This window comes from Castanea sativa, chromosome 12 (genome assembly GCF_040712315.1).
Source record: "Castanea sativa cultivar Marrone di Chiusa Pesio chromosome 12, ASM4071231v1".
Taxonomy (NCBI): Eukaryota; Viridiplantae; Streptophyta; class Magnoliopsida; order Fagales; family Fagaceae; genus Castanea; species Castanea sativa.
In genome coordinates, this window is record NC_134024.1 from 37805325 (window position 1) to 37866272 (window position 60948).

A 60948-nucleotide genomic window follows, 5' to 3' on the forward strand; every position below is an offset into this window, starting at 1 on the left:
CTAACAATCTAACTTCTACATGTTCCCAAAAAGAAAAGAAGGCTTCTCATATTATTAGCAAGCGTTTTTTTTTTTTCATCCTTTTGCCAAATGCATGTCTTTCCTCGTTCACTTGTTAACTTGTTAACTTTGATTAGTTTCAAATGTATTTATTTCTTCTTTCATTTGTTAACTTTGATTAGTATCATAGATGTTTTAGATGGCAACGTTTTGTTATGGGATTGAAATTTTGTTTTCATTAATGTGCAGAGCTCGCACTTTCAATGCGATTAACAGATAAATGTGACGTTTATAGCTTTGGAGTGGTAGCATTAGAAGTTATGATGGGAAAGCACCCTAGGGAGATCTTATCTTCCTTGTCATTAAAGTCAAGAGCAGCGACACCAGTTTCAGACACTGCAGAATTTCTTTTAAAGGATGCTCTAGACCAAAGACTCCCACCACCCACAGGCCAAACAGCAGAGGAGGTGGTGTTTGTAGTGACCATAGCCTTAGCATGTGTGCGTGACACTCCAGAGGCACGACCCACCATGCGTTTTGTGGCACAAAAACTATCAGCTCAAATCCAAGCTTGCCTGTCCGACCAATTCGACAATATAACGATTAGTAAGCTTACAGGGCATCAGAAATAGTACAAATTGAAAACAAAGCTTAGTGTATGGATGTACTGCCAGGCCTGGAATGAATTGTTCAAGATTTTTAATCCCATTCTTGCTTCTAGGTAGGAACTAGTAAATGGGAATGTTGCACCTTGAGGTCCCTAGTACCATAAGCCCTTTTTATTTTTATTTTTATTTTTTTTTAAGTTTTGAATAATATGTGGGGCTGACCACAAATTGAGCACTAGTGAGGGCACTCTTCATTCCTAATATATGCATTCACATATATACTTCTTAGATAGTGTTTCTTGTACATAACCTGATTCACTATATACAATACTTCACATGTCATAACCTGAATTCACTTATACCAGAAAACCTTTTTCTTTTTCTCCATTGTCTTCCTTCCAGGAAAGTTCATGACTTAACTTCCTAATCATTTTTCCTCTAGTCAATCTCATTATTTGTTTTCTAACCATTTTTCTATTTTTTGCTGCATTTTCTTACGAAGCACATGAACTAAAGGATCTCAACATCCTTATTGTCCTTTTCTTTTCTGGCTGCTCAAAGTTGACTTTTGACCAAGTGTATGTATGCTCCTATGAATGCCGGTTGGAAAGCGTTCAATGAGAGGCCTATGAGTTAGAATCATGTTGATAGTGTCGCTACCAATAAAGTTTGAAAACCATACTGGTTGGTACTTCCTAGTGTACCTACAATTACAACTACGTTGTAAAAAAAAAAAAAAAAAAAAAAAAAAAAAAAAAAAAAAAAAACCCGACAGTTTTGAACTTCCCTATCGCAACCTTATGTAATACCAAAACCTTTATGGCTCTTTATATAGCTATCATTATCGAGAGGCATGACATGTGATTGTAAACATGCATTTACAATCATCTAAATTATTATCTTAGTACATGCAGAATAACACCAAACTCAGCACATTCATGTATAGAAAATTTGAAATAAGTGATACATCTTACAGATTCAAAATGTACAAAATGAACAAAGGGCTGTAAACAAACCGAGCCGAGTCAAGTATTAATAGTTCATGTTTTTATTTTTTTATTTTAAACACGAGCTGAGCTCATGCTTGTTCGTGAGCTATTTAATTAACTTATTATTATTATTACTATTATTATTATTTTTTATGGGAACTTATTTTTTTATATATAGTAAAATCAAACTACTTGATTAACTTATTATTTTCTTATATATAGTAAAATCATGATTAAAACATTATACCTCTTCACAAATCTACGAATTTTTCCTACAAATGGATTATTTATGTTATTTAAGAGTGGTTTCGCCTTGTACACAAGTTCAATCTTCTAAAGGACCCTTCTGATGAGTCAACATTCCATGTCAACACAATTTTTGGCCCTATGAATAGTTTGGCTTTTACTAGAGTGAGACTAAGAGCTGCTTTGAACAGAAGAGTAGAAGGTGAGTGGGTTGTTGTTGGCAATCCAGAGAATTTGAAATTCAAGGATGTTGCACATTTTAATGATCAAATATATGCACTTTGTGACAATGGCAAGTTGGTTCTTTTTTCTTTTCTTTTTTTGGTAAAAAATGGCAAGCTGGTTTGCTTTGAACCTGATGCTCCATTGGCAGATATGATCCAAGTTATTGCTAACCATCTACAAGATGTAGGGGCACACAGAAAAATATTTTTGGTAGAGTCATCAGGAAATCTTTATGGGGTTTTTCTTAACGAATTTCTTATTTCCGTAATCTTTATGTCCAAGTGTCGATATTAGTGCAAGCTCTTTCAAAAAATTCAAACTAACTTTTAATTCGTGTTATGTTATGTTTTGATGGTAAAAGTTGTTTTTTAACGAAAAAGCCAACGGTCGGTAGCAGAGATCAAACGGAGCTAAATACAAGTGGGCAAAGTATTAAGTTTTAAATCACGAGTAGGCAAATATATAGTATTATATATATTTACTTTAAGCCCTCATGTTCAGCGGCTTGTTCATGAACACATTATTATATTTGAACTTGATTTGCTTGATAATCAAGCCTAATGTTGGAATTGAGCTTAACTTGTTTACTAAACAAACAAACATAAACAAGATTTTTCTAGGTTCATAAACGGTTTGGTTAATTCATTAATTTATAGCCCTACAGCCAATTCCAATCTAATTAAATCACACCCCTAATTAAGCATCTTGATATGGGGTACCTATATATGGATTATCATGAAATAAGTCGCATAAAACCCATGTTTAAATTGTAGGAAAATTTTCACTTGTTATATTCATCAAATTCAGCACATCTCAATCTGATCAGCTTCTGGTTAGAGTAGAATTGGCCTGTAATATTCCGGGCAACTTTGGGAAATGTAGTCCTTCTCTAAACAGCGTAAGCTTTTCTAACAACAGCTTCTTTAGAGAACTGCCACCTGAATTGTGTAGTGGCTTCAGTCTTCAAAATTTCACAGTGAATAATAACTTCATAGGGCCATTGCCTGAGTGGTTGAGAAATTGTTCCCTACTAGAGAGGGTGCGATTTTATGGGAACAACTTCAATGGCAACATCACAAATGCATTTGGGGTTCATCCAAATCTTTATTTCATTTCTCTTAATGGCAATCAATTTATCGGCATTATCTCACCGCAGTGGGCAGAATGTGGATCTCTAACCAATTTAGAGATGGGGGAGAAACAAAATTTTGGGGTGAAATCCCACGTGAGCTTGGGAGGTTGCCTCAATTGCACTCTTTAATCCTTGACTCAAACGAATTGTCTGGGCAAATTCCAAGTGCATTGGGAAATCTAAGCTTGTTTGAGCTCAATCTGAGCAAGAATCTTCTGACAGGAGAGATTCCTCAGAGCCTAGGCAGTTTGGTTCAGCTTGAGGAACTTGATTTGTCTGAGAACAGATTAACTGGGAACATACCAAGAGAGCTTGGGAATTGTGGGGGATTATTGAGCTTGGACTTGAGCAACAATAACCTATTGGGTGAAATACCATCTGAACTTGGTAATTTAATTGAATTGAACGTCTTGTTAGACCTCAACAGCAATGCACTCTCAGGTACAATTCCTTAAAACCTGGCAAAGCTTACATCATTGGAAAGTCCAAACATTTCACATAACCAGCTCTCAGGGCAGTGGCGGAACTAGGATTTTAGTCTAGAGGGGGCAAAATTAAAAGACGGTATTAAAAGTGAAATTTATCTAAAAAAAACATTAATCAACAATAATAACAAAATAAATAAACAATTGTAAGCAAATATGAATATATTTCATATGTTTAAAATAAATAAACAAAAACAACCAATTCATAACTACTAAAAAATTTACAAACTAATGGAGTAAAAATATGATTAGTGTTACTTAAAAAATATAATGAATAAATGTTTGAAATGATTTTTTGTGATTGGTGACATGCCAATTTGTAAAACATAAGTAGTAAAATTTGTAATATCTCTAGCATCATTCAAAGATAAAATGCAATGATATATATCATAAATAGTAAAAATGGTGTAAATAATGATATAAAATAAAAAATAAAAAATAAAAAAATAGTGAAATAGGTAGTTTGGTCACTTTCAAGTTTCAACAAGTAGAAGTTTTTTTTCATATAACAAGTTAACAGGTCAAATCCCAACTAGAAAAGTTTTCGAAGAGGAAACTGCAAATGCATACCTCAGAAACTCAGGTCTGTGTGGAAATGCAGCAGGACCAAGTACTTGTTACACACATTCCACAAAGCAAAAGCATTCTAATACACTTCTAATTGCTGTCCTCATTCCGGTTTGTGGCCTTTTATTGCTTGCAATTATTGTTGCTGTATTTATAATATTTTACCGGAAAGCCAAATTCTTTGATGAAGAAAGCAGACGAGTTGGATAGACTGATGGGAACTCCGAGTCATTGATATGGGAAAGAGAAGGTAAATTCACATTTGGGGATCTTGTGAAGGCCACTGAGGACTTCAATGAGAAGTACTGCATTGGAAAAGGTGGATTTGGAACCGTTTACAGAGCAGCATTGTCAACAGGTCGGAAGGGAAAGTGGAGCTGAACTGGGATACAAGGGTGAGAATTGTGCAAGGTGTGGCTCATGCAGTTGCTTACTTGCACCATGATTGCTTTCCACCAATTGTGCACCGAGACATAACTGTGAATTATTGCTGGAGTCTGAGTTTGAGCCACGACTCTAAGACTTTGGCGTTGTAAGATTGTTGAACCCAGATAAGAGAAACTGGACAACAATTACTGGTTTTTATGGCTACATGGCTCCAGGTAAGCAAACAATCTAACTTCTAGAATCTAAATTATTATTCTAGCCTAAAAATGTTTCCCTTAATGAAAAGAAGGCTTCCCATATTAGTAACTGTTTTCATATCCTGTTGCCAAATAATTGTGTTCTTGTAAATTTGTCAACATTGATTAGTTTGGTAGATGTTTTGGTGACAATGTTTCATTAGATTATATTGAATTTGTTTTATAATTGTGCAGAACTTGCGCTTACAATGCGATTAACAGATAAATGTGACGTTTATAACTTTAGAGTGGTAGCATTAGAGGTTATAATGGGAAGGCACCCAAGGTAGCTCCTATCTTCCTTGTCATTTAAATCGAGAACAGTGGCATCAATTTCAGACAGTGCAGAAATTCTATTAAGGATGTGCTAGACCAAGGACTTCCACCACCTACAGGCCAAATAGCAGAGGAGGTGGTGTTTCTAGTGACAATAGCCTTAGCATGTGTGCGTGACTCTCCAGAGGCAAGACCCACATGCGTTTTGTGGCGCAAGAACTAAAATCCAAGCTTGCCTATCTGACCAATTAGACATGATAACCATTAGCAAGCTTTCAGGCCTTCAGAAATAGTACAAATTGGCACCAGAAGTTGAGTAGTGATTAGTGTTTGGCAAAGGTATTGCCAGGCCTGGTATGTATTGTACAATATTTTTGGTCCCATCCCATGCAGTAACTAGTAAATGGGAATGTTGGATCTTGATGTCCCAAGAAAAACAATCTTTTTTTTTTCTTTTTTTTTTTTCCTTTCATTTCTTTTGAATATATGCAGGGGTCACCCCAGGTTGAGCACCAGTGAAGTTAATATAGATATTTTTGTCATTTGAGATACCTGTTTATAGTTTTGATATCTTTTTTATTGTATACAAATACATATACATAGTTCTTCATGTAAAGAACCTAATTTTCACTATATACACTACTTCACCTACCATAACCTGCCAGATTTTTCTTTTTCCCCTTATGTTTCCTTCCTGGAAAGTTGATGACTTGCTAACCATTTTCCCTCTAGTCAATCTCATTATTTGTTTGGCTTCAGGTTAAACTTAGCCAGCTTCCCACGATGCTTCTTGAAAAGCATGCACAAATCAACATGGCTGTGAATGGGACACCTCAAGGTTACTGGGCAGAAACAAGCCAATATGGCTGTGGCATGTGGGTGGGACAGGCTAAAAGGCTCAAAGAACAATGGACAAGCTTTCTCTCTTAAACTAGTTTGGTGATATCTTATCATTTCTATTTATTCCCCATTTAATTTTTAATACATTCAAATCAAGGGGAGAGATCTATTTCCCTCTTAATTTTTAAAACATCTGAATAAGGAGAGGTATACTTGGTTACAATTCCCCTCCCCTCTCCTCTACGCTTCTCATATCTCATACCTTCTACTCTACTGGACTCTACCTCCAAACTTCAAACTGAAACATCTTCTATTCCCCTCTCATATACCTCCAAACTTACAAACATCGTAAACGAATATGCATAGCTTCATTAAAAGGCAATCCACCTAGGCTGTATTCAAGGTTTCTGAACCTTGTAATGCTCGTGAGGCGGTGTTCAAGGATAAAGAAGAACAGAAATCCATATGACTTGGGAAGTTGCCAGAAAATACCTTAAATAGATGTACTTATTAGATACTCAGTTTTCTTCTCTTGATTAGTCTGGGTACATCCCTAAATAATTTGCATTCCTCTAATTAATTAACAACACAGTACCAGCGTATTCAAATGGAGAGGATTTCTACACCACAACAACAGCAGATGTTGTAGCAGCAGTGTTTCTCTTTTGGTCCAACACCAAGTAGAAATACAGTTCCAGGCAGTGGCAATGAAGAAGTCAACCTGTGACTTATGAGAGACGTGTCTGTGATCACATTACATACCTTAAGCACTAAACATCCATGCAACGCACACCCATAAATTTTTACACCGACAGAATCAACAAAACTAACAATGCACTTAAAGACAGTAAATTAAAATCACAGGATTTGGGGCACAAAAGGTTGAAGTCAAATATGCAGCAATACAGCAGGAAACACCAGCCATTTACAGAAGTTCAATTCAAGAATGCTACCAATTTCTCTATTTAGTTTGAGGCTTAGAACATGACTTGTTAAGATAATTCAAAATTGTCCAAATTCTCCATTAATTCTTACAATACACTGTGTAGGTTGGCATAATAGTGAATTCACTGGGTGCATAGCACTTTGTGCCTTGAGCGCATGACAAGTGCCATAAGCAACAGATATATGATATAATCATCTTGGGATCAAGCTAAGAGAGAGATCCATAACAGTTAAAACAGGATACAATCAAATACCAAAGCCATCATAATTACTCATCCCCTCTGTAACAGAGAGACTCCTATTTCAAAATCCTTCTTTTTTGGGGTGGCAAGGAAAGGGAATATGTTGAACACAAGGATTGATGAGTGTGTGACTTTGGAATTGACAAACTATGTCACAGCTAGATATTTCAGATTTCTTCCTTTGGATATCACAATCAATTAAAAAATGCAAACCAACTTTAAATTATTGAAGACATTAAAATTGGAAGTCAAAATGTTATAACTGTTCCATCCCACGTACCTTCTCCGATTGAATTCCTACATCCAGAAGATCCATCTTACCTTGATACACATCCAACAATTGAGGAAAATTGGCCTGAAATTTAATCACAAACTTTTCCAAAAAGCACTTCTCGCTAGGTAGTAAAAAGGTTGCTGAGGAGAACTTATTCTTGATCAAATCCTTGGCTAACAAAAGTTGAACAACTGAAAACCTAGGGATAATCCTCTTCTCCAAGCTTAAACCTAGAACTGAAGGATTTTTAGCAATGTCTGCAGACGGGCAACCCATTTTGTGTACAAGGAAGTCCATTGTTTTTGTGATCTTCTCTTCTGATAATAGCACACAATTTGGATACCTTCTAAATGCTAACAGAGCTACATCCTTGGACCAACCCCACCTCTTATAAACTTCCAATTTAGATTCCCACATTGGCTTCTTCATCTTCAAAATCACCTGGACTGCTAGGACAAATACCGATTTCGAAGGATCAAATCCCATTTCCTTAACCTCATGGACAGCCTTAACAAACCTGGCATGTTTAATGAACGCAATACCCGGAAAATTAGTCACCAAAAAAGAGATGGCTGATTCAGGTACTCCAAATTCTCTCAAAAGTGCAATATTTGGAACCATATTATTGGTTACATCATATAGAAAAGAAAGCTGTGACCGCTTCAAAGTAGTAATAACTTTCTCGTCCACCACAAGTACACTCTTGAGGAAATTATAGCAGGGGATAAGATGGTTCTCTATACTCCTAACCAATAGTAAAGGACTTGAAGTGAGAATCCTAGTGAGGTCAGAGCTTGAAACCCCTACCTTAGAAAGGAAAAACTCAATTTTGGGCAAAAGGGTCTTCCCAGGATCAGATAAAAGCAACATTGGGTGCGTTCTGACAAGTTTGGCGATTTGGGTATTGGTAAACCCATGCTCTTTGAGAAGACTAAGCACTAAGTCTGGTCTATCTGGGTTTCCCAATTGTACCTTCTGTGATGCTAAAAGAGCAGATTTTGAGGACAACCCACAAGAGTTTATGAGGTAAGACACTGTAAAAGAATGTTTTTCTTGTTGCTGTTGTTGGTGTTTTGATTCAGACAAACCTGTTGATGCATATGATTTCACAATAAAGAAAGCATTTTGCTGAAGAAAACCCAGTTGGGTCATCCTATGTTTGAGCAATAGTAGCTGTCTGAACGAGTGAAAGCTAACCATAATTGACTCACCGAGTTTGCTTCAGACGAATGGGTTGGTTATCTGAATAATTCTTCAGCGAGTAGTACGAGTACAAAGCTATGATTCATGGGTCTGTGAATTTTTGTTCTGTGCATTAGCAAAAAGTAATCCCAATTTTTAGGGTTTACTTTATTATTATTATTATTATTATTATTATTATATATATAAAACCGAAGCTTTTTAAAGCTACCACAATTTTCGACAGCATAATATTAAAAAAAAAAACGAAATAAAATTTTTCTAAACCCGATGCCCTGCCTCCCGATGCTCTGCCTTCCTCCACCAGCTCCTCCTTGATCAGACCCACGGCAAGCCTACAGCAAAGCATTGCATTGCATAAAGACCCACAGATTCCTCAATCAAAACCCACCATACCCACAAACCAACAGTCATCTTCTTCCTCAGAAGTCAGAACAGAGGTCGATCTCCTTCCTCAGACCACCATTTGCCACAAACCACCCACATCCAACTTCTACAACCCAGAAACGGCGCCCCATTTGCCGTGGGTCTCATCCAGCCCATGGCCACAGATTCCTCAATCAAAACCCACCAATGGAAGCTCCATTGTCCCATACAAACCAAATCCACTTTTATTTTCTTCAGCTCCACTCTCACACAACTCTCATTCTTCTCAAGCTTCCTAAGAATCCCAGGTCCAAAAATTCCCACCACAGACCCAATTTTCGTGTTCTAGCTTCTGCAAACCCAAATGGGTCTGATGGGTTTTCATGGCTGAGTCTGACTCGGTCGGTCCGGCGTGGATCGGAGCGGTTATGGTCGAAACTCGGCGAGTCAGGGAAGAAGGAAACTGGGTTTGCTTGGAAGATGCCAATGTGAAGTTGGGTGAGTTTGTGGGGCGAGCTAAGGAAGGGGTCAGCAAAGGTCGGGGTGAGTTGGAACGGTTTAGGACTGAGTTAGTGCCTGAATTTGTGAGTTGGAATCGGTGGGAGCGTTGGAAGGTATTCTGCACTTTGAGACCCTTTTGTTTTAATTTTTGTTTGGTAGATAAGAAATTGTAGGAAAAGGATAGAAAATGGACAAGTTTAAGTATTTTCTTCTGAACTGTGGAGTTCATTGATCTGGAGCTCTCGCGTTTTATTGCAGCTGGGAAGCTTCATTGCAAGATTGATAAAGTTGCTGGAGTTCTTGAGACTAATCGTCCAGATGCAAAGAACGCTCTTTACCAAGCAACTATCAAGCAATGGGAATTCCTATTGAACCGAATCCAGAAGCTGTCTCGTGTGGTTGATCTGTGAAGCATTTTTTTATTTCTGTTTTGGAAACGGTGCCAAAATTTGCTGTCACTTCCTAGGGATAGAAAAAAATGCTCATGGTTAGTTAGTTATTAAACTCATTAGGATTATTTTAGCAATATTTAGTCCACTATTTGTATCTGAATGCCATATCAAAAGTGTTCATATGTGAATTTTTGTAGCTTTGTGTTGGAGATGTGTTAACTATGAGTGTACATTGCACAACCAAAATAAATAAATAAAAAATACAGATAAAGATAGCATATATGAACTTGGTGGAAATGGAAAATTTTGAGCATTGCATGTAATCTATATATATATACCACACAATATTTAAATAAAATTATTTTTGCTCAATCCAAACTTAAGAATGAGTGAAACTCAATCTTTTTAACAAATCCAACTTAAACTTAAACTCAAACATTGATAATTTATTTCCAAATTTGCAAGGTTAATCATGAACACCATAAAAGCAAAGCAAATCCTTTTTTTTTTTTTTTTTTTTAAGCAGAGTAGAGGTATGAGCTCTTCTTATGTTATTTTATTCTCCTTTATTTTGTTGAAAAAAATTATCTTATGGTTTTTCTTGTATTTTTTTAAAATTAATTTTCGTATATGAACCACAAACTCTCTTTAAGCATTTTTTACAAGAAAAAAAAAAAGTTTGCGATAATTGAAATTATTATATCGAATGTAACCCATCTTTCTCTTATATTTTTTCATTGTTTAGTCATATATATTTTGTTTTGTTTCAATAATTTCTAAACAGTGAATCATTTGATTTTTTAATATTTTTTGATCTTTCAGAAGTATTAATATCTGGATTTTGAGTTATTTTTTGCAATATCTGAAATTGTCTGACAAAATTTTTATAATTCATTGCACGTTCAAGCAATAACTTCTTCATCAAATTGTAACATAAATTAAAGTTATACAAGAGCAAATCATGCAAGAATGTAGTTTCTTAAATTTTTTATAAAATTATTCTAGTTTACCTTACAAATAGGTAGATTCTCGTGCATAGCACGAGTTTGCGACTAGTTATTATTATTATTATTATTATTATTATTATTATTATTATTATTATTATTATTATTATTATTTGGGCAAATTACAACTTACCCACTTGTGGTTTAGCTGAAATTTAAGCTGTCTGCCTGTGGTTTAAAATTTGACACTTTACCTACTTGAGGTTTGACCAAAATTTAAGTTACCTACCTGTGGTTTGAAATTCCATGATGAAAGTGTTCCAATGGATAGTTTTTGTTCTTATATAATCTTATATTTTTATGTTTATTGTGTTTTTGGAGAAGAGAGACATAAAAGTGGAGCAAAATTACATATTTAGCTTTGTTTTTAACAGAGGTGGGTTATAGAAATCTAACTGAGCTAACCTCAGGTGGGTAAAATGTCAAATTTCAAACCACAAGTAGGCAACTTAAATTTTGACCAAACCACAGGTGAGTAAATTGTGATTTGCCCTTTTTTTTAGGGTTTACTAGGAGCCTAGGACTAGGATTATGTTAGAGCATCCACATCAGCGGGTGCATAGTCTTCTAAAATACAAAAATTCATTCATTTTACACATTTTGGCCAAAAAAAACTTACATCAGTGAATATAAAATTGTGTATTTATACACAATTGCTACAGTAACCATACATATATGCACGATTACTATAGCATACACGATTACTGTAGCTCGTGTATTTGATATTTTAATAATTTTTCAATTTGGCTCCCTTTTTTCTCTCTCTTTTTCCTCAGAAACGAACTCAAGACTTTCTATTCTCCCTCGTATTCTTGCTCCTCTGTTACAGAACAACACCGGTCAAGAAACTATCAACCAAATACAAACACAGCACCACCCAACTATCACCGATCTACAACCACAACCCATTTCAACATTTGATAATCCAAACATAAAATCAACAAAATAAAACCAAAAATAACTCAAAATCAACACAAAACAACTTAAAATCAACTCAAACTCCATTGGAAAACCCATCTCAAACCCAACTCAAAATCAACTCAAAATCAAACCCAAAATCCACAAAAAATCAACTCAAAATTAAACCATTAACTGAAAACCCATAACCCAAATCCAAACCCAAAATCAAAATCAAATACAAACCCAATGGTGGCAGAGACTTAATGGATCTGAGAATTAAGGAGAGAGATGAGGGATTTCCTTATGTTTCAATCATTTTCATCATCATCTGCTTCTCTCTTCCTTGTAGCTTTTGAACTGTCAAAAAAAAAAAAAAGATGTAGAGACTTTGAGGGATGAGAGAGGGGAAAGTGAGAGGCAGATACTTTATGGGTTAGGTGGGAGTAGGTCGGAAATAATAATAAAAAAAAGTGAGAAAAAAATATTATTTTAATAAAAATGTGTGTATAATATTTAAACTGATGTGAGTGTTTTGTAAAAATGATGGTGTAAAATAGAAAAAGTAAGTTTCTTGTGTAAAATAGACGGAATCTTTTAGACATACTAATGTGGTTGCTCTTATGGCGGCCATCTTTGATAATAAGAAGACAAAAATACCCATTTGGTCCCTATAATTTGAACCGATTTTTGAGTTGATCCTAGGTCAATCCCTGATTCCAGACAACTATTTTTATTTTGGTTCCCGCCATTAACCCAGTAATAGAAAAATCTAAAGTGATAAATAGAATGCACTGTGTTCATAGTAAATGCTGACATGGCTAATAAGATAATATTAAAAAAATTTAATTGGAATTTTTTAAATATCATGTCAGCATTTAAAATGTCACATCAGCATATAAATTACTAAAAAAAAAAGCCAAGTCAAAAAAAAAAAAAAAAAAAAACATTAATATAATTAAATAAATAATTTAATAATATTATTAAAAAAAAAAAAAACAACAACAAATTTTGAATTATTTTCTTTTTATTATTTTCGAAAGATCAAAGGGTAACATATTCTTCGGGTTTCCCAGAAAATTAAAATAATTTAAGATTTTCATCTCTTTTCTTGTACTTAACAAAAAAACATGCAAAAATTCATACAAAATCTCTCTCCTCCACCGAAACCTCCAACATCAAAAATTCATCAAACCCACATGAAAAAACCAATCTAGAAAAATCATCAAACCCCAAAACCTCCAACCTAGAAAAATCATCAAACACTGAAACCCCCAACCCAGAAAATCATCAAACCCAAATGAAAAAACCAAACCTAGAAATTTAAAACAAATCAACACCCACATGGAACAATAAACCTAGGTCAGAGAGAGAGTGATCTGAATGGTTCTTTTCCCCACTCTCTTAGCAACCAAACACACAAAAAAACCATCATCTCCTTCAATTTCGTAACCTTTTACCAGACTCGATCCATGACCCACATGCCTCAAGCTGGCAACAGAGCTTCGACACGATGACACTAGTCCCGTGTGATGGAGGTGATGCATGTGCTGATCTACTTCGAGGCTACAACGTGCACGACGATGTGAAGAGAGCCCCCAAGGAATTCATGAACTCGATCAGGAAGAACAAGGTGGATTTCTAGGTAAATCGAAGAGAGATTTTTGTTTTATTTGGCCATTGGTGTCTAGGTTTGGAGCTTGGTGTCTTTTGCCATGGGTCTCTCAGTTTGGAGTAGAGGGTTTAGAGTGGAGCAGATCAAAGAGAGAAACGGAAAGTGAGAGAACTCAAGGGGCAAAGAGAGATATTTGGGTTCGGTTCGTGGTTTTTTTTTTTTTTTTTTTTTTATATATAAATAACTATAAAAGCCAAACAATTTTGTTAGTTAGCAACGTTTGGAAACTATTTAAGAAAGTCACAACTCGAGTCTAATGGACTCGATTTCACTGTAGCAAATCGCACTTAAGAGACTCGATTTTTGTGTGCTAGCAAAGCTGAGGTGGACCAAAAGATCCCCGTGGAACTCGAGTCTTTAAGACTCAATTTCCTGTTCACCATCTTCTTCCTTCGTTCTTTTTTTTTCTCTATCCATCTGCTGTCCCACTCCCTTCTTCCAAGCCCCCAATTAGCACCATGGCAAAGCCAAGCCGAAGAGGCCGCCGATCGCCACCTTCAGGGTCCGTGTCGGGCTCATCCTTTCGCTCCAAGTCCTACTCCGACTCTAACTCTCTCTCTCGCTCGCGCTCCATCTCTCACTCACGCTCTCTCTCGCTCTAGGTCCTTCTCCTCCCTCCCCCTCTCAGAGCGCCAGTTCTCATAACCCTAGCGCACCTCCTCCCAAGAAAAGGTGTTTTACTGTTCCTCATTTTCGAATATGATCTACTAAGATTTTCAGCTTCTCTGTTGTTTGGTTGCGAAGAAAGTGTTAAAGAAAATTACTAAATCCTGATTCGTTGAACGTACAATTTTTTATAAATTGGCTGGGAAAAAAGAAGAAGGAAGAAGATGGTGAACAAGAAATCAAGTCTCTTAAACTCGATTTGCTACAGTGAAATCGAGTTCATTAGACTTGACTTGTTACTTTTCTAAATAGTTTCCTAACGTTGCTAACTAACAAAATTGTTTGTCTTTTATAGTTATAGAAAAAAAATTCCTCGGTTCGTGGGTTTGGTTTTTTGTGTTTATTATAGATTTTTTATTTAGTAGAGTATTAGGTTGACTTTTTTTTCCTTTTTTTGGTCTGAAAATTGGAAATTTTAATTTTTGTGATGTTATGTTGGTTGACTAAAACAAATTTAGAAAATTGTTATAAATTTTTTTTATCAAATTTAAAATTTAAAAATCTTTTTTGTTTTTAATTTTTCCAGTTTAAATTAAATTCAAGAAATTATAATTTTTTATTAATTTATATGCTAATGTGGCAATTTAAATGTTGACGTGGCATTTAAAAATTCCAAATCAAATTTTTTTTTTTTTTTATTAACCATGTTAGCATTTACTGTGCACATAGTGCATTTTGTTTGTCACCTCGGATTTCTCTGTTATTGGGTTGACAACAGGGTCCAAAATAGAAACGACTTTTTGAAATCAGGGACTGACCTAAGAGCAAAATCAATTTAGGGACCAAATCAAGAATCAGCCCAAAATGTAGGGACCAAAAGTGTATTGCCTAATAATAATAATATATAATAAAAATAAAAGTGTTAATAGTAATACTTTTATTGAACCTAAATAGAAGTACCCCTAAATCTATTGCTACTGCATGTAGCACTTACTCACTTAACCACACACAACTCTGATTTCACTGACTCTTCTACTTGTGATTTTGAGATCTCCACTCAAGGATATATATTAGCAATTGTGGTTGATTGGATGCAGTAACTTTTTTTTAATAATCGGATCTATTGTTTATACAAATTCTCTAGCTGTAGCTCCAAAAGGGTATGAAAAAACTCCAGATTTGTGTATAGAACACTCCCCTCTCGAATGTATAAAAACGTGCTCAAGGGTTTTAATTTAAATATCCTTAAGTTTCATTAAAACCCTAGATAAAATGGTTGAGAGAAAAACTTAGATATGAAATTTGCATGAATCTCGATCAGTTGAGATGTGCATCTTGATCTGTTGAGATAAGTGAAACTTATTTGCACTTTTGGAAAAAAAAAAAAAAAAAAATCTGATTTCTTGAATCTTCAACTATGCTAATTTTCATTTGTCTTTTTTAACTGATTATTTTTAGACAAAACCCTAGATGAACTATTTTTTGATAGAACTAAGTTCTAAAAGGTTACAATTTTTTTATGGTTGTCAACCTAAATATATAGACTTTGTAACAATAAATGCTAAGCTTTACCTTTTAGATATACTAGTCGCAGACCCAGGCGTTGCGCGTGATTATTTTTTAAGGGTGGTCTCATTAGTATTATTATTATTTTGTAATTTGAACTAATTTAATGAAAAGTAATGTATTTCATAATCATATTAATCGCAAAATAATTTTTTGTTATTGTAGAATTGTTTTATTTAAATTTTAAAACCTTAATTCTACCATAGTCGGTTGACTATTTTTTACATCTCTAAGTCAATTAAACACGTTTTGCATGCTACATGTAAACCTTCTTTTACATAAGGGTTGAAATAATGTGGGTAACATTTTTTTTTCTATGGAAGTTTAAAAAATTAAAATCCTTATACCTTGTCTTGATGTTTTCTAAAAATTAAATTTGGTGATTCTCTTTCAATAATTGTGAAAATTCTAAGTAGTAATTCAGAAGGTAATTCATATTACCTGTTCATACTTTGATTGTGTAATTGTGTGATTTATTTGGGTTGTAATTTATAAGTTGTTTAGGAATTTTTTGTTGTTGAGAATACTACGTATTTTTAATATACACACGGTGAGAGGGGGGAAGGTCTTAAAGAAATTAACAGTGATATATATCCAAAAATGCCTAACTCTATTGTTTAGGATATTAAATATAGTGTTGTGTGTGATTTATAGAGTAGAGACAATTGTAGTTATTAAAAATTGGTTTTTTCATTGTCTTTTTTTTTTTTTTTTTTTTTTTTTTTTTTTTAAAAGAAAAAAGGGGACTTGCATGTGGTAGTCAATGTCTTACGGCCCACGATACATTTGAGTAAGCCAATGGGTACACCCGGCTCAAACTAAACCTCAGAGACCCCAACCCCACACACACCCCAAGCTCTATTGTTTTCTGGGACTTACTAGAAATTGCAATTACAATTCCCGCAGGAACTTAAACCTGGGATGTGTTGAAGGTTTTTCATTGTCTTTTAAGTTAATAAAGACCTTACATATACTTTTTTTTTTCAAAAAAAATGTTACATATTTTTTTAACGTTAATCTTTACATAAGTAAACTCTATAAATTTCATTTCCTTAGATGCATTAAAAAAAGACATCTATTCCATAAGAGAGATGCTACATCCATAACATTTTTACAACATTTTCACAACAAACCATAGGTGGTTAGTTGTTATTAGTTCAAATTTGAACCTAACACTAAGATTAATTTTTTGCCCTAACAATAACAACCAGTAACAACTTACCACTTAAGATTTGTTGTAAAAATGTTGTGAAAATGTTATAAACATATCATTTCTCATTCCGTAATAATGGTGGCTAATTAGTTTTTCATGATCTAATTTGTTACGTTTCTCACTATTATCATATTTTACTGGCTGGTGATTTTCATAATAGAGGCATTAAATGAGAGTTAAAAACTTAGAACCTTTCATTAGATTTTTAAAAGTCGTGGTGTGTGTGAAGAATATAAGCGTTTAAAGATTTTTTTTTTATATTTTATTATTTATAACTAATGTTAAATGAAAAGGCAAAACAAGGATTTTGAAATTTTCCATCTTTATTTCTTATATATTTCTATTATTATTGAAGAAGGTCTTCCTTTTAGTTTTGATAATAAATTTGGTTTTCTAGATTAGAGTTTGATTAGTTTTAAGTTTAAATTTTAAATTTTGTATGATTATATTTAATTGTTGATTATATAATTTAATTAAGTATACTTAACAATTTATTTAATTGCATTGTAAAGTTTTTAATGACATTCGTAAGGTCATCTTTAATTAATTTTTTACTCCTCTAGCTGCCAGCCTCTTTATTTTCCAATTAACAGTTACTAATTAATTTATTTAATTGACATTTGATTTCTTTTACTAATCTCTATCTTTCTCTCTTCGTTAACATCCTATTGTTTTCCCAAATTTGATGATAATTCTAAATATGCATTGTAACATTTATTTTTATTTATTTTTTCATTCCATTTTACTTCAATGAAGTCAATATATCCATAACTATTAGTTCATTTGATGATATCTTTGGTTTGATATTATTATAAATTTAGTGTTTCTAAAATAGAATATGTTTTGTGTTATATTTTTCTATTGATGCATTGTAACGTTTTATGGAATACTTTATAAGAAAAGTTTTTATTCTATTTTTTTTTAATTGAGTGTTTCTAAATTGGAATTTGTTTAGTATTTCATTTTTCCATTGATGCATTGTAACATTTCATGGGAAGACTTTATAAAAACAATTTTTATTTATTGAATTTAAATAAAATATTGTATGTTTAATTTCAAAAAAATGAGAAAAAATATAAATAATTTAATGATATGGAGGATGTTGCTAAATTGAAACGTTGAATAAAATAAGATGTGAAGAAAAATAGTAAAAATGAAATGTATAGCAATAAACACCAAATTTTTTTAGTTATGCTATGTAATAAAATAATATTATATTTTTATATAATATCTTTATAATGTAATAATATAGCATTCAACAATCAATGAGAATAAAAAAATATAACAACATAAAACACAAAACTAAATCGTATCAACCCAAAAGATGTATGAATTATGATGTGTTTCAATTCTTTGTTATCATGGTTCGTAGAGATGCGGTCCATTTTCAGTTGAGCTATTTACAACTGGTTCTACACCTTAGCCAACAAATTTGTCCCAATCTAGCCAAGCAGCAAATAACTTCTGCTCTAATGTATGGGATACATGCCAAAATGTATCTTTCATGAAGTCTCTCTTTGCCCCTTCACTAAAAGGTCAAGCTGGATTACACGTAGGGCTATAAATGAACCAAGTTGTTCATATACAGATCGAGCTTAGCTTGATAAAAAGCTCGTTCAGGTTTGTTTGTTTATAAACAAGCCAAGCTTAAGCTTTAGTTTTAGGCTTGTTTAATAAACGAGTTGAGCCCGAGTAAAAAATATTGTTCATGAACAAACTCGTGAACACCAAGACTCGATATAAAAGTAACAAAACTAGTTGAGTTTGGGCTAATTTATGAGAGACTTGATACAGGCTTGATAATATACTTGTTTTGGATCTGAAGCTCAAAAGCATGATATTGAGCTTGAGTTTGGGCTTGATATTGAGCTCGAGCTTGGCTTGACTAATGAATCAAGCCAAGCCAAGCCAAGCCGAGCTCAAACTTTTATACTTTATAACAAGCTCAAGCTTGAACATCATTTTTAGGCTCGTATCAAGTTCAAGCCAAGCTTGAACATTCTACTTTTGTTGTTAAGCGGAGTTTGAACATTCACTGCTCGACAAAACTCGGCTCGTTTACAACCCTAATTACACGTCAATTCCAATTTTAGCAAATTGACTAACTTCTGGCGGTCTAAAACTAATTTCTGAAATGTATTTGGTGGAGCTTCTAGTACTGTATCAGAATGTTTTGATGGTCAACCTGTTACACTAAAATTTTATATATATATATATATATATATATATATATATATATATACTAAAAACTAGAGAGAGAGAGAGAGAGAGAGAGAGAGAGAGAGAGAGAGTCTTTTGTGTGTGAAAAAATAGAAAATTATGCATGGAACGAGAGAGAGAATGACAATTTTATAGTATGAGTATAAGAATAAGAAAAGTCAAAAATAAAGGAAGATAAAATGATAGAATAATAGTGATATTATGAGTAGTGGGGATATGAAAAGTTAAAATGGAATGAGAAAGGTTGAAGAAAGTTAAGGTAGAGAGTAGTGGGTATATGAAAAGTTAAAATGGAATTGAAAATTTAATAATAAATAGGAATAGTTAAAAATAAGATAAATATTATATTTTGATTGTAATATATTTGATTTATAATTCACTTTAAATGTTTGAAAAATTGTATAAAAAATTGGAAAAAAATTGATAATGACACGGTTGCTAACGTGGCTCAACGTTAGCGTAGTAACATTAAATGCTACGCTTCAACTTTTAGTAATATATAAATATATAGATATAGATATAAATGAAAAGGTAAAAGGGAGAGAGAGTTTTGGGAAATTAATAATAAAAATAATAGTTAAAAGATATTTTAATTTTTAAATAATAGAGTTTCTAAGTCACCTTCAATGAGAAAATGTTTAAAAAAATATAAAAGAAAAATTAGAAACAAAAAATGTTGATGTGGCTTAACGTGAGCGTAGCAACATTAAATACTACGCTCCAACTTTTAGTAATATATAAATATAGACTAGTCGCAGTCCCACGCGATGCGTGAGAATATGTAATTATTTTTAATATGATATTATCCATAATTTATTCTCTCTAAAATTTATTGAAGATAATTTGTTCTCTTAAAATATTGAACTATTTTTAAAACTTTTTTTTCCCAAATCTCTATTTCTACAAATATATCTTCTTCTTTTTTAGATTCAATATTTATAACCCAATAATAATGGAGGGACATGCCAACACAATGTTAGATTTCCACTTTTTCTTCATGTGATAAGATTGTATCATATTTTACTTCTTTTGAATTTTTAGGTGCACCCTTTTGTACTAGCTACATGCATCCTTAATTCCTAAAAGTGATGTCTAGCTAGTTGCCATTAGAAAAGGATAAAACCAAAAAAATAAAAAATAAAAAATAAAGTAAGGTTTAATAGGTTAAAATCATTATTTACAAAAACTTATTTACAATAAGGTAAATAAATAAAATATGTTTTAAACAAACCTTACTTCAGCAAAATGATCAAATTTAATAGACCCTCACTCATACCAATTTCTCTCAAAGACCAAATTGTCAAACTATAATGTGCTATTGATTCCACCCATGTCCACTACACATTCATCAATGTGTCCATATACAAATCACCTACTTGTCATTACATTCATTTTATCAATGTTCTGAATTTCCGTAGAAAATCAAAATAGTGAGTATACAAATTATAACCAAGTGAGTCACTTGTTGCCATGACATTGTGGTCAAAGTTGGTGGCAAACTTGTTGAACTTAGCCAATTGTTTTTGCTTTGGAGAAGATGGTTATTTGCATTCTAGGTCATGAACTTTAAATGGGTATGAGAAATTATCAGATTGTATTAGCTGCTTTGCCTTATCAATGCTTAGATGGCAAAAAAATGCCACATCAGCTTTTAAAAATATTTTTTTATGTACCAATTTTTTTCCTTTCTTTATTTTTCCTTTCTATTTTCTTACATTTTCTTTAATCAAATAAAATTTCAATTTTCTTTTTCCCAATGTTCTTCCCAAACCCAGAATATGTGATTACTTGAGGTATTTCAGGAAGATACATATAAACTTAACAATTAAGACATATGTAGAATGAGATCACCAACACTTATAGTTTTATCTCTAAAAGCATCCTTCAACTCGTTAGCAACTTAGCAAGTAAATATCTAAGTACAAGCACTATATGTGCATAAAATTGAATCATTTGAGAATCTCCATGAGGCCTTGACAGAAACCATAATACCAAGCAACCAACTAAATTATTCTAAATAGACAGATTGCTCTATTAATATTTCCAAGCACAATACCCATAACAAAATAGGACCTAGATTCAAACCCCAAAATCACTACACCTGCAACGAAATATACAGCAAGAGAACCCCCAAAATTGAAACCCATTTCTAGTTCATATACCCATTTTGCAAATCTTGCCCAAAACAAAACCCATTTCTAAAATTGGTGGAGGTAGTAGATAGTCATTTATTTATCACAGACCTAGCAAAGTTCATTCGAATCAAAGTTAAGATCCTCGGATCATTGATAAAAAGATTTTTTTTTTTACTTGTTTCTCTAACTAAATTCTTAGAGAAAAACAAAAAACAAAATGAAAACATCACATTGAAGTTAGTAATCAATTAGAAAAACATAATAGCAAACATATTGAGAGTAGCATTCCTGCAATCTCGAGAAGGGCAACTACAAAGCAATTTATAACAAACTTGATCAAATGCCCAACTGAAATCAATTTTGAAAAATCTAAAAATATTTTTGAGACTATGAAAACTCAAACTCGTTCATCATAAAATCCCAAAATTGAATTACATTATGAGATGGAAATAAACAAATAAAAATAAGAATAATAAAAATAACAAAACTTAGTTTGAGTTCATACCCTTTGGACATGAGCTACTAACGTTCGCCTCTCATGTGCTTCAATTTTGTTGACAAGCTCTAGAGTCACTCTCTTCTCTTGCACTCATTTGATTGGGTTTTGGCAATGGACTTGAGTCATGACCAAAAGAATGGGAAAAACACTCAAGAAACTATCCCATTGTAGGCCATACCAATTAATTTGTGGAGAGAAAACAATTGAAAAATTATAAAGAAAAAAAAAGAGGTGAGGAGTTTATGAGGTTGCAGTCTACCAGTGACCATCAGAATTCCATATAATAACGGCATCTGAAAAGGCTAGGCTAATGGAGAGACAAATAGTAAAGTTGGAAATAGAGTAATACCTGCATTTAAAGAGATGCTCAATAAATGTCAATTGGTAAATAAAAAAATAAAATAAAAAAAATAAAATAAAGAAAATAAACAATGATATGACACTGATATGGCTTAACTGGAGCGTAACAACAATAAATGTTACGCTTCAGTTTTTAGATATATATAGATTTAGACTAGCATGTAATCCATGAAATGTGCATTACTTTAATTCTTATTCATGGTAGAATATGTAAAAGCAATAATAATAAAATATTAAAATTCTATTGTTAGGAAATTGCTATTTTCATTAAGTGTTTAACCCTACCAATATCATTCTCTAATCATGTAAACATGCATTATAAAAACTCCATGATAGCTCCTTAAGCCAACTAATCATAAATATGATATTATACAAATCTTATGATGACTCTATAGATGATTAATAGAAAACTAAATACTTTTGTCAAAAAAGAAAAAGACAAAAAGAAAAAAAAAAAAAAAAAAAAACTTCCCTATTTCTTTTTTTAATAACTTCCTTTTTTTAGGAGATTATATAATCCCTCTTAATTTGTGTTTATGCATGAAATATATTCAAATGAAACATAATGAGGAAAATACAAAACACCTCTTCACCATTATAGGATTCTTACTATAACACCCCAATTTACATTGCAAAGAGGACAATTCATTCCAAGAATACAAAGTCAAACAAAAAATATATCATGAGGTAAGGGGGAGAAAAAAAGAGATCCCTTAAAGCCAATCCTTATTTTGTACTTGCACTAATTGAAACTAAAAATTGGTCCCTCAAGATCAAATGTCCAAGCCTATGTAAGTGCAAAGGAAGTGGCTATGGTAGGCCTAACCATGTCTTCCATTATAGAATTTCTCAATACTAATCATTAAAAGATAAGAGTTGGTACCAATAGTGATCTGCATTGCCTTGCTCTTTTGTTGAGCCGTGTACATGTGGTTTTCAATTTCTTGATGCTTCCTACCATTGTCCTTTTCCATCAACTCATATTTCATTAAGATCTTGGTAATATTTGCAATTTTCTTAGTTTCATCAGTATTCACCTTATTTGTCTCTACCTCTTTTTCAACTATTCTCTGGCTCTAAGTAGCAATTAAGACCTAGAAAAATAAAAATAAAATATTCATAAAAAATAGCACTAGCATAAAACATAAAATGATGCATTGAGTTGCACTCTATAAAACTCAAAGGATTATTATATCATAAATTATCCAATTTGTTGGTCACTAATTGGGTGCAGGTGCAAACACATGCATATCAACAATTCTGTATAAGGTTGTAATGTTGAATGCTCATAGGACACCAAGACTAAATTGGATCAAAACGCAGTTCTAATGTTATCCATTTAAAAACCGCTAATTTGTTAATAAACCGCATATGGGCTATCTCCATTGTTCTAAGAAAAAAACTTAGAAATGGATGGACTGTGGATGAGATTTTCGAAGACTTTTCCTAAAGACACCATCTCTAGGTAAATGGTAAAATTTATAAATATTTGACCAATAACATCCCAAAACAATAAAGGAAGATATCCTTCTACTTCACTCTTGTAGACAACATTCATCCCATATAGCAATTTGCCAAAGACAACATGGCATTCCATCGAACCTTCAAAAGGAAACAAAAAGCAGGCATGTACAAAAGGAAAAAAGAAAAGAAAAGAAGAAGTCCTAGTTATGAAAAATGTGCGCTAAGCAATGGTACAAATTATCATTGTTCAAAAACATTTATATAAAAAAAAAAATCCTCCACTCCATGCTTCATCATTTCTAGTTTCTCACCACTTAAATTTCATCATTCAACCATTAACACAGCTAGCAAATGTCACCATATTATATTTTACACTTGCCGTCAGGGTGCACATATGTTGCTAATTTAGAATATGGACACTCAAAGTCATGTAATGACTCTACCTGCACCTAAATATGAAAAAACATCTTGATGTACTTTAACTGAGTACCACACTACTTATTTAATATGAAAAACAACTTAAACATGAGGTTATATGCAACAACAACATGAGTTTATATGCAAGATTCAATGAAATTAAGATAAGTGCACAAAGTTCCAAAATAATTCAACAAAACAAAGTATTCAATAGCATAAGTGATAAAAACTAACCAAAAAAAATAAAAAAAGATACTAAGATACCCAAGCTTGCAATAAATATTTAGTTATTTGGGTTTCGTCACACATTCAAGCATTTATTCAAATACAAAAACAACATATATATATATATATATATATATATATATATATATATATATATATATATATATATAGTTTTTTAGGATAGAGAAACGAAATAGTGCCCTTTTAAAAAAACAAAACCCCTTAATTGTCAGTCTTCCAAGAAGAGAAAAAGATATTGACATTAAAAAAATAGACATATTTGCATATTCCTCTCTCTTGAAATCATACTAACCTAACCCGCTTAAGAAAACGGGGATATATTGTATGGGTTTTTCTTTAGAATAATTTGATTAGAGTATCAATTGAATATAAACACAACATACACAAAAAGAGAAGAAGAAGTTTGTTTGGTGAAGACGTTGCTTTGTTTTGACTTTGGAGTTGTGATGGATATGAAAAAGGGTAAGAAAGTGATATCTTTTGCTATCTCCAAGAGATCTAGTACCTGATAGCATTTGAATTGTAGGTTGAATATATTTCATGGGTGCCTAAAACAATGCCAATAAATAATAAAACAGTAACATTTGCGCAATAAAAAAAAAAATGATATCCAAAATTTAGAACTAAACAAAGAGCACGAAAATTTTTTCGAACAAAAAAACAATAAAGAAAGAGATATAGAGAGAAAGAGACTAAATTTCATACCACATCAAGAAAAACCTATTGCCTATACCTTCTTTGTCTACAATTTTTTTTTTCTTGCTCTTCTCTCTTGCTGCCTTGTGACGTCCCTTGAACAGCGGATAGGAAATCTAATATAAAATAATCAAATATAACCCAAAAGTCTAAATCATATTTAACGTCCTAATTTTAAAAACATAAATACCAACAGCGGGTCCAGCAGTCTAACGGTAGCAGTAAGGCTGAAGATTGTGGTAAGACAATCTCACAATGGCAGTTCCTAACCTTTTGATTTAGTAATCTTCTTGCAAAATACCCACCATCTTATCTGATAGAGATCTTTGTGAATTTGTGCTTTGACAAAAGGACGTAAAAAACATATAAAAAAATATGCTTATTTGAGGAAGAAAATAGGAACTTTTAGTGGCAGTTAGCTTTGGATGAGTGGGTTTAACATTTGTGTGAGATTTAGCATCTGGCTTTAATTTTTTATACGTGCTTGTTTTGTACGGTATAACCTTTCACTTTTTAACTTAAACATTGTATAGTTTTAAATGGGCTTTTTTTCTGTGTCAGAATAGCTATATTGATGAGGCCTTGTGATCATGATGAAGATGCAACAACCAACAGCTTATTGATATAACACGTCGATTAATAAATCAACCAAATAATTAAACATACTAAGGACTCATAAACAAATAACATTGTTTGACTTCCTTAGACAATGTAGCTCAAGTCATAGCAAACCCTAAAATGTAATTTATGGGGAAAAAAAAAAATTCAACCTCAATCCTAAAGCCTACTTGCTGTATTTTAAAACAAAATAAAATTTGGTGTATTTTTAATAGAATATAACATTGGTTCATTAAAAGACACATGTTAAGCTATTATTATTTCTGCACATGCATAAACCCAAAAACTTCATAGCATATCCCATTTTAGAGAAAGAAAACACATAACAACGCACACAAAATTTTCCGTGATTAACATATCATAATGCTTAACGATATGGCATGAAGGGAGTTCTAAATAAGAGAACTTAAATAAAAGAATCCACCCATACATAAAGTCATGGAATACTCATTGATAATTGTCAGGTGGAATGTTCATTGTCAATTTCTACTTTGCTATTCATTTCAAAGTTTTATACTAAATTCAACTTAGTTTCAAGGTGCTTGCTCTTAGATTCATAATTAATTCAATCTGATATTAATAGCCATTTATAAATTGCAATAGAACTTGAAAAAAATTAACTATATAAAAATCATCTACCACTAAAAACTATTGTATTCTTGTTTTTTGTCATATATCCGCCAGTTTCAAAACTGGGCAAAGTTGTACATTAAGGAATCAATCCATGAAAATGTGCACATATTTAGACTTTTTGAGGAGAAGCACTAATATTAAAAATTAGATTCAATACTTCTAAGAGGCATCTAAAAAATTAATTAATCTTCATGTTGATCATAGCAATATACAATTAAATAAATATATTGAATAAAAATCAAATAAAATATATGCAAAGAAACATCTAGTAGAAGTCCTATAAACAAATAGATTAGAATAAAATAAATCATATAAGAAATTTCTAAAACAATACGTACCTGTTTAGGTTCAGATTGTTGTAGGGAGAGAAGCAGCATCCAACAAAGACATGGTTGGCAGCATAGTATGCAGATTGTAAAATCAATCACAGAATAGCCTAGAACCATTTTAATCCTAATATTTAAAACAAAAACAAATAGAAAAAAAAAAAATCCAAACCCAAATACATAAATGAAAAAAAAAATTTCTAACCCAAATACCTAAAAATCAAACCAATCCAACCAAATATCCAAACATAAAGCATATTTAACATTCAATTAAAAAAATACCGGTGATGGTTCCAATAAAGTAGAAACTATACCTGGTAGTACTGCTTCTACTCAGACTTGGATTGCTTCCAAGGATTTCCCTTTCCACCTACAAACCCTGAAAAAGAAAATCTAAAGAAAAACCCTTTAATTTTTTATGACACAAATTTGAAATTGTAATCAATCAATGACAAATTAAATCTAAAATTGAGTCCAAGAAGAGAGTTAAATAAGTCTAAATTTGTACTTGATAAACGCTAAATGAACAAATTGGTAACTCTTCGCCAGGAATGCTCATTCAAGAAGCGTAAAGAAATTGAAGAGACCAAAAATACTCTCTGCTTTGTAATCCACAAATTACCCAAAACAATTTTAACTTGAAAATCCAAAAACAAACCAAAGCAACACATTTACCCTAACCATAACCCAAATCTAATCCTATAGCCTTGATCAAAACCAAACCTAACCCAAATGCCTAAATTGGAACACTCAAAACATAAATCATAGTTATCGTGTAATGTTAAAAAGAAAAAAGAAAACCTTCACCGGTAACGGTTTCGACTGCATGTCATTTTATATATTAGAAGACAATCAACTTAACATAAAAATACAATAAAATACATTATAATTCGTCCAGGTCATGTTGTATAATTTAGCTGATTGTTGAAATAAACCAAAGTTATACTTTATTTACAGAAACATTACACAAATACTACTTGTCCTGTTGTAATAATAGAGATGCTTTAACTGATTGAAGGATGATTCTTTGATGGACCTACCTAATTATGATTCAAATTTCATAACATGATTGCGATTAATAACAAAGATACACCAATACTACATGTTTTATTGTAGGGATATCCATGTGAGAAGAATTTAAGAAACAGGGCAGTAACACCTAATGTCTTGAAAAATGTTTCCTAACAATTATAGTGATGAAGAGCAGTAAAAAGAAACCGGCGCAATCAATCATAGAAAATACAATTTGTATCGAGTTTCTCTACAATAAGTTAGGAATGCAACTATATATGTACATTAGATATATTTTCCAATGTAACTTCGATAGTTAGATCCACAATCACCACATCTAATAGTTGTCTTCTTCTCTAATTTACTTCCATCTCTTCAATTTCAAAACTCTAAAGAAGTTACAAAGTATTGGTTGATACCTTACCCTTTAATCGCAAACAAAATGTACAACTTAAAGCAATGGGAAACAAACTATTTTCCTTAAGTAGATTTCTTGCATTATAGTATACAGTTAATAAGGATAAAGTTTAGCTACTAACTTGCTTGTAGCCAATGGCTACAACTTATACTAAAGAAATTAACATAGTTACATATTTTGAAAATGTAACACCTAGATTGCATATTCTATATATTCTTAACACGCATGTCAAATTTCCTACCAATTCAGACTTGATAATTTGATATGAAATAAGATTTTTTGGTAGAAAATGGCATGTGCCTTAGCAATCAATGCACAGAATTTATTTTTCTGAACTTTCTTAAAAATTATAATCAAAGAACACCAAGTTATAATTTAAAAGATATGCATTAAAATAAATAAATAAAAAGCTTAAAGAAGAGAGGATCACTTTGTCAAAGCCCCATGACTTATGCAATCATTCCACATTGTGTTTGTCCCATTTTAATCCTATAGTATCAACATTATCTATGCATTTAAGGACCACTTTTAACCTTTAAAAAAAACAGAGTGCCAAGTAAAACTATAAAATAAGAAAAATGACCCCTAAAATAGCAAAATTAGGACGTTGCATAATACTACAGTTTTCCAAAGTACTATGAAATCACAAGTCTGTGCTTTGGTGATACTTTGTGTGAAATTATTCAAGTTTCCGAAGTGCTACATAAAATCACAGGTTCAGTCAAAGTTAGTCAATACCCTTAGAGAGAAATTAGTACCAATTCAGACTTGATAATTTAACATTTGTAATTTAGAAGGCAAAGATGAGCAAAATTAAAACTGGATAACCCATTTTGCCTAAAAAATGCTCATATCCTAACACTAATCAGCCTAAATAATATCTATATTAGAATTAAATTGTAGAGGATTGACCACCAAATTCAAATTTAATAAATGCATAAATTATAATAATTCAAATTACTGCATCATGGAAGTTTGAGAAAGTTCTAAGGTGCAACGAATAAAAAAGAAATTTCTAATTTTGTCAATGTGAATTAACTATGTTTGGAATTACCTGAATTAACTATGTTTATAATTAAATTTTTAAAAGAAATTTAGGCACAATTGTACAAAAATTCCATGTAACTAAGTCACACTTAGGAATATTGGACCATTTTTCCTTTGTATAAATATGGGGGTCCCAATGGGATGTGAGGGCTAACAATTTTCTCTCCAAAACATTTATTGTAGGAATATAAAAGTTTTACATTTTAGACTTTTCACGATTAAAAAATATGATTTGTCAACTAATCAAACTAGAATTTTTAGTACCTACAGCAATTTCACAACATTAAGAACAAACCCCAGTGTATACAGCGTCAAATTTCATAGTCTCCTGTTACATCAAATCAGTGTTTAATTTTTTTCGCATAGTATTGAATAGTAAAGCTTCTAGTCTATAGTCTCAATTACAACTCTCAATCGTGTTGGGCTTGGATGACACCTATCAACAACGTATTATTATTAGATGCAGAAAAAATTTGGAGTGTACACAACGTTTAGTGTGGATGGGAAAAAATTTCATCATATTCCAATTGGTTAGGTTAGTAAGGGACCTATTCCAATTAAATGATCTTGGAATTTTGTATACAAATAATAATCAAGGAAACTTCTGCCTAAAATAAGTCAAACTTTTGGCAAAAAAGAAAATTGATGTCTAGACAAATCAAGCTAAGGCCAACCAAAATGGACCATATTCTTAATTTCTTATTTCTATTTGTTCCATGTACAAGACTTATAGTCAATGCTTAGTGTATAAAAGTTGAACAATATATCATTATGAGATGCATAAAAAATTTGGAGTGTGCACAACATTTAGTGTGAATGGGAAGAAGTTTCATCCTATTCCAATTGGTTAGGTTAGTAAGGGACCTATTCCAAATTAATGATCTTGGAATTTTGTATACAAGTAATAATTAAGGAAACTTCTGCCTAAAATAAGTCGAACTTTTGGCAAAAGAGAAAATTGATGTCTAGACAAATCAAGCTAAGGCCAACCAAAATTGACCATATTTTCTTATTTCTATTTGTTCCATGTACAAGACTTACAGTCAATGCTTGGCGTATAAAAGTTGAACGTCTTATCTAAAGTTCATCATCTGAAAGCGTGAGAAAAAATTCATTTAAACCAACACAATATATAAATTATAAAGGAATCAAAGAATTTTTTTTTTAAATAATGAAAATTTAATCTATGCTTAAATCCTTATAAGGATGAACACAATAGCAATATCCTTTTAAAAAAAAAAAAAAAAACGTAAAGATATAAAAATCTATGCTTATTTTTTATGTATGATAAAGTCCTATCACAATGTTTTTGAGACTCATGTTGATTAGTGATTAGGAGTTATAAAGGATAATCATCAATATATATATAAAAGCAGAGATCTCATGTGGGAGTGCATGAGGTCTTGCCAAGTTACGCTCTAATTTTGCATTTAGCATTTTTTTACATCTTTCATTAAGTTTTTTTTTACTGTTACCCAAAAGTTTACATTAACTTATTTTACTATTATCTTATTAGTCTCTCATTAATTGTCTAAGCCTACATCACACATTTTTCTTTTTTATGTCTTTTAGTATACCCACCATTTTAATATTTTTAAAAAAAGAAAAAAAATAGTTAAGGACTAATAGTAAGGACTAATAGTAGTAACTAACCAGATAAGGCATTGGAGAGACACAAAAATATTGTAGATTGTTAATTAAAATGTATTGTTTCACTATAAAAGACCTGAGACTGACAAAACATTTGAAAGAAAGAGAAAGAAAAATCTGAGGGGCTATCGCCTCCGTCATATTGGCCTCCCACCACCATCAAGATGCCGAAACCCCTACGGATTTTTTTTTTTTTTTTTAATTAGGGGACTAAATATGATTTAGGTTTGGGTAGTTTTGTTGGATAGTTTTTATTTTGGGTATATAAGTAGAAAGAATATTTGGTACGCAATGTAAAGCCATATTTTATCATGATTTTAAATCATCTATAAGACACATGCATATACACTTGCCCACACTATATTTTAATGTCGCACTATCAATGAGTGGAAGACAGTGAAAGAGCTAGACATACTTTTATTTCATAGTATTAAATATGTGAACACAACACAAATTATTTGATTTTCATGGTCCCGTTACACTTTTGCATTTATTTTTGGTTTCATGATTAAAAAAAAAAATGAAATCTTACCTTAAGAAGGCTATAAATATGCAGTGAAATAACAATTATAAATTACACACACATAACCATTATAATTATTCAGTTCAAAGAATTAGTTTTTTTTTTTTTTTTGAGGAATATTGTAGAATAAAAGTTGTTACAAAATGTTTCTCTCTTAGAGACCTCATGCGAAAGGGCATGAGATCGTGATACTCTAATTTTGCATTTAGCCTTTTTTTACCTCTTTCATAAAGTTTTTTTCTTTTTTGTTACCCAAAAGTTCACATTATCTTATTTTACTATTATTTCATTAATATCTCATTAATTGCCTAAACTTACACCACATATTTCATTATTCTTCATGTCTTTTAGCATACCCACTGTTTTAGTTTTTTTTTTTTTTTTTTTTTTTTTTTTTTTTTTAAGTAAGGACTAATAGCAATAACTAAAGAGATAAAACTCTAGAGAAAGATAGAGAGACATAAAAATGTTGTAGATTGTTAAATAAAATGCACTATTTCTCTATATATTACTAAAATAAAAGATCTGAGACTAACAAAACATTTGAAAAAGAGACAAAAGAAGAATCTGAGAGGTCACCACCTCCGTTATACTGGCCTCCCACCACCATCAAGACACAAAAACCCCTACTAGTAATCTTTTTTTCTTTTTAAATTAGGGGCTTAAATATGATTTAGGTTTAGGTAATTTGCTTAGTTAGTTTTTGTTTTGGGTATATAAGTAAAGAAAATATTTGGTGCATAATGTAAAGTCATATTCTGCCATGGTTTAATTTTAAATCATCTATAAGACACATGCATACACACTTGCCCACACCATGTCTTAATGTCACACTATCGATGAGTAGAAGACAGCCAGAGAGTTGGGTATATTTTTATTTCATAGTATGAAATATGTGAACACAACACAAATTAGTTGATTTTTATGGTTCCGTTACTCTTTTGCATTTATTTTTGCTTTTATGATTTAAAAAAATAATAATCTTACCTTAATAAGGCTACAAATATGCAGTGAAGTAACTAAACCAATTTTTAATATCTCAAAATGTATATGTTTCTTTACTCTAATTTAGTCTACTTTTTCTTTATAATTTATGTACAACATTATTCAAAACTATTTTACATAAAATATCAAAAAATTATCCGTGCATCGCATGGACAACTTACTAGTTACATTAATTAGTATATGCAGCCCAAACTCGGCACATTCATATACAGAAAATTTAAAATAAGTGATACATGTTACATATTCAAAATATGCAAAACGAACAACAGCCAACCCCATCTGGTTAAATCACACCCCTAATTAAGCATCTTGATATGGGGTATGTGGGTATGGATTTAATTGGGTATGCATCACGAAAGAAGTCACATACAACCTATGTTTAAATTGTAGGAAAGTTTACACTTTGATACATCCATCAAATTCAGCCCATCCCAATCTGATCAGCTTCTGGTTAGAGTAAAATTGGCCTGTAAGTGAATTTATCCCATCTTCAATTCTCTCCTTTTCTCCTCCTAGGAAAAATAGACAAAGATATATAAATCTTATTAAGCCATCGGATTTGAACATTCATTCGTGAAATTTATGGACTTCTAACATGTGGACTGAGATGCCAAAAGTTTCACTTCAACACCACTGGAAATATCTCCACCTCTCTTTGCTATTAAAAGTAAACTAGATCAAGAGGCATGACATGTGAAACATAAAAACCAAGCATGGCAAAAATTCTGATGTCTCCTCTTCTTCTCCTTCACATTTTCTTGCTCTCCTTACTTGCACTAAAGACCATAGCATCACCTGCAACACAAGCAGGAGCTCTTATCAAATGGAAAAACAGCCTCCTCCCTTCTTCTTTTCTCAGTTCATGGTCCTCTACCAACATTACCAACCTTTGCAAATGGAACGGCTTGGTCTGCGACTCAACCGGAACAGTCTCCGAAATAGTCATCTCTGGTGCCAAACTCAATGGAACACTAGCCCAGTTCAACTTCACTCCATTTCTTAATGTCACTCGCTTTGACCTCAGCAACAACTTACTCAGCGGACCAATACCTTCGGAGATAGGCCAGTTAACAAAGCTCCAGTACGTAAGCTTCTACAACAACTTTCTTACTGGTACAATTCCCTATCAGTTCAGAAATCTTCAAAAGGTATGGCACTTAGACCTTGGATCAAACTACTTAGAAACACCTGACTGGTCTAAGTTCTTGAGCATGCCTTTGTTGACCTGGCTTAGCTTTGGTTATAATTCCCTCACTTCTGGGTTCCCAGGATTTATACTTTATTGCCAAAACTTGACTTACTTGGATTTGGCCCAGAATCAGTTGAATGGAACAGTACCAGAAATGGTATTTACCAATCTTGATAAGCTTGAGTACCTTAATCTAACTGACAATTTGTTCCAGGGACCAGTGTCCCCAAACATTACCAAGCTTTCCAAACTCATAGATCTTCGTCTAGGACGAAACAAGTTCAGTGGTGTAATTCCTGAAAATATTGGGTCAATGTCCAATCTTCAAATTGTAGAACTGTACAACAATTCATTTGAAGGGAAAATTCCCTCTTCAATAGGTCAGCTCAAGCAGCTCTCGAAATTCTATCTTGATTGGAATGCCTTAAATTCTACAATTCCTTCTGAGCTTGGTCATTGTACTAACCTCAGCTACTTGGCCCTGGCTTCCAATTCACTCACTGGAGAATTGCCTATGTCTTTAACCAACTTGATCAAAATTACCGAGTTGGGTTTATCTGTTAATAACCTTTCAGGTGAGATCTCACCTTACTTTTTCAGCAATTGGACAGAACTGATCTCGTTGCAGCTTCAGAGCAATCTTTTCACTGGAAATTGGCATGTTGACCAAGCTCGTACTTGTTTTACTGTACAATAATACGTTCACAGGTTCAATTCCCTCTGAGGTAGGTAACTTGAAAGATTTGAAAGAACTAGACCTATCAAACAACCACCTGTCTGGTCCAATTCCTCTAGCACTGTGGAACCTCACAAACCTTCAGACCCTACAACTTTTCTTAAACAATCTCACTGGCACAATCCCACCAGCAATTGGAAATATGACTTCACTGCAAGTTATTGATCTCAGCGCTAACCAGCTATACGGGGAATTGCCAAATACCATCTCTCGCCTCAGAAACTTACAGATCATCTCTCTTCACACCAATAACTTTTCAGGTAATATTCCTAGCGACTTTGGGAAATTTAGTCCTTCTCTAAGCATTGTTAGCTTTTCGAACAATCGCTTCTCTGGAGAACTGCCACCTGAATTGTGTAGTGGCTTCAGTCTTCAAAATTTCACAGTGAATAATAACAACTTCACAGGGCCATTGCCTGAGTGCTTGAGAAATTGTTCCCTACTACAGAGAGTGCGATTTGATGGGAACAACTTCAATGGCAACATCACAAATGCATTTGGGGTTCATCCAAATCTTTATTTCATTTCTCTTAATGACAATCAATTTATTGGAAAAATTTCACCACAGTGGGCAAAATGTGAATCTCTAACCACTTTAGAGATGGGAAGAAACAGAATTTCAGGTGAAATTCCAGCTGAGCTTATGAATTTGACTCAATTGCACTCTTTAATTCTGGACTCGAATGAATTGTCTGGGAAAATTCCAAGTGAATTGGGAAATCTAAGCCTGTACAAGCTCAATCTGAGCAAGAATCATCTGACAGGAGAGATTCCTCAGCGTCTAGGAAGTTTGGACCAGCTTCAGGAACTTGATTTGTCGGAGAACAAATTGACTGGGAACATACCAAAAGAGCTTGAGAATTGTGATAGATTATTGAGCTTGGACTTGAGCAACAATAACCTATCGGGTGAAATACCGTCCGAACTTGGTAACTTAATTGCATTGAGTGTCTTGTTAGACCTTAGCAGCAATTCACTCTCAGGAATGATTCCTTCAAACCTTGCAAAGCTTACACGTTTGGAGAGCCTTAACATTTCACATAACCAGCTCTCAGGGGAAATCCCCGCATCATTTATCAGCATGGCTAGTCTAATCTCCACCTCTATTGATTTTTCTGATAACAAGTTAACAGGTCAAATCCCAACTAGTAAAGTTTTCGAAGAGGCACCTGCAAATGCATACATCGGAAACTCAGGTCTGTGTGGAAATGCAACAGGACTAAGTACTTGTTACACAGATTCCACAAAGAAAAAGCATTCTAATACAGTTCTAATTGCTGTCCTCATTCCAGTTTGTGGCCTTTTATTGCTTGCAATTATTGTTGCTGTATTAATAATATTTTACCGGAAAGCCAAATTCCATGATGAAGAAAGCAGAAGCATTGGAGAGACTGATGGGAACTGTGACTCATTGATATGGGAAAGAGAAAGTAAATTCACATTTGGGGATCTTGTGAAGGCCACTGAGGACTTCAATGAGAAGTACTGCGTGGGAAAAGGTGGATTTGGAACCGTTTACAGAGCAGCACTGCCAACAGGTCAAATTGTTGCTGTTAAAAAGCTCAACATGTCAGACTCCACTGACATTCCAGCAGCCAATCGCCAGAGTTTTGAGACTGAGATTCGTGTGTTGACAGAAGTTAGGCACCGGAATATCATTAAGCTTTATGGGTTCTGTTCAATGAGGGGGTACATGTACTTGGTCTATGAATATGTAGAGAAAGGCAGTTTGGGAAATGCATTGTATGGGCTGGAAGGGAAAGCGGAGCTGAACTGGGATACAAGGGTGAGAATTGTGCAAGGTGTGGCTCATGCAGTTGCTTACTTGCACCATGATTGCTCTCCACCAATTGTGCACCGAGACATAACTGTGAACAACATATTGCTGGAGTCTGAGTTCGAGCCACGACTCTCAGATTTTGGCGTTGCAAGATTGTTGAACCCAGATACGAGTAACTGGACAACAATTGCTGGGTCTTACGGCTACATGGCTCCAGGTAAGTTAACAATCTAACTTCTACATGTTCCCAAAAAGAAAAGAAGGCTTCTCATATTATTAGCAAGCGTTTTTTTTTTCTTCATCCTTTTGCCAAATGCATGTCTTTCCTTGTTCACTTGTTAACTTGTTAACTTTGATTAGTTTCAAATGTATTTATTTCTTCTTTCATTTGTTAACTTTGATTAGTATCATAGATGTTTTAGATGGCAACGTTTTGTTATGGGATTGAAATTTTGTTTTCATTAATGTGCAGAGCTCGCGCTTTCAATGAGATTAATCGATAAATGTGACGTTTATAGCTTTGGAGTGGTGGCATTAGAAGTTATGATGGGAAAGCACCCTAGGGAGATCTTATCTTCCTTGTCATTAAAGTCAAGAGCAGCGACACCAGTTTCAGACACTGCAGAATTTCTTTTAAAGGATGCTCTAGACCAAAGACTCCCACCACCCACAGGCCAAACAGCAGAGGAGGTGGTGTTTGTAGTGACCATAGCCTTAGCATGTGTGCGTGACACTCCAGAGGCACGACCCACCATGCGTTTTGTGGCACAAAAACTATCAGCTCAAATCCAAGCTTGCCTGTCCGACCAATTCGACAATATAACGATTAGTAAGCTTACAGGGCATCAGAAATAGTACAAATTGAAAACAAAGCTTAGTGTATGGATGTACTGCCAGGCCTGGAATGAATTGTTCAAGTCTACGAATTTTTCCTACAAATGGATTATTTATGTTATTTAAGAGTGGTTTCGCCTTGTACACAAATTCAATCTTCTAAAGGACCCTTCTGATGAGTCAACATTCCATGTCAACGCAATTTTTGGCCCTATGAATAGTTTGGCTTTTACTTGAGTGAGACTAAGAGCTGCTTTGAATAGAAGAGGAAGGTGAGTGGGTTGTTGTTGCCAATCCAGAGAATTTGAAATTCATGGATGTTGCACATTTTAATGATCAAATATATGCACTTTGTGACAATGGCAAGCTGGTTCTTTTTTCTTTTCTTTTTTTGGTAAAAAATGGCAAGCTGGTTTGCTTTGAACTTGATGCTCCATTGGCAGATATGATCCAAGTTATTGCTAACCATCCACAAGATGTAGGGGCATACCGAAAAATATATTTGGTAGAGTCATCGGGAAATCTTTATGGGGTTTTTCTTAACGGATTTCTTATTTCCGTAATCTTTATGTCCAAGTGTCGATATTAACGCGAGCTCTTTCAAAAAATTCAAACTAACTTTTTAATTCGTGTTATGTTATGTTTTGATGGTAAAAGTTGTTTTTTAACGGAAAAGCCAACGGTCGGTAACAGAGATCAAACGGAGCTAAATATAAGTGGGCAAAGTGTTAAGTTTTAAATCATGAGTAGACAAATATATAGTATTATATATATTTACTTTAAGCCCTCATGTTCAGTGGCTTGTTCATGAACACATTATTATATTTGAGCTTGATTTGCTTGATAATCAAGCCTAATGTTGGAATTGAGCTTAACTTGTTTACTAAACAAACAAACATAAACAAGATTTTTCTAGGTTCATAAACGGTTTGATTAATTCATTAATTTATAGCCCTACAGCCAACTCCAATCTAATTAAATCACACCCCTAATTAACCATCTTGATATGGGGTACCTATATATGGATTATCATGAAATAAGTCGCATAAAACCCATGTTTAAATTGTAGGAAAATTTTCACTTGTTATATTCAGCACATCCCAATCTGATCAGCTTCTGGTTAGAGTAGAATTGGCCTGTAATATTCCCGGCAACTTTGGGAAATTTAGTCCTCTAAACAGCGTAAGCTTTTCTAACAACAGCTTCTTTAGAGAACTGCCACCTGAATTGTGTAGTGGCTTCAGTCTTCAAAATTTCACAGTGAATAATAAGTTCATAGGGCCATTGCCTGAATGGTTGAGAAATTGTTCCCTACTAGAGAGGGTGCGATTTTATGGGAACAACTTCAATGGCAACATCACAAATGCATTTGGGGTTCATCCAAATCTTTATTTCATTTCTCTTAATGACAATCAATTTATTGGCATTATCTCACCGCAGTGGGCAGAATGTGGATCTCTAACCAATTTAGAGATGGGGGAGAAACAAATTTTTGGGGTGAAATCCCACGTGAGCTTGGGAGGTTGCCTCAATTGCACTCTTTAATCCTTGACTCAAACGAATTGTCTGGGCAAATTCCAAGTGCATTGGGAAATCTAAGCTTGTTTGAGCTCAATCTGAGCAAGAATCTTCTGACAGGAGAGATTCCTCAGAGCCTAGGCAGTTTGGTTCAGCTTGAGGAACTTGATTTGTCTGAGAATAAATTAACTGGGAACATACCAAAAGAGCTTGGGATTTGTGGGGGATTATTGAGCTTGGACTTGAGCAACAATAACCTATTGGGTGAAATACCATCTGAACTTGGTAATTTAATTGCATTGAACGTCTTGTTAGACCTCAGCAGCAATGCAATCTCAGGTACAATTCCTTCAAACCTGGCAAAGCTTACATCATTGGAAAGTCCAAACATTTCACATAACCAGCTCTCAGGCAGTGGCGGAGCTAGGATTTTAGTCTAGAGGGGGCAAAATTAAAAGACGATATTAAAAATGAAATTTATCTAAAAAACATTAATCAACAATAATAACAAAATAAATAAACAATTGTAAGCAAATATGAATATATTTCATATTATTAAAATAAATAAACAAAAACAACCAATTCATAACAACTAAAAAATTTACAAACTGATGGAGTAAAAATATGATTAGTGTTGCTTAAAAAATATAATGAATAAATGTTTGAAATTATTTTTTGTGATTGGTGACATGCCAATTTGTAAGACATAAGTAGTAAAATTTGTAATATCTCTAGCATCATTCAAAGATAAAATGCTGTGAAAAATATCATAAATAGTAAAAATGGTGTAAATAATTGAAGTCTTTTTTTTTCCCTCCATGTGACTACTAATACAAAAATAAATAAATAAAAATAAATAAATAGGAGTCAGGGGGGGAGGTGCCCCCCTCGCCCCCCTCTGGCTCTGCCAGTGTCTCAGGGGAGATCCCGGCATTATTTATGAGCATGGTTAGTCTACGCCCCAGCTCCATTGATTTTTCTTATAACAAGTTAAGAGGTCAAATCCCAACTAGAAAAGTTTTCGAAGAGGAAACTGCAAATGCATACCTCAGAAACTTAGGTCTATGTGGAAATGCAGCAGGACCAAGTACTTGTTACACACATTCCACAAAGCAAAAGCATTCTAATACACTACTAATTGCTGTCCTCATTCCGGTTTGTGGCCTTTTATTGCTTGCAACTATTGTTGCTATATTCATAATATTTTACCGGAAAGCCAAATTCTTTGATGAAGAAAGCAGAAGAGTTGGATAGACTGATGGGAACTCCGAGTCATTGATATGGGAAAGAGAAGGTAAATTCACATTTGGGGATCTTGTGAAGGCCACTGAGGGCTTCAATGAGAAGTACTGCATTGGAAAAGGTGGATTTGAAACCGTTTACAGAGCAGCATTGTCAACAGGTCGGAAGGGAAAGTGGACCTGAACTGGGATACAAGGGTGAGAATTGTGCAAGGTGTGGCTCATGCAGTTGCTTACTTGCACCATGATTGCTTTCCACCAATTGTGCACCGAGACATAACTGTGAATTATTGCTGGAGTCTGAGTTTGAGCCACGACTCTTAAGACTTTGGCGTTGCAAGATTGTTGAACCCAGATAAGAGAAACTGGATAACAATTACTGGTTCTTATGGCTACATGGCTCCAGGTAAGCAAAGAATCTAACTTCTAGAATCTAAATTATTATTCTGGCCTAAAAATGTTTCCCTTAATGAAAAGAAGGCTTTCCCATATTAGTAACTGTTTTCATATCCTGTTGCCAAATAATTGGTTCTTGTAAATTTGTCAACATTGATTAGTTTGGTAGATGTTTTGGTGACAATGTTTCATTAGATTATATTGAATTTGTTTTATAATTGTGCAGAACTTGCGCTTACAATGCGATTAAAAGATAAATGTGACGTTTATAGCTTTAGAGTGGCAGCATTAGAGATTATAATGGGAAGGCACCCAAGGTAGCTCCTATCTTCCTTGTCATTTAAATCGAGAACAGTGGCATCAATTTCTGACAGTGCAGAAATTCTATTAAGGATGTGCTAGACCAAGGACTTCCACCACCTACAGGCCAAATAGCAGAGGAGGTGGTGTTTCTAGTGACAATAGCCTTAGCATGTATGCGTGACTCTCCAGAGGCAAGACCCACATGCGTTTTGTGGCGCAAGAACTAAAATCCAAGCTTGCCTATCTGACCAATTAGACATGATAACCATTAGCAAGCTTTCAGGCCTTCAGAAATAGTACAAATTGGCACCAGAAGTTGAGTAGTGATTAGTGTTTGGCAAAGGTATTGCCAGGCCTGGTATGTATTGTACAATATTTTTGGTCCCATCCCATGCAGTAACTAGTAAATGGGAATGTTGGATCTTGATGTCCCAAGAAAAACAATCTTTTTATTTTATTTTTTTTCCTTTCATTTCTTTTGAATATATGCAGGGGTCACCCCAGGTTGAGCACCAGTGAAGTTAATATAGATATTTTTGTCATTTGAGATACCTGTTTATAGTTTTTATATCTTTTTTATTGTATACAAATACATAGTTCTTCATGTAAAGAACCTAATTTTCACTATATACACTACTTCACCTACCGTAACCTGCCAGATTTTTCTTTTTCCCCTTATGTTTCCTTCCTGGAAAGTTGATGACTTGCTAACCATTTTCCCTCTAGTCAATCTCATTATTTGTTTGGCTTCTGGTTAAACTTAGCCAGCTTCCCACGATGCTTCTTGAAAAACATGCACAAATCAACATGGCTGTGAATGGGACACCTCATGGTTACTGGGCAGAAACAAGCCGATATGGCTGTGGCCTGTGGGTGGGACAGGCTAAAAGGCTCAAAGAACAATGGACAAGCTTTCTCTCTAAACTAGTTTGGTGATATCTTCTCATTTCTATTTATTCCCCATTTAATTTTTAATACATTCAAATCAAGGGGAGAGATCTATTTTCCTCTTAATTTTTAAAACATCTGAATAAGGAGAGGTATACTTGGTTACAATTCCCCTCCCCTCTCCTCTACGCTTCTCATATCTCATACCTTCTACTCTACTGGACTCTACCTCCAAACTTCAAACTGAAACGTCTTCTATTCCACTCTCATATACCTCCAAACTTACAAACATCGTAAACGAATATGCATAGCTTCATTAAAAGGCAATCCACCTAGGTTGTATTCAAGGTTTCTGAACCTTGTAATGCTCATGAGGCGGTGTTCAAGGATAAAGAAGAACAGAAATCCATATGACTTGGGAAGTTGCCAGAAAATACCTTAAATAGATGTACTTATTAGATACTCAGTTTTCTTCTCTTGATTAGTCTGGGTACGTCCCTAAATAATTTGCATTCCTCTAATTAATTAACAACGCAGTACCAGCGTATTCAAATGGAGAGGATTTCTACACCACAACAACAGCAGATGTTGTAGCAGCAGTGTTTCTCTTTTGGTCCAACACCAAGTAGAAATATAGTCCCAGGCAATGGCAATGAAGAAGTCAACCAGTGACTTATGAGAGACGTGTCTGTGATCACATTACATACATTAAGCACTAAACATCCATGCAATGCACACCCATAAATTTTGACACCAACAGAATCAACAAAACTAACAATGCACTTAAAGACAGTAAATTAAAATCACAGGATTCAGGGCACAAAAGGTTGAAGTCAAATATGCAGCAATACAGCAGGAAACACCAGCCATTTACAGAAGTTCAATTCAAGAATGCTACCAATTTCTCTATTTAGTTTGAGGCTTAGAACATGACTTGTTAATAGAATTCAAAATTTTCCAAATTCTCCATTAATTCTTACAATACACATAGTGTAGGTTGGCATAATAGTGAATTCACTGGGTGCATAGCACTTTGTGCCTTGAGCGCATGACAAGTGCCATAAGCAACAGATATATGATATAATCATCTTGGGATCAAGCTAAGAGATCCATAACACTTAAAACAGGATACAATCAAATACCAAAGCCATCATAATTACTCATCCCCTCTGTAACAGAGAGACTCCTATTTCAAAATCCTTCTTTTTTGGGGTGGCAAGGAAAGGGAATATGTTGAACACAAGGATTGATGAGTGTGTAACTTTGGAATTGACAAACTATGTCACAGCTAGATATTTCAGATTTCTTCCTTTGGATATCACAATCAATTAAAAAATGCAAACCAACTTTAAATTATTAAAGACATTAAAATTGGAAGTCAAAATGTTATAACTGTTCCATCCCACGTACCTTCTCCGATTGAATTCCTACATCCAGAAGATCCATCTTACCTTGATACACATCCAACAATTGAGGAAAATTGGCCTGAAATTTAATCACAAACTTTTCCAAAAAGCACTTCTCGCTAGGTAGTAAAAAGGTTGCTGAGGAGAACTTATTCTTGATCAAATCCTTGACTAACAAAAGTTGAAAAACTGAAAACCTAGGGATAATCCTCTTCTCCAAGCTTAAACCTAGAACTGAAGGATTTTTAGCAATGTCTGCAGACGGGCAACCCATTTTGTGTACAAGGAAGTCCATTGTTTTTGTGATCTTCTCTTCTGATAAAAGCACACAATTTGGATTCCTTCTAAATGCTAACAGAGCTACATCCTTGGACCAACCCCACCTCTTATAAACTTCCAATTTAGATTCCCACATTGGCTTCTTCATCTTCAAAATCACCTGGACTGCTAGGACAAATACCGATTTCGAAGGATCAAATCCCATTTCCTTAACCTCATGGACAGCCTTAACAAACCTGGCATGTTTAATGAACGCAATACCCGGAAAATTAGTCACCAAAAAAGAGATGGCTGATTCAGGTACTCCAAATTCTCTCAAAAGTGCAATATTTGGAACCATATTATTGGTTACATCATATAGAAAAGAAAGCTGTGACCGCTTCAAAGTAGTAATAACTTTCTCGTCCACCACAAGTACACTCTTGAGGAAATTATAGCAGGGGATAAGATGGTTCTCTAAACTCCTAACCAATAGTAAAGGACTTGAAGTGAGAATCCTAGTGAGGTCAGAGCTTGAAACCCCTACCTTAGAAAGGAAAAACTCAATTTTGGGCAAAAGGGTCTTCCCAGGATCAGATAAAAGCAACATTGGGTGCGTTCTGACAAGTTTGGCGATTTGGGTATTGGTAAACCCATGCTCTTTGAGAAGACTAAGCACTGAGTCTGGTCTATCTGGGTTTCCAAATTGTGCCTTCTGTGATGCTAAAAGAGCAGATTTTGAGGACAACCCACAAGAGTTTATGAGGTAAGACACTGTAAAAGAATGTTTTTCTTGTTGCTGTTGTTGGTGTTTTGATTCAGACAAACCTGTTGATGCATATGATTTCACAATAAAGAAAGCATTTTGCTGAAGAAAACCCAGTTGGGTCATCCTATGTTTGAGCAATAGTAGCTGTCTGAACGAGTGAAAGCATAACATAATTGACTCACCGAGTTTGCCTCAGACAAATGGGTTGGTTATCTGAATAATTCTTCAGCGAGTAGTACGAGTAAAAAGCTATGATTCATGGGTCTGTGAATTTTTGTTCTGTGCATTAGCAAAAAGCAATCCCAATTTTTAGGGTTTACTTTTTTTATTATTATTATTTTTTTAAGGGTTTACTAGGAGTCTAGGACTAGGATTATGATAGAGCATCCACGTCAGTGGGTGCATAGTTTTCTAAAATATAAAAATTTCTTCATTTTACACATTTGGTTAAAAAAAACTTATATCAGTGGGTATAAAATTGTGTATTTATATATAATTACTACAGTAACCGTGCATATATGCACGGTTACTGTAGCTCGTGTATTTGATATTTTAATAATTTTTCAATTTGGCTCCCTTTTTTCTCTCTCTTCTTCCTCTGAAACGAACTCAAGCCTTTCTATTCTCCCTTGTATTCTTGCTCCTCTGTTACAGACCAACACCGGTCAAGAAACTATCAACCAAATAAAAATACAGCACCACCCAACTATCACCAATCTACCACCACAACCCATTTCAACATTTGATAATCCAAACACAAAATCAACAAAATCAAACAAAAAATAACTCAAAATCAACACAAAACAACTTAAAATCAACTCAAACCCCATTAGAAAACTCATCCCAAACCCAACTCAAAATCAACCCAAAACAAGATCAACTTAAAATCAAACCCAAAATCCACAGAAAATCAACTCAAAATTAAACCATTAATTGAAAACCCATAACCCAAACCCAAACTCAAAATCAAAATCAAATACAAACCCAATGGTGGCAGAGACTTAAGAGATCTGAGAATTAAGGAAGGAGATGAGGAATTTCCTTATGTTTCAATCATCTTCTTCTTCATCATCATCATCATCATCTTCTTCTTCTTCTTCTCTGTTCCTTGTAGCTTTTGAACTGTCAAAAAAAAAAAGATGCAGAGACTTTGAGGGATGAGAGAGAGGAAAGTGAGAGGCAGATACTTTATAAGTTAGGTGGGAGTAGGTTGGAAATTTTAAAAAAAAAAAAAGTGAGAAAAAAATATTATTTTAATAAAAAAAGTGTGTATAATATTTAAACTGATGTGAGTGTTTTGTAAAAGTAATTGTGTAAAATAGAAAAAGTAAGTTTTTTGTGTAAAATAGACGAAATCTTTTAGACATACTAATGTGGTTGCTATTATGGCGGCCATCTTTGATAATAAGAAGGCAAAAATACCCATTTGGTCCCTATAATTTGAACCGATTTTTGAGTTGATCCTAGGTCAATCCCTGATTCCAGACAACTATTTTTATTTTGGTTTCTGCCATTAATCCAATAATAGAAAAATCTGAAGTGGTAAATAGAATGCACTGTGTGCATAGTAAATGCTGACATGGCTAATAAAATAATATTAAAAAAAATTAATTGGAAAATTTTAAATATCATGTTAGCATTTAAAATGCCACATCAGCATATAAATTAATAAAAAAAGCCAAGTCAGAAAAATAAAAAAATTAAAATAATTTAATAATATTATTAGAAAAAAACAACAACAACAACAAATGTTGAATTATTTTCTTTTTATTATTTTCGAAAGATCAAAGGGTAACATATTCTTTGGGTTGCCCAAAAAATTAAAATAATTTAAGATTTTCTTCTCTTTTCTTGTACGTTCTTAACAAATAAACATGCAAAAATTCATACAAATCCCTCTCCTCCACCGAAACCTCCAACATCAAAAAATCATCAAACCCACATGAAAAAACCAACCCAGAAAAATCATCAAACCCCAAAACCTCCAACCTAGAAAAATCATTAAACCTCCAACCTAGAAAAATCATTAAACCTCCAACCTAGAAAAATCATCAAACCCTAAAACCCCCCACCCAGAAAATCATCAAACCTAAATGAAAAAACCAAACCCAGAAATTTAAAACAAATCAACACTCACATGGAACAATAAACCTAGGTCAGAGAGAGAGTCATCTGAATGGTTCTTTTCCCCACTCTCTTAGCAACCAAACACACAAAAAACCATCATCTCCTTCAATTTCGTAACCTTTTACCCGACCCGATCCATGACCCACATGCCTCGAGCTGGCAACAGAGCTTCGACATGATGACACTAGTCCCGTGTGATGGAGGCGATGCACGTGCTGATCTACTTCGAGTGCTACAACATGCACGACGATGTGAAGAGAGCCCCCAAGGAATTCATGAACTCGATTAGGAAGAACAAGGTGGATTTCTATGTAGATCGAAGAGAGATTTTTGTTTTATTTGGCCATTAGTGTTTCGGTTTGGAGCTTGGTGTCTTTTGCCATGGGTCTCTCGGTTTGGAGAAGAGGGTTTGGAGTGGAGCAGATCAAAGAGAGAAACGGAGAGTGAGAGAACTCAAGGGGCAGAGAGAGATATCTGGATTTGGTTTGTGGTTTTTTTTATTTATATAAATAACTATAAAAGCCAAATAATTTTGTTAGTTAGCAACGTTTGGAAACTATTTAAGAAAGTAACAACTCGAGTCTAACGGACTCGACTCGATTTCACTGTAGCAAATCGAGCTTAAGAGACTCGATTTTTGTGTGCTAGCAAAGCTGAGGTGGACCAAAAGATCCACGTGGAACTCGAGTCTTTAAGACTTGATTTCCTGTTCACCATCTTCTTCCTTCCTTCCTTTGTTCTTTTTTTTTTTTTTTTTTTTTCTCTCTCTATCCATCTGCTGTCCCACTCCCTTCTTCCAAGCCCCCAATCAGCACCATGGTGAAGCCAAGCCGAAGAGGCCGCCGATCGCCGCCTTCAGGGTCTATGTCGGGCTCATCCTTTCACTCCCGGTCCTACTCCGGCTCCGACTCTCTCTCTCTTGCTCGCGCTCCATCTCTCACTCATGCTCTCTCTCTCGCTCTAGATCTCGCTCCAAGTCCTTCTCCTTCCTCTCTCTCTTGGAGCCCCAGTTCTCATAACCCTAGCGCACCTCCTCCCAAGAAAAGGTGCTTTACTGTTCCTTATTTTCTAATATGATCTGCTACGATTTTCGGCTTCTCTGTTGTTTGGTTGCTAAGAAAGTGTTAAAGAAAATTACTAAATCCTGATTTGTTGAACACACAATTTTTTAGAAATTGGCTAGAAAAAAAAAAAAAGATGGTGAACAGGAAATCAAGTCTCTTAAACTCGATTTGCTACAGTGAAATCGAGTTCGTTAGACTTGACTTGTTACTTTTCTAAATAGTTTCCTAACGTTACTAACTAACAAAATTGTTTGTCTTTTATAGTTATATATAAAAAAAAAAAAAAATCCTCGGTTCATGGGTTTGGTTTTTTGTTTTTATTATAGATTTTTTATTTAGTAGAGTATTAGGTTGACTTTTTTTTTTTCCTTTTTTTGGTCTGAAAATTGGAAATTTAATTTTTGTGATGTTATGCTAGTTGACTAAAACAATTTCAGAAAATTGTTATAAATTTTTTTATCAAATTTAAAAATTGAAAAATCTTTTTTGTTTTTAATTTTTCCAGTTTAAATTAAATTCAAGAAATTATAATTTTTTTTATTAATTTAGATGCTAATGTGGCAATTTAAATGCTAACGTGGCATTTAAAAATCCCAAATCAATTTTTTTAATATTATTTTATTAACCATGTTAGCATTTACTATGCACACAGTGCATTCTGTTTGCCATCTCGGATTTTTCTGTTATTGGGTTGACAATAGGGTCCAAAATAGAAATGACTTTTTGAAATCAGGGACTAACCTAGGAGCAAAATCAATTTAAAGACCAAATTAAGAATCGGCCCAAAATGTAGGGACCAAAAGTGTAGTTTCGCCTAATAATAATAATATATAATAAAAATAAAAGTGTTAATAGTAATACTTGTATTGAACCTAAATAGAAGTACCCTTAAATCTATTGCTACTTCATGTAGCACTTACTCACTTAACCACACACAACTCTGATTTCACTGACTCTTCTACTTGTGATTTTGAGATCTCCTCTCAAGGATATATATCAACAATTGTGGTTGATTGGATGCAATAACTTTTTTTTAATAATCAGATCTATTGTTTATACAAATTCTCCAGCTGTTGCTCCAAAAGGGGATGAAAAAACTCCAGATTTGTGTACAGAACACTCCCCTCTCGAATGTATAAAAACGTGCTCAAGGGTTTTTATTTAAATATCCTTAAGTTTCATTAAAACCTTAGATAAAATGGTTGAGAGAAAAACTTAGATCTGAAATTTGCATGAATCTCGATCAATTGAGATGTGCATCTTGATCGGTTGAGATAAGTGAAACTTATTTGCACTTTTGAAAAAAAAAATTCTTGATTTCTTGAATCTTCAACTATGCCAATTTTCATTTGTCTTTTTTAACTGATTATTTTTAGACAAAACCCTGGACGAACTATTTTTTGATAATAAAACCCTAGACAAACTTAGTTCTAAAAGGTTACAATTTTTTTTATGGTTGTCAACCTAAAAATATAGACTTTGTAACAATAAATGCTAAGCTTTACCTTTTAGATATACTAGTCGTGGACCCGGGCGTTGCGCGTGATTATTTTTTAAGGGTGGTCTCATTATTATTATTATTATTATTATTATTATTATTATTATTATTATTATTATTATTATTATTATTATTATTATTATTATTATTATTATTATTATTATTATGTAATTTGAACTAATTTAATGAAAAGTAATGCATTTCATAATCATATTAATCGCAAAATAATTTTTTGTTATTGTAGAATTGTTTTATTTAAATTTTGAAACCTTAATTCTACCATAGTCGGTTAACTATTTTTTACATCTCTAAGTCAATTAAACATATTTTGCATGCTACATGTAAACCTTCTTTTACATAAGGGTTGAAATAATGTGGGTAATATATTTTTTTTTCTATGGAAGTTTAAAAAGTTAAAATTCTTATACCTTGTCTTGATGTTTTCTAAAAATTAAATTTGGCGATTCTCTTTCAATAATTGTGAAAATTCCAAGTAGTAATTCAGAAGGTAATTCATGTTACATGTTCATGATTTGATTGTGTAATTGTGTGATTGATTTGGGTTGTAATTTATAAGTTGTTTAGGAATTTTTTGTTGTTGAGAATACTAAGTATTTTTAATATACACACGGTGAGATGAGGGGAAGGTCTTAAAGAAACTAACAGTGATATATATCCAAAAGGGTCTAACTCTATTGTTTAGGATATTAAATATAGTGTTGTGTGTGATTTATAGAGTAGCGACAATTGTAGTTATTAAAAATTGGTTTTTCATTGTCTTTTTTTTTTTTTTTTGAGAAACGAAAAAAGGGGACTTGCATGTGGTAGTCAATGTCTCACGCCCCACGGTACATTTGAGTAAGCCAATAGGTACCACCGGCTCGAACTGAACCTCGGAGACCCCAAACCCACACACACCCCAAGCTCTATTGTTTTCTGGGACTTACCAAAAATTGCAATCACAATTCCCGCAGGAACTCGAACCTAGGATGTGGTGAAGGTTTTTCATTGTCTTTTAAGTTAATAAAGACCTTACATATACTTTTTTTTTTCCAAAAAAAATTTTACATATTTTTTTTAACGTTAATCTTTACGTAAGTAAACTCTACATTTCATTTCCTTAGATGCATTAAAAAAAGACATCTATTCCATAAGAGAGATGCTACATCTATAACATTTTTACAACATTTTCACAACAAACCATAGGTGGTTAGTTGTTATTAGTTCAAATTTAAACTTAACACTAAGATTACTTTTTTGCCACAACAATAACAACCTACCACTTAAGATTTGTTGTAAAAATATTGTGAAAATGTTGTGGACATATCATTTCTCATTCCGTAATAATAGTGGCTAATTAGTTTTTCAAGATCTAGTTTGTTACGTTTCTCACTATTATCATATTTTACTGGCTGGTGATTTTCATAATAGAGGCATTAAATGAGAGTTAAAATCTTAGAACCTTTCATTAGATTTTTAAAAGTCATGATGTGTGTGAAGAATATAAGCATTTAAGGATTTTTTTTATATTTTATTATTTATAAAAAATGTTAAATGAAAAGCCAAAAAAAGGATTTTGAAATTTTCCATCTTTATTTCTTATATATTTCTATTATTATTGAAGAACGTCTTCCTTTTAGTTTTGATAATAAATATGGTTTTCTAGATTAGAGTTTGATTAGTTTTAAGTTTAAATTTTGTATGATTGTATTTAATTGTTGATTATATAATTTAATTAAGTATACTTAACAATTTATTTAATTGCATTGTAAAGTTTTTAATGACATTCATAAGGTCATCTTTAATTAATTTTTTACTCCTCTAGCTGTCAGTCTCTTTATTTTCCAATTAACAGTTACTAATTAATTTATTTAATTGACATTTGATTTCTTTTACTAATCTCTTTCTCTCTCTCTTCGTTAACATCCTATTGTTTTCCCAAATTTGATGATAATTCTAAATATGCATTGTAACATTTATTTTTATTTATTTTTTCATTCCATTTTACTGCAATGAAGTCAGTATGTCCATAACTATTAGTTCATTTTATGATATGTTTGGTTTGATATTATTATAAATTTAGTGTTTCTAAAATAGCATATGTTGTGTTATATTTTTCTATTGATGCATTGTAATGTTTTATAGGAATACTTTATAAGAAAATTTTTTATTCTTTTTTTTTTTTTTTTAATTGAGTGTTTCTAAATTGGAATTTGTTTAGTATTTCATTTTTCCATTGATGCATTGTAACATTTCATGGGAAGACTTTATAAAAACAATTTTTATTTATTGAATTTAAATAAAATATTGTATGTTTAATTTCAAAAAAATGAGACAAAATATAAATAATTTAATGATATGGAGGATGTTGCTAAATTGACACGTTGAATAAAATAAGATGTAAAGAAAAATAGTAAAAATGAAATGTATAGCAATAAACACCAAATTATTTTAGTTATGCTATGTAATAAAATAACATTATATTTTTATATAATATCTTTATAATGTAATAATATAGCATTTAACAATCAATGAGAATAAAAAAGATAACAACATAAAAACACAAAACTAAATCGTATCAACCCAAAAGATGTATGAATTATGATGTGTTTCAATTCTTTGTTATCATGGTTCATAGAGATGCGGTCCATTTTTAGTTGAGCTATTTACAACTGGTTCTATACCTTAACCAGCAAATTCGTCCCAATCTAGCCAAGCAACAAATAACTTTTGCTCTAGTGTATGGGATACATGCCAAAATGTGTCTTTCATGAAGTCCCTCTTTGCCCCTTCACTAAAAGGTCAAGCTGGATTACACGTAGGGCTATAAATGAACCAAGTCGTTCATATACAGCTCGAGCTTAGCTCGATAAAAAGCTCGTTCATGTTTGTTTGTTTATAAACAAGTCAAGTTTAAGCTTTAGTTTTAGGCTTATTTAATATAGGGCTATAAATGAACCAAGTCGTTCATATACAGCTCGAGCTTAGCTTGATAAAAAGCTCGTTCATGTTTGTTTGTTTATAAACAAGCCAAGTTTAAGCTTTAGTTTTAGGCTTGTTTAATAAACGAGTTGAGCTCGAGTAAAAAATATTGTTCATGAACAAACTCGTGAACACCAAGACTCGATACAAAAGTAACAAAACTAGTTGAGTTTAGGCTAATTTATGAGAGACTTGATATAGGCTTGATAATATACTTGTTTTGGATCTTAAGCTCAAAAGCATGATATTGAGCTTGAGTTTGGGCTTGATATTGAGCTCGAGTTTGGCTTGACTGATGAATCAAGCCAAGCCAAGCCGAGCTCAAACTTTTATACCTTATAACGAGTTCAAGCTTGAACATTATTTTTAAGCTCGTATCAAATTCAAGCCAAGCTTGAACATTCTACTTTTGCTGTTGAGTCGAGTTTGAACATTCACTACTCGACAAAGCTCGACTCATTTACAACTCTAATTACACGTCAATTCCAATTTTAGCAAATTGACTAACTTTCGGCAGTCTAAAACTAATTTCTGCAATGCATTTGGTGGAACTTCTAGTACTGTATCAGCATGTTTTGATGGTCAACCTGTTACACTAAAATAATATATATATATATATATATATATATATATATATATATATATATATATATATATATATATATATATACCAAAAACTAGAGAGAGAGAGAGAGAGTTTTTTGTGTGTGGAAAAATAGAAAATTATGCATGGAATAAGAAAGGGAATGACAATTTTATAGTTTGGGGATAAGAATAAGAAAAGTAAAAAATAAAGGAAGATAAAAGGATAGAATAATAGTGATATTATGAGTAGTGGGGATATGAAAAGTTAAAATGGAATTGAAAATTTAATAATAAATAAGAATAGTTAAAAAAAGATAAATATGATATTTTGATTGCAATATATTTTATTTTTAATTCACTTTAAATGTTTAAAAAATTGTATAAAAAATTGGAAAAAAATTGATAATGACATGGTTGCTAACGTGGCTCAACGTGAGCGTAGTAACATTAAATGCTACGCTTTAGCTTTTAGTAATATATAAATATATAGATATAGATATAAATGAAAAGGTAAATGGGAGAGAGAGTTTTGGAAAATTAATAATAAACATAATAGTTAAAAGATATTTTAATTTTTAAATAATGGAGTTTCTAAGTCACCTTCAATGAGAAAATGTTTAAAAAAATATAAAAAGAAAAATTAGAAACAAAAAATGTTGATGTGGCTTAACATGAGCATAGCAACATTAAATACTACGCTTCAATTTTTAGTAATATATAGATATAGACTACTCGCAGTCTCACGCGATGCATGAGAATGTATAATTATTTTTAATATGATATAATCCATAATTTATTCTCTCTAAAATTTATTGAAGATAATTTATTCTCCTAAAAAATTGAACTATTTTTAAAAGTTTTTTTTTCCCAAATCTCTATTTCTACAAATATATCATTTTATTATTTTTGTTTTTTTAGATTCGATATTTATAACCCAATAATAATGAAGGGGCATGCCAACACAATGTTAGATTTCCGCTTTTTCTTCATGTGATAAGACTGTATCATATATTACTTCCTTTGAATTTTTAGGTGCACCCTTTGTACTAGCTACATGCATCCTTAATTCCTAAAAGTGATGTCTAGTTAGTTGCCAACAGAAAAGGATAAAACCAAAAAAAATAAAAATAAAGTAAGGTTTAATAGGTTAGAATCATTATTTACAAAAACTTATTTACAATAAGGTAAATAAATAAAATATGTTTTAAACAAACATTACTTCAACAAAATGATCAAATTTAATAGACCCTCACTCATACCAATTTCCCTCAAAGACCAAATTGTCAAATTGTAATGTGCCATTGATTCCACCCATGTCCACTACACATTCATCAATGTGTCCATATACAAATCACCTACTTGTCATTACATTCATTTTATCAATGTTCTGAATTTCCATAGAAAATCAAAATAGTGAGTATACAAATTATAACCAAGTGAGTCACTTGTTGCCATGACATTGTGGTCAAAGTTGGTGGCAAACTTGTTGAACTTAGCCAATTGTTTTTGCTTTGGAGAAGATGGCTATTAGCATTCTAGGTCATGAACTTTAAATGGGTATGAGAAATTATCAGATTGTATTAGCTACTTTGCCTTATCAATGCTTAGATGGCAAAAAAATGCCACATCAGCTTTTAAAAATATTTTTTTATGTACCAATTTTTTTCCTTTCTTTATTTTTCCTTTCTATTTTCTTACATTTTCTTTAATCAAATAGAATTTCAATTTTCTTTTTCCCAATGTTCTTCCCAAACCCAAAATATGTAATTACTTGAGGTATTTTAGGAAGATACATATAAACTTAACAATTAAGACATATGTAGAATGAGATCACCAACACTTATTATATTATCTCTAAAAGCATCCTTCAACTCGTTAGCAACTTAGCAAGTAAATATCTAAGTACAAGCACTATATGTGCACAAAATTGAATCATTTGAGAATCTCCATGAGGCCTTGACAGAAACCATAATACCAAGCGACCAACTAAATTATTCTAAATAGACAGATTGCTTTATTAATATTTCCAACCACAATACCCATAACAAAATAGGACCTAGATTCAAACATCAAAATCACTACACCTACAAAGAAATATACAACAAGAGAACCCCAAAATTGAAACCCATTTCTAGTTCATCTACCCATTTTGCAAATCTTGCCCAAAACAAAACCCATTCCTCAAATTGGGGGAGGTAGTAGATAGTCATTTATTTATCACAGACCTAGCAAAGTTCATTCGAATCAAAGTTGAGATCCTCGGATCATTGATAAAAAGATTTTTTTTTTTTTTTTACTTGTTTCTCTAACTCAATTCTTAGAGAAAAACAAAAAAACAAAACGAAAACATCACATTGAAGTTAATTGTCAATTAGAAAAACATAATAGCAAACATATTGAGAGTAACATTCTTGCAATCTCGAGAAGGGCAACTACAAAGCAATTTATAACAAACTTGATCAAATGCCCAACTGAAATCAATTTTGAAAAATCTAAAAATATTTTTGAGACTATGAAAACTCAAACTCGTTCATCATAAAATCCCAAAATTGAATTACATTATGAGATGGAAATAAACAAATAAAAATAAGAATAATAAAAATAACAAAACTTAGTTTGAGTTCATACCCTTTGGACATGAGCTACTAACGTTCGCCTCTCATGTGCTTCAGTTTTGTTCACAAGCTCTAGAGTCACTCTCTTCTCTTGCACTCATTTGATTGGGTTTTGGCAATGGACTTGAGTCATGACAAAAGAATGGGAAAAACACTCAAGAAACTATGCCATTGTAGGCCATACCAATTAATTTGTGGAGAGAAAACAATTGAAAAATTATAAAGAAAAAAAAGGAGGTGAGGAGTTTATGAGGTTGCAATCTACCAGTGACTATTAGAATTCCATATAATAACAGCATCTGAAAAGTCTAGGCTAATGGAGAGACAAATAGTAAAGTTGGAAATAGAGTAATACCTGCATTTAAAGAGATGCTCAATAAATGTCAAGTGGTAAATAAAAAATTAAAAAATTAAAAAATTAAAAAAAGAAAATAAACAATGATGTGGGGCTGATATGACTTAAATGAAGCGTAACAACAATAAATGTTACGCTTCAGCTTTTAGATATATATAGATATAGATTTAGACTAGCATATAATCCACGAAATGCGCATTACTTAAATTCTTATTGATGGTAGAATATGTAAAAGTAATAATAATAAAATTATAAAATTCTATTGTTAGGAAATTGCTATTTTCATTAAGTGTTTAATCCTACCAATATCATTCTCTAATCATGTAAACATGTATTATAAAAACTCCATGATAGCTCCTTAAGCCAACTAATCATAAATATGATATTATAAAAATCTTATGATGACTCTATAGATGATTAATAGAAAACTAAATACTTTTGTCAAAAAAGAAAAAGAAAAAAAGAAAAAACTTCCCTATTTTTTTTTTTTTTTTTATAAACTTCCTTTTTTTAGGAGATTATAAAATCCCTCTTAATTTGTGTTTATGCATGAAATATATTCAAATGAAACATAATGAGGAAAATACAAAACACCTCTTCACCATTATAGGATTCTTACTATAACACCCCAATTTACATTGCAAAGAGGACAATTCATTCCAAGAATACAAAGTCAAACAAAAAATATATCATGAGGTAAGGGGGAGAAAAAAAGAGATCCCTTAAAGCCAATCCTTATTTTGTACTTGCACTGATTGAAACTAAAAATTGGTCCCTCAAGATCAAATGTCCAAGCCTATGTAAGTGCAAAGGAAGTGGCTATGGTAGGTCTAACCATGTCTTCCATTATTGAATTTTCTCATTACTAATCATTAAAAGATAAGAGCTGGTACCAATAGTAATCTGCATTGCCTTGCTCTTTTGTTGAGCCGTGTACATGTGGTTTTCAATTTCTTGATGCTTCCTACCATTGTCCTTTTCCATCAACTCCTATTTCATTAGAATCTTGGTAATATTTGCAATTTTCTCAATTTCATTAGTATTCACCTTATTTGTCTCTACCTCTTTTTCAACTATTCTCTGGCTCTAAGTAGCAATTAAGACCTAGCAAAATAAAAATAAAATATTCATAAAAAATAGCACTAGCATAAAACATAAAATGATGCATTGAGTTGCACTCTATAAAACTCAAAAGGATTATTATATCACAAATCATCCAATTTGTTGGTCACTAATTGGGTGCAGGTGCAAACACATGCATATCAAGAATTCGGTATAAGGTTGTAACGTTGAATGCTCATAGGACACCAAGACTAAATGGATCAAAACGTAGTTCTAATGTTATCCATTTAAAACAGTTAATTTGTTAATAAACTGCATATGGACTGTGACCATTGTTCTAAGAAAAAAACTTAGAAATGGATGGACTGTGGATGAGATTTTCGAAGACTTTTACTAAAGACACCATCTCTAGGTAAATGGTAAAATTTATAAATATTTGACCAATAACATTCCAAAACAATAAAGGAAGATATCCTTCTACTTCATTCTTGTAGACAACATTCATCCCATATAGCAATTTGCCAAAGACAACATGGCATTCCATCGAACCTACAAAAGGAAACAAAAAGTAGGTATGTACGAAAAAAAAAAAAAAAAAAACCAGAAGTCCTAGTTATGAAAAATGTGCGCTAAGCAATGGTACAAATTATCATTGTTCAAATACATTTTTTTAAAAATCCTCCACTCCATGGTTCATCATTTCTAGTTTCTCACCACTTAAATTTCATCATTCAACCATTAACACAGCTAGCAAATGTCACCATACTATATTTTACACTTGCCGTCAGGGTGCACATATGTTGCTAATTTAGAATATGGACACTCAGAGTCATGTAATGACTCTACTTGAAAAAACATCTTGATGTACTTTAACTGAGTATCACACTACTTATTTAATATGAAAAACAACTTAAACATGAGGTTATTTGCAACAGCAACATCAGTTAATATGCAAGATTCAATGAAATTAAGATAAGTGCACAAAGTTCCAAAATAATTCAACAAAACAAAGTAATCAACAGCATGAAAAGATACCTGTAAGTGCACAATTTGTACCCGGACCAAAAACGAGTGATGGGCTCAGGCCCAAAGAGCCTTATACAATGAAATTTGTAGAGTATGGATTTGAAACCCAGGTTAGGGATATTGGAAAGTTGATAAACAGGCTACAATGTCGCAATCTATACAAGTAATAGGTGAATGTGACAAAAAAAACCTTCCTCGGACGGAAGCCGAGGACAATTTGTATAATCTTTCTTTCTCTAAGCAAAATATTACAATTTTTAGTTTCCAAAAGAGAAAAAATCCCCCTTTCTTCTTTCCTCTCTCTCCTTCTTATATCCTTCTTCTTCTTTCCTGTTTCATCCACGTGTAACACAGATCTTCCTCCCAAATACTTGTCCCATCCACCACTTTCTTAAAGTCTTCAAATAATAGCTGGAAGGCTGAATACTACTGTTCAAAGGTCATTTCTCCATTAATGCGGCCAGAGAGGTAGATGCAGGACCTTTAATGCGGTGGTAGCAGCTTTTTCCTCAAATATTTCTCACACGTTCCTGCTTCTAACGGGTGCTTGGATCACGCCTTTACCCAACAGATCTTTCAGAATTTTGTCTCTAAACCCTTTAGCAAGTCCCCTGACCTCTTCTGGGCCTGTCCGAGGAAATACTCCTCCTCGGACAACTCCTTGGCCCCTTGTAGTGCGGATTGGCCCGTGGGCCGAGAAGACTCTGATTGAACAGACTTATACCAACTAACCAAGCCCAAGGCCCAAACGTATCTTTAAGCATTTTTACCCCCCATAATACCCAAGCTTGCAATAAATATTTAGGTATTTGGGTTTCGTCACACATTCAAGCATTTATTCGAATACAAAAACAACACACACACACACACACACATATATATATATAGTTTTTTAGGATAGAGAAACGAAATAGTGCCCTTTTAAAAAAACAAAACCCCTTAATTGTCAATCTTTCAAGGAGAGAAAAAGATATTGACATTAAAAAAATAGACATATTTGCATATTCCTCTCTCTTGAAATCATACTAACCTAACCCGCTTAAGAAAACGGGGATATATTGTATGGGTTTTTCTTTAGAATAATTTGATTAGAGTAGCAATTGAATATAAACACAACATACACAAAAAGAGAAGAAGAAGTTTGTTTGGCGAAGACGTTGCTTTGTTTTGACTTTGGAGTTGTGATGGTTATGAAAAAGGGTAAGAAAGTGATATCTTTTGCTATCTCCAAGAGATCTAGTACTTGATAGCATTTGAATTGTAGGTTGAATATATTTCATGGGTGCCTAAAACAATGCCAATAAATAATAAAACAGTAACATTTGCGCAATAAAAAAATATGATATCCAAAATTTAGAACTAAACAAAGAGCACGAAAATTTTTTCGAACAAAAAAAATAAAATAAAGAAAGAGATATAGAGAGAAAGAGACTAAATTTCATACCACATCAAGAAAAACCAATCTATCTTCTTTGTTAACTTCAAAGTTCAACCAAAGCCTCTCCCTATTGCCTATACCTTCTTTGTCTACAATTTTTTTTCTTTTTTGCTCTTCTCTCTTGCTGCCTTGTGACGTCCCTTGAACAGCGAATAGGAAATCTAATATAAAATAATCAAATCTAACCCAAAAGCCTAAATCATATTTAACGTCCTAATTTTAAAAACATAAATACCAATAGCGGGTCCAGCAGTCTAATGGTAGCAGTAAGGCTAAAGATTGTGGTAGGACAATCTCACAATGGCAGTTCCTAACCTTTTGATTTAGTAATCTTCTTGCAAAATACCCACCATCTTATCTGATAGAGATCTTTATGAATTTTTGCTTTGACAAAAGGACGGAAAAAACATATAAAAAAATATGCTTATTTGAGGAAGAAAATAGGAACTTTTAGTGGTAGTTAGCTTTGGATGAGTGGGTTTAACATTTGTGTGAGATTTAGCATCTGGCTTTAATGTTTTAGACGTGCTTGTTTTGTACGGTATAACCTTTTACTTTTTAACTTAAACATTGTATTGTTTTAAATGGGCTTTTTTTCTACATGTCAAAACAGCTATATTGATGAGGCCTTGTGATCATGATGAAGATGCAACAACCAACAGCTTATTGATATAGCATGTCGATTAATAAATCAACCAAATAATTAAACATACTAAGGACTCATAAACAAAAAACATAACTCTCACTAAAGTGTTTGACTTCCTTAGACAATGTAGCTCAAGTCATAGCAAACCCTAAAATGTAATTTATGGGAAAAAAATTCAACCTCAATCCTAAAGCCTACTTGATGTATTTTAAAATAAAATAAAATTTGGTGTATTTTTAATAGAATACAACATTGGTTCATTAAAAGACACATGTTAAGCTATTATTATTTCTGCACATGCATAAACCCCAAAACTTCATAGCATATCCCCTTTTAATTAGAGAAAGAAAACACATAACAATGCACACAAAATTTTCCGTGATTAACATATCATAATGCTTAACGATATGGCATGAAGGGAGTTCTAAATAAGAGAACTTAAATAAAAGAATCCACCCATACATAAAGGCATGGAATATTCATTGATAATTGTCAGGTGGAATGTTCATTGTCAATTTCTACTTTGCTATTCATTTCAAAGTTTTATACTAAAATTCAACTTAGATTCAAGGTGCTTGCTCTTAGATTCATAATTAATTCAATCTGATATTAATGGCCATTTTTAAATTGCAATAGAACTTGAAAAAAATTAACTATATAAAAATCATCTATCACTAAAAACTATTGTGTTCTTGTTTTCTGTCATATATCCGCTAGTTTCAAAACTGGGCAAAGTTGTACATTAAGGAATCAATCCATGAAAATGTGCACATATTTAGACTTTTTGAGGAGAAGCACTAATATTAAAAATTAGATTCAATACTTCTAAGAGGCATCTAAAAAATTAATTAATCTTCATGTTGATCATAGCAATATACAATTAAATAAATATATTGAGGAAAATTCAAATAAAATATATGCAAAGAAACATCTAGTAGAAGTCCTATAAACAAATAGATTAGAATAAAATAAATCATATAAGAAATTTCTAAAACAATACGTACCTGTTTAGGTTCAGATTGTTGTAGGGAGAGAAGCAGCATCCAACAAAGAAGACATGGTTGGCAGCATAATATGCAGATTGTAAAATCAATCACAGAATAGCCCAGAACCATTTTAATCCTAATATTTAAAACAAAAACAAATAGAAAAAAAAATCCAAACCCAAATACATAAATGAAGAAAAAAAAAATTCTAACCCAAATACCTAAAAATCAAACCAATCCAACCAATCCAACCAAATATCCAAACATAAAGCATATTTAACATTCAATTAAGAAAATACCGGTGATGGTTCCAATAAAGTAGAAACTATACCTGGTAGTACTGCTTCTACTCAGACTTGGATTGCTTCCAAGGATTTCCCTTTCCACCTACAAACTCTGAAAAAGAAAATCTAAAGAAAAACCCTTTAATTTTTTATGACACAGATTTGAAATTGTAATCAATCAATGACAAATCAAATCTACAATTGAGTCCAAGAAGAGAGTTAAATAAGTCTAAATTTGTACTTGATAAACGCTGAATGAACAAATTGGTAACTCTTCACCAGGAATGCTCATTCAGGAAGCGTAAAGAATTTGAAGAGACCAAAAATACTCTCTGCTTTGTAATCCACAAATTACCCAAAACAATTTTAACTTGAAAATCCAAAAACAAACCAAAGCAACACATTTACCCTAACCATAAACCAAATCTAATCCTATAGCCTTGATCAAAACCAAACCTAACCCAAATGCCTAAATTGGAACACTCAAAACATAAATCATAGTTATCGTGTAATTTTAAAAAGAAAAAAGAAAACCTTCACCGGTAACAGTTTCGACTGCATGTCATTTTATATATTAGAAGACAATCAACTTAACATAAAAATACATTATAATTCGTCCAGGTCATGTTGTATAATTTAGCTGATTGTTGAAATAAACCAAAGTTATACTTTATTTATAGAAACATTAGACAAATACTACTTGTCCTGTTGTAATAATAGAAATGCTTTAACTGATTGAAGGATGATTCTTTGATGGACCTACCTAATTATGATTCAAATTTCATAACATGATTGCGATTAATAACAAAGATACACCAATAC

The 60948-nt window shown here is 32.7% G+C and overlaps 2 protein-coding genes, 1 long non-coding RNA gene and 4 pseudogenes across 3 annotated transcripts; 5 read left to right on the forward strand and 2 right to left on the reverse strand.

Annotated features, from left to right (window-relative positions):
- The window catches only part of LOC142619108 (uncharacterized), a 4221-nt pseudogene extending 3254 nt beyond the window's left edge, over positions 1-967 (forward strand).
- A 1017-nt stretch (positions 968-1984) lies between these two features.
- LOC142620623 (uncharacterized) lies at positions 1985-5444 on the forward strand (annotated as a pseudogene).
- A 1990-nt stretch (positions 5445-7434) lies between these two features.
- Positions 7435-8604, reverse strand: LOC142620624 (uncharacterized). The gene has a single exon (XM_075793966.1). The coding sequence runs from the start codon at positions 8602-8604 to the stop codon at positions 7435-7437; it is 1170 nt and encodes a 389-aa protein (XP_075650081.1).
- Positions 8605-8864: 260 nt separating this feature from the next.
- Positions 8865-10130, forward strand: LOC142618355 (uncharacterized). Its single transcript, XR_012841268.1, has 2 exons — positions 8865-9632; positions 9778-10130. It is a non-coding gene; the product is annotated as an uncharacterized LOC142618355 (long non-coding RNA).
- A 22696-nt stretch (positions 10131-32826) lies between these two features.
- On the forward strand, positions 32827-37124 carry LOC142619199 (uncharacterized; annotated as a pseudogene).
- On the forward strand, positions 36993-40434 carry LOC142620625 (uncharacterized; annotated as a pseudogene).
- A 1139-nt stretch (positions 40435-41573) lies between these two features.
- Positions 41574-43581, reverse strand: LOC142620626 (uncharacterized). Its single transcript, XM_075793967.1, has 2 exons — positions 42436-43581; positions 41574-41807 (listed from the first exon to the last, which is right to left on the reverse strand). The coding sequence occupies exons 1-2, from the start codon at positions 43579-43581 to the stop codon at positions 41574-41576; spliced, it is 1380 nt and encodes a 459-aa protein (XP_075650082.1).
- Between the last annotated feature and the right edge of the window lie 17367 nt (positions 43582-60948).

Bases quoted from the DNA above. Each gene is read 5' to 3' on its own strand.
- LOC142620624 (XM_075793966.1), bottom strand. From the start codon at position 8,604: ATGACCCAACTGGGTTTTCTTCAGCAAAATGCTTTCTTTATTGTGAAA.
- LOC142620626 (XM_075793967.1), bottom strand. From the start codon at position 43,581: ATGACCCAACTGGGTTTTCTTCAGCAAAATGCTTTCTTTATTGTGAAA. The intron at 41,808-42,435 runs GTACGTGGGATG...ACTGTCTTTAAG, and splicing joins TAGGAATTCAATCGGAGAAG to TGCATTGTTAGTTTTGTTGA.